The following is a 72089-nucleotide window of genomic DNA, read 5'->3' as shown; positions in this document are numbered from 1 at the left end:
AGAGGAGACTAAAAAGCTTCCTCTTTGATAGAGCTTCTCATTAGGAATAAAATAGGAGCACTAAGTTGAGCTGCTCTAGGCCTAGACTGCTGAGGGGATTTCCTCTCTCCCGTTAAAGGGAGGAACTCTACATTTGGAGCTTCTGTTTCTTGTCTTTCTTTCTTTCTCTCTGTGTAACAACATTACTGGAGCCACCAGATCCTGACAGGAGGGGAGCAGGATCCAGGGGATCAGACCCAAGACTCCCAGAGTGGAGTTACCACGGTCCTACTACCTGACCCCCCCACAGCACCGGGACCCCCCCACAGCACCGGGACCCCCCCACAGCACCGGGACCCCCCCACAGCACCGGGACCCCCCCACAGCACCGGGACCCCCCCACAACGGCACGGCCCTTAAACTCCAGACTGAGATTGGTTCATCATCAGACCAACGCTCATCATAGACTTTTCTTAGTATTTGTACTTCTCTGGCCTGTCTGCCTCTCTCTCTCTCTCTCTCTCTCTCTCTCTCTCTCTCTCTCTCTTCTATTCCTCTCTCTCTCTCTCTCTCTTCTATTCCTCTCTCTCTCTCTCTCTCTCTTCTATTCCTCTCTCTCTCTCTCTTCTATTCCTCTCTCTCTCTCTCTTCTATTCCTCTCTCTCTCCCTCTTCTATTCCTCTCTCTCTCTCTTCTATTCCTCTCTCTCTCTCTCTTCTATTCCTCTCTCTCTCCCTCTTCTATTCCTCTCTCTCTCTCTTCTATTCCTCTCTCTCTCTCTCTTCTATTCCTCTCTCTCTCTCTCTTCTATTCCTCTCTCTCTCCCTCTTCTATTCCTCTCTCTCTCTCTTCTATTCCTCTCTCTCTCTCTCTTCTATTCCTCTCTCTCTCCCTCTTCTATTCCTCTCTCTCTCTCTTCTATTCCTCTCTCTCTCCTCTTCTATTCCTCTCTCTCTCTCTCTTCTATTCCTCTCTCTCTCTCTTCTATTCCTCTCTCTCTCTCTCTTCTATTCCTCTCTCTCTCCCTCTTCTATTCCTCTCTCTCTCCCTCTTCTATTCCTCTCTCTCCCTCTTCTATTCCTCTCTCTCTCTCTTCTATTCCTCTCTCTCTCCCTCTTCTATTCCTCTCTCTCTCTCTCTTCTATTCCTCTCTCTCCCTCTTCTATTCCTCTCTCTCTCTCCCTCTTCTATTCCTCTCTCTCTCTCCCTCTTCTATTCCTCTCTCTCCCTCTTCTATTCCTCTCTCTCTCCCTCTTCTATTCCTCTCTCTCTCCCTCTTCTATTCCTCTCTCTCTCTCCCTCTTCTATTCCCCTCTCTCTCTCTCTCTCTCTCTCTTCTATTCCTCTCTCTCTCCCTCTTCTATTCCTCTCTCTCTCCCTCTTCTATTCCTCTCTCTCTCCCTCTTCTATTCCTCTCTCTCTCTCCCTCTTCTATTCCTCTCTCTCTCCCTCTTCTATTCCTCTCTCTCTCCCTCTTCTATTCCTCTCTCTCTCTCCCTCTTCTATTCCTCTCTCTCTCTCTCTCTCTCTCTCTCTCTCTCTCTCTCTCTCTCTCTCTTCTATCCTCTCTCTCTCCCTCTTCTATTCCTCTCTCTCTCTCTTCTATTCCTCTCTCTCTCCCTCTTCTATTCCCCTCTCTCCCTCTTCTATTCCTCTCTCTCTCCCTCTTCTATTCTTCTCTCTCTCTCTTCTATTCCTCTCTCTCTCTCTTCTATTCCTCTCTCTCTCTCTTCTATTCCTCTCTCTCCCTCTTCTATTCCTCTCTCTCTCTCCCTCTTCTATTCCTCTCTCTCCCTCTTCTATTCCTCTCTCTCTCCCTCTTCTATTCTTCTCTCTCTCCCTCTTCTATTCCTCTCTCTCCCTCTTCTATTCCTCTCTCTCTCTCTCTCTTCTATTCCTCTCTCTCTCTCCCTCTTCTATTCCTCTCTCTCCCTCTTCTATTCCTCTCTCTCTCCCTCTTCTATTCCTCTCTCTCTCCCTCTTCTATTCCTCTCTCTCTCTCCCTCTTCTATTCCTCTCTCTCTCCCTCTTATATTCCTCTCTCTCGCCCTCTTCTATTCTTCTCTCTCTCCCTCTTCTATTCCTCTCTCTCTCTCTTCTATTCCTCTCTCTCTCTCTTCTATTCCTCTCTCTCTCTCCCTCTTCTATTCCTCTCTCTCTCCCTCTTCTATTCCTCTCTCTCTCTCCCTCTTCTATTCCTCTCTCTCTCCCTCTTCTATTCCTCTCTCTCTCCCTCTTCTATTCTTCTCTCTCTCTCCCTCTTCTATTCCTCTCTCTCTCCCTCTTCTATTCTTCTCTCTCTCTCCCTCTTCTATTTCTCTCTCTCTCCCTCTTCTATTCCTCTCTCTCTCCCTCTTCTATTCCTCTCTCTCTCTCCCTCTTCTATTCCTCTCTCTCTCCCTCTTCTATTCCTCTCTCTCTCCCTCTTCTATTCTTCTCTCTCTCCCTCTTCTATTCCTCTCTCTCTCTCTTCTATTCCTCTCTCTCTCTCTTCTATTCCTCTCTCTCTCTCCCTCTTCTATTCCTCTCTCTCCCTCTTCTATTCTTCTCTCTCTCCCTCTTCTATTCCTCTCTCTCTCTCTTCTATTCCTCTCTCTCTCTCTTCTATTCCTCTCTCTCTCCCTCTTCTATTCCTCTCTCTCCCTCTTCTATTCCTCTCTCTCTCCCTCTTCTATTCTTCTCTCTCTCCCTCTTCTATTCCTCTCTCTCTCTCTTCTATTCCTCTCTCTCTCCCTCTTCTATTCCTCTCTCTCTCTCCCTCTTCTATTCCTCTCTCTCTCTTCTATTCCTCTCTCTCTCTCCCTCTTCTATTCCTCTCTCTCTCTCTCTCTTCTATTCCTCTCTCTCCCTCTTCTATTCCTCTCTCTCTCTCCCTCTTCTATTCCTCTCTCTCCCTCTTCTATTCCTCTCTCTCTCTCCCTCTTCTATTCCTCTCTCTCTCTCTCTTCTATTCCTCTCTCTCTCTCCCTCTTCTATTCCTCTCTCTCTCCCTCTTCTATTCCTCTCTCTCTCTCCCTCTTCTATTCCTCTCTCTCCCTCTTCTATTCCTCTCTCTCTCTCCCTCTTCTATTCCTCTCTCTCTCTCTCTTCTATTCCTCTCTCTCTCTCCCTCTTCTATTCCTCTCTCTCCCTCTTCTATTCCTCTCTCTCTCTCCCTCTTCTATTCCTCTCTCTCCCTCTTCTATTCCTCTCTCTCTCTCTCTTCTATTCCTCTCTCTCTCCCTCTTCTATTCCTCTCTCTCCCTCTTCTATTCCCCTCTCTCCCTGTCCTATCCCATGTACTTCTCCCCCCAACCGGTCAAGGCGGATGCCCCCCCCCCCCCCCCCCCTTCCAGAGTCTAGGCTCCGCCCCCTTTCTTCCTGAAGAGGGACATCTTATGAACTGTTCTTCCTGAGAGGGAGTTCTTCCTGGTTTCCACTGTTGCTTGTTCCATCTGCTGTTCTGGAAGGTTTAGATGGGTTCTGTTGTTCTCTATCATTGTAAGAGGTTCTGGAAGGTTTAGTTGGGTTCTGTTGTTCTCTATCATTGTAAGAGGTTCTGGAAGGTTTAGTTGGGTTCTATTGTTCTCTATCATTGTAAGAGGTTCTGGAAGGTTTAGTTGGGTTCTGTTGTTCTCTATCATTGTAAGAGGTTCTGGAAGGTTTAGTTGGGTTCTGTTGTTCTCTATCATTGTAAGAGGTTCTGGAAGGTTTAGTTGGGTTCTGTTGTTCTCTATCATTGTAAGAGGTTCTGGAAGGTTTAGTTGGGTTCTGTTGTTCTCTGTCATTGTAAGAGGTTCTGGAAGGTTTAGTTGGGTTCTGTTGTTCTCTATCATTGTAAGAGGTTCTGGAAGGTTTAGTTGGGTTCTGTTGTTCTCTATCATTGTAAGAGGTTCTGGAAGGTTTAGTTGGGTTCTGTTGTTCTCTATCATTGTAAGAGGCTCTGGAAGGTTTAGTTGGGTTCTGTTGTTCTCTATCATTGTAAGAGGCTCTGAGAGGTTTAGTTGGGTTCTGTTGTTCTCTATCATTGTAAGAGGTTCTGGAAGGTTTAGTTGGGTTCTGTTGTTCTCTATCATTGTAAGAGGTTCTGAGATGTTTGTTGATGTGATTTAGAGCTTTACAAATAAAGTTGAATTGAATTGAACCAGAGGACGTCTCTCCAGGCTCTCAGAAAGACGGAGCACCAGCAGGTTTGTCCTGGTTCTGTTGGGTTTCATCCTGCCTGTCAGTTAAAATTCACATGAAAACATTTGATATATTTTGATGTAATCATGAATCAGAAGTTATTATTTCCTTCGTGTTCATGATTGTGATTATTGAGATAAAGCAGGTTGTCAGTACAGTGATATAATAACAACTGTGTACTGCAGGCATGGGTACAGTACTTCCTCCATTACCCAGCAGAAAGTACCTGGTAGATATAGTACTTCCTCCATCACCCAGCAGATAGTACCTGGTAGATACAGTACTTCCTCCGTCACCCAGCAGAAAGTACCCAGCTGGTACCAGTACTTGCTGGTACATTGAGGTTCTGTGCAGGACAAGAGCATCCTGCACAGATCCCCAGTTGCCAATGTACACATCAATAAACCTCATATATTATAGAGTATTTTTTAATGACAGGTATACGCAGGTAATATTCTACCTTGCTGACATGTTTCAGCTTCATCTGTAGTCTTCCTCAGAGCTTCATCTGGTGTGTGATGACATGCTTGTCTTTATCAGGTGACCGGCCAGATGAGGCTCTGAGGAAGACTACAGATGAAGCTGAAACATGTCAGCAAGGTAGAATCTTCCCTGCATATACCTGTGGTTAAAAACTAGTCTGTAATATATGAGGTTTATTGATGTGTACTTCTCGTTAAAAAACAGTCTGTAATATACATGTTTAGAAGGACAAAATGAAAACAATTCAACTTTCAATAAACCTCCTTTGGTATGACAAATAACTCCTCTATGATAGAGGGGAAAAGTTGGTTGTTTAGGTAACAGATGTGTTGTGGCTCTGCAGGAGGAGGAATTAGAACGTGACACCATAAACGGCCCCAGCAGGAGGAAGAATTAGAACGTGACACCATCAATGGTCCCAGAAGGAGGAAGAATTAGAACGTGACACCATCAATGGTCCCAGAAGGAGGAAGAATTAGAACGTGACACCATCAATGGTCCCAGAAGGAGGAAGAATTAGAACGTGACACCATCAACGGCCCCAGCAGGAGGAAGAATTAGAACGTGACACCATCAACGGTCCCAGAAGGAGGAAGAATTAGAACGTGACACCATCAACGGCCCCAGCAGGAGGAAGAATTAGAACGTGACACCATCAACGGTCCCAGAAAGAGGAAGAATTAGAACGTGACACCATCAACGGTCCCAGAAAGAGGAAGAATTAGAAGGTGACACCATCAACCAGCAGTACAGCAGAATGCATGATGACCAGCAGGAGGAAGAATTAGAACGTGACACCATCAACGGTCCCAGAAAGAGGAAGAATTAGAACGTGACACCATCAACCAGCAGTACAGCAGAATGCATGATGACCAGCAGGAGGAAGAATTAGAACGTGACACCATCAACCAGCAGTACAGCAGAATAGACCTTTTTCACGACAACCGGAAGTAGCGTCTTGTGGTGCTCGATCACTTCCTGTTTGTTCCGGTCTCATTGAAAATGGACCTTATCTTTTCACCCACGCTCCTGAACTTGCCAGCTTTTTCATTTGCTGATGCGAAGGCCATCGCAGCGGGTAATACACGAACAAATACACTTGAAGAAGGGTATAAGTTCATCCATGAAGAATATATCCACCGCTATCAAGGTAAGGAAAGACGTAGTTCAGTGAGCTAACCGCTAGCTACAACATATGATGAAGATAAACATGGTGAGAAGCCTCTTCTAGTCTGATAAAGTATTAGAGGTATTTATTGGAGGCATGATCTAGACTTTTAAATGATATTTTACATTCTGATATGTGTTTGCTATTATGATAGGGGAAAGTTATGATGATGATGCCAGATGTTCACCTTCACCCTGCTTTGCTTCTGCAGGCTTCTAGTATCAGATAGTATCAGATAGTATCAGATAGTATCAGACAGTATCAGACGGTATCAGACAGTATCAGATAGTATCAGACAGTATCAGACAGTATCAGATAGTATCAGATAGTATCAGACAGTATCAGATAGTATCAGACGGTATCAGACAGTATCAGATAGTATCAGACGGTATCAGACGGTATCAGATAGTATCAGACAGTATCAGATAGTATCAGATAGTATCAGACAGTATCAGACAGTATCAGATAGTATCAGATAGTATCAGACAGTATCAGATAGTATCAGACAGTATCAGATAGTATCAGATGGTATCAGACGGTATCAGACGGTATCAGACGGTATCAGACGGTATCAGACGGTATCAGACGGTATCAGACGGTATCAGACGGTATCAGATAGTATCAGACGGTATCAGATGGTATCAGATAGTATCAGACAGTATCAGACAGTATCAGACAGTATCAGATAGTATTAGATGGTATCAGATGGTATCAGATAGTATCAGATAGTATTAGATAGTATCAGATAGTATCAGATGGTATCAGATAGTATCAGCCGTCATAGATGAGAGCTGAAGAACCTTCATGTACGATGAACAACTCCTGTATGACGGAGCGGTACTATTCCTCTTCTGCTGCTCTGGATTCTGTTACTTGATTAAAGCTAATTATGTTTTAACAAGTATTAATTTCTATATATGTATTAAAAACACTTCTCTGTTTTAGACCTCACTGGGTGTTGACAAGCTGAGTTGTTGGTTTATTCCTGTAGTTGTGCAGCTGGTAAAGCCTTTAACCACCATGTAGTTGAACTCCTGGATCAGACTGCTCACTCCTCCCAGCTCACTCCTCCCAGCTCACTCCTCCCAGCTCCAGCTGCCAACGCTTCCTCCTGCACTGACCTGAACAAGTCATCTACACAGATGGACCAGACCAAGAACACAGGTAAAGAAGAAGAGGAACCATTGTTTTCCTTTGTAATATCATTTAGTATGTGACAATCTCCTTAGTAGTTTTAGCAATTTAAGTAAAAATCTTAGCCCTCACAAATCTATCCCTCCATGTCCGACTAAATTGCTCAGCTGTCCCTTTATTTATTTGTTATATTTGTTTATTTCTTGTGTAGGATCCATCCTGAACCTGCCAGTGAGGTGGTGGTGGGACAGATGTGTGCAGTCCAGCTGTACAGAGCTTAAACAGGTATCATTTATTGGTAATTAATGTTTTTATGCTTGTAATGTTTCCTTTGTTTTAACTTACTGTGATGATGTCACTCATGTGTTTGTAAGACCACTTCCTGATCCCCACATCCTGACATCAGGAGGAAAACTACGTCCACTTCCTGATCCCCACATCCTGACATCAGGAGGAAAACTACGTCCACTTCCTGATCCCCACATCCTGACATCAGGAGGAAAACTACGTCCACTTCCTGATCCCCACATCCTGACATCAGGAGGAAAACTATGCCAACTGGAGTCCCAACCACTCATAGCTTTCATTTTAGATTCCCTCTGAACTCTGGAGTTCGTCCCAAACAAATGATGTGACCCAGGTTGCTGAGCTCAAGGTTCAGGATGGCCACACAGGTCTGAGGCGTTCACACACATACTACTGGCAGGTACAGGGTCAGCTGGTTATCACTGGATTGGAATGGTGGGACTTTGTGTCCGACACATTTAGAACAATAACTGTAGAGTGAGAGGCGTGATGAATCGTTCATTTACCAGATGGAATCTAAACTGGACATGTTTTACTTCAACACCATCAATGTGTTTATTTCAATGCAGTAATGATCATATTAAAATGTATAAATGACCCTTTTTCACTTTGTGTTTTGAACATTAAATCTCAAGTTGTGTGAATCACTGTAAATAGTGTAAATAGTGTAAATAGTGTAAATAGTGTCTAACACGTCAGCAATAAGCTGCTCCTTCCTGTCCACAGCCACCCTGAAGGAGAACATTAAAACTCAAAGCATTCTGGGGCAGCGCTGGGTTCAGGCTTCATCTCCTCTTGTCTGAGCTCTGGTCCAGATATGAGGCGGGATGCAGGTGGAGCAATGGACTCCCAGAAGATCTGGAACACTCTCAGATGGGAATTTCATCTAGTGCACCTGTGAAACCAAAAAATAAAATGATGATCATACAATAAAATACATTACTATATAAATAAGGTCGAACTATAAAATAACTCAATGTTATAAACGTTTTAGTATTCATCTTTTTCTAATAATTTCATTACTTTATTTTTTAAATGTAAAATTAAATTGAAACCGTCTTGTTTTCATTTCCACTGCTGAGCACGATTGGTTTAATTATTGAGCTCCTGTGACATTATTTCCTTGTGGATCAACACATTGTGTGAGTCCAGGTACAAGTATACAGTATATGTATCCGTCATTGATTTGATCTCTAGATGGTCTAGATCTACACACTGGTGCTGCAACGCGTCCTGCAACTGTATTATTAGTTATATTTGATCTTATATGACAAACTTATGCAATTTACCATCTTAGATATTTACCAGTGGGTGGAGGAGCCACATGATGGTGGTCTGCAGTAGCAGCTTCAGCCTGGAGAGCTGGGAGAGGACAAGCTGCTGTTTCTGAGCCAGAGACAGAATCCCTCCGAGGTGGTGCAATATAGTCCTTCCAGGGAAAGAGACATGGAACAATAGAGTCCTTCCAGGGAAAGAGACATGGAACAGTTCCACTCTTAAGGCGACTGGTGGTGGATCCGCTGACAACATCCTCCTGGTGAAGTACTGGCTGCATACAAAAGTACTCCCTGGCTTTATGCAGAATTTCAGACCCTCATCCCTCCTAATAGCTTGGATCCACTGCCTCCTTTAGCCCGGGTCCGTGGGAAAAGCGTGGTAAGAGAGGTATGGTTGTTTTCTTGCCCCACAAGAGCAACCAGGAACACAACAAAAACAACCGCGTGGAGACTGAGCCGTTATCGTCACTGTCCAACGCTAAAGCCAGAGCCACCGGAAGTAAATGAGCTCCACATCCGGTTTAAAACACGGAACTGTGAAAAAGGTCTATACCTGATGACCAGCAGGAGGAAGAATTAGAAGGTGACACCATCAACCAGCAGTACAGCAGAATACCTGATGACCAGCAGGAGGAAGAATTAGAAGGTGACACCATCAACAGCCTCAGCAGGAGGAGGAATTAGAACGTGACACCATCAATGGTCCCAGAAGGAGGAAGAATTAGAACGTGACACCATCAACGGTCCCATAAGGAGGAAGAATTAGAACGTGACACCATCAACGGCCGCAGCAGGAGGAAGAATTAGAACGTGACACCATCAACGGTCCCAGAAGGAGGAAGAATTAGAACGTGACACCATCAACCAGCAGTACAGCAGAATGCCTGATGACCAGGAGGAGGAAGAATTAGAACGTGACACCATCAACGGCCCCAGCAGGAGGAAGAATTAGAACGTGACACCATCAACCAGCAGTACAGCAGAATGCCTGATGACCAGCAGGAGGAAGAATTAGAAGGTGACACCATCAACAGCCTCAGCAGGAGGAGGAATTAGAACGTGACACCATCAACGGTCCCAGAAGGAGGAAGAATTAGAACGTGACACCATCAACCAGCAATACAGCAGAATGCCTGATGACCAGCAGGAGGAAGAATTAGAAGGTGACACCATCAACGAGCAGTCCAGCAGAATGCCTGATGACCAGCAGGAGGAAGAATTAGAAGGTGACACCATCAACCAGCAGTACAGCAGAATACCTGATGACCAGCAGGAGGAAGAATTAGAAGGTGACACCATCAACGAGCAGTCCAGCAGAATGCCTGATGACCAGCAGGAGGAAGAATTAGAAGGTGACACCATCAACCAGCAGTACAGCAGAATACCTGATGACCAGCAGGAGGAAGAATTAGAAGGTGACACCATCAACCAGCAGTACAGCAGAATACCTGATGACCAGCAGGAGGAAGAATTAGAAGGTGACACCATCAACCAGCAGTACAGCAGAATACCTGATGACCAGCAGGAGGAAGAATTAGAAGGTGACACCATCAACCAGCAGTCCAGCAGAATACCTGATGACCAGCAGGAGGAAGAATTAGAAGGTGACACCATCAACGAGCAGTCCAGCAGAATGCCTGATGACCAGCAGGAGGAAGAATTAGAAGGTGACACCATCAACCAGCAGTACAGCAGAATACCTGATGACCAGCAGGAGGAAGAATTAGAAGGTGACACCATCAACCAGCAGTACAGCAGAATACCTGATGACCAGCAGGAGGAAGAATTAGAAGGTGACACCATCAACCAGCAGTACAGCAGAATACCTGATGACCAGCAGGAGCATCAGTATCAACATAACGATGCTCCTGGAAACCCTGAAGCTGGAGTCACGACACCTCCAGGAGAGAAAGGTTCCAGGGTAGGAACATTATATTATTTTACTGTTGTAGGCTCTAGAAGTAATAGTAACACTGTACTATACATGGTACAATACACTGTAATATACACAGCATGTATGTGACAGAAAAGATACTATTTTACAATAATGTTCTAAAATTTAGATCATCATATAAAATATCAGGTACAAATCATCTTCCTACTGAACCAAAGGGGGAACAGGTTCCTCCTCCTCCTCCTCCTCCTCCTCGTCCTCCTCCTCCTCCTCTTCCTCCTCCTCCTCCTCTTCCTCCTCCTCCTCCTCCTCCTCAGCTTCAGGGTCCATCATCCAGCCATGACAGCCACTGCGTCATCAAGTACTCGTGTTCCAATTCTCCATTAACGCTGATGCGTCCTCGTAAATTTGCATTTCCGCCCTTCCGAGGACGCCCTGCAGGTAGTTACTCATGACATAGGCGAGTACTCACTGGTGTTCTAAGAATTGGAAAATGGCCAAACTCTCTGGTTCCCCCAGGCTGACCAGCACATTGTCAGTGAACATCGCCACTCCTGACAGTGAAATACCATTAATATTCTGATTCTGTCATATTGATCGACCCAGTGTTTCTATTAATAAATTAAAGAGGAGGGGTGAGATTGCACAGCCTTCTCTGCACCCACGTTTCAGGGCAAAGACCCCAGATAGATCCCCATTGAACTTGATACGGGCTGAGGGTTTATCGTATATTGCTTGGATTATCCTAATAAACTTATCATTAAATGCAGATTTCCTCAGCTCCTTGTACAGGAATGCCCATCTAACCGAATCGAAAGCCTTCTCAGCATCCAGACTCGCTCTTATGGCTGGTTTTTGTCCTTTTGTATTTGTCTTAGGATGTGTAATATTTTTCTAATCTTATCAGTTGTTTGTCTATAATGAATGAAGCCGGTCTGGTCTAAGTTTTGATGAGGTCGGGCAGAAGCTTCTACAATCTGCGGGCAAAAAAATGTCTAATCTAAGTTGAGAACACTTTTAGCTGACTTCCCTCCTATCTCATGATATTTCTGCCTTAAATATATTAGATTCTTCTGGGCCTCCTGTGTATAAATATCATTAATTTATCCTTGTATTTTCCTGATTTCCTGCATTTACATGGAATTTGGGTTGTTTATGTCTTCCTGTTGTTTCAGTTTAAGCCTCTTAAATAGTATTCTTTTATCAGTTGTAATCTAAGTCTTTATTGTGGAACATTTGATTTATAAACCTCAGTTGGACTAATAGCAGGTGAACAAGCTGTAAAGTCTCGTGCCAGCTGCAGAGTTCACTGGTAGACAGAAATACACAACAATAAGTTTATATTCACGAAATTCAAACAATAGTACTGTTCTATCTTACCTGTGAAGAGTACCCCCCGAGCCCTGCTTCCTACAGGAATACTCCTCACGGTGCTCTGGTGTCTTGGATTCTCTGCTGCTGCAGTTTGTTTACAGGCTTGACGACCGGGCCAAGATGGCGGCCGTATTTCCTGCTCCGCAGCAGCTGATGAGGCGCCTACTCATTATTATGTCTATAGTTATAGGTCTCTGTTTTTGTCTCTATAATTATATGTCTATGTGTGGCGCCATGCAGGAACCGGAAGTATCCATGTATGGCTGGTGTCGGAGAGCGGAGACTTCCGGTTGGGTGTGAGTTTTTCTGAGAGTTTTATAAAGAAGCGGAAGGTTTCTTCTCCCCCCGGTGAGTTTGGTGTCTCGGTGCGGCGGCTGCTGTCCATCGCCGAGTTTTCACACTGAGTTTGTGGTGTTTGTAGAAAATGTCCAAGTCTCTGAAGAAGATCGTCGAGGAGAGTCGAGATAAGAACGTCCCGGAGGTGGAGATGTGTGACCGAGGCATCTCCAACATGCTGGACGTCCCGGGACTGTGTAAGCTGCTGCCCCCGCTCTCTGACGTGCTGACGAGGGGTCTTCACCCGGGCTGAGGGCCACAGGATGTCCCGGGTCCGGGCCTCTGGGAAAGTCTCATGTCTCTTTACCCCCAAATAGTGACTGTCAATAAGTGATGTTTGTTTGTTTGTGTTTGCGCTTGTAAACTAAACTGCAATCGAGATGATTTACCAATGGGTTACACGTAAAATACTGTAATATTAGATGTTATACCACTTATATTACATACGTGATACAGTTTAGTATGTTTACTATTAATATTTATAATATTTATTAAAACCCCCGGCCAGTTCAGCTGGTAGAGCATCAGACTCTCAGTCCCATCACAAGGTAGAGGGTTCATGTCCCATCTCAGGGTAGAGGGTTCATGTCCCATCTTAGGGTAGAGGGTTCATGTCCCATCTCAGGGTAGAGGGTTCATGTCCTATCTCAGGGTAGAGGGTTCATGTCCCATCTCAGGGTAGAGGGTTCATGTCCTATCTCAGGGTAGAGGGTTCATGTCCCATCTCAGGGTAGAGGGTTCATGTCCTATCTCAAGGTAGAGGGTTCATGTCCCATCTTAGGGTAGAGGGTTCATGTCCCATCTCAGGGTAGAGGGTTCATGTCCTATCTCAAGGTAGAGGGTTCATGTCCCATCTCAGGGTAGAGGGTTCATGTCCCATCTCAAGGTAGAGGGTTCATGTCCCATCTCAAGGTAGAGGGTTCATGTCCCATCTCAGGGTAGAGGGTTCATGTCCCATCTCAGAGTAGAGGGTTCATGTCCCATCTCAGGGTAGAGGGTTCATGTCCCATCACAAGGTAGAGGGATCATGTCCCATCTCAGGGTAGAGGGTTCATGTCCCATCTCAAGGTAGAGGGTTCATGTCCCATCTCAGGGTAGAGGGTTCATGTCCCATCTCAGGGTAGAGGGTTCATGTCCCATCTCAAGGTAGAGGGTTCATGTCCCATCTCAGGGTAGAGGGTTCATGTCCCATCTCAAGGTAGAGGGTTCATGTCCCATCTCAGGGTAGAGGGTTCATGTCCCATCTCAAGGTAGAGGGTTCATGTCCCATCTCAGGGTAGAGGGTTCATGTCCCATCACAAGGTAGAGGGTTCATGTCCCATCTCAGGGTAGAGGGTTCATGTCCCATCTCAGGGTAGAGGGTCCATGTCCCATCTCAGGGTAGAGGGTTCATGTCCCATCACAAGGTAGAGGGTTCATGTCCCATCTCAGGGTAGAGGGTTCATGTCCCATCTCAGGGTAGAGGGTTAGGGTTGTCCTTCCAGGTTGAGCAGTTTTCTTCTTGGGGCGAGTTACTCGTTATTCCAGCTGTGCAGAGACGCGTCCTTCCTTCTGCTGAAGATGTTGTCTGTCTTCTCTGTTCCAGTCACTCTGTCCAGCATCACTCAGCTGGTCCTCAGCCACAACAAGCTCACAGGTGAGTCACTTGCAGGCTTGTCCAGGTTCCTTCAGCCTCTGAAGCCTCATTCTTCTGCATCTTCACACTTGGTTTCAGCTCTGACACTCCCTAAGGCCATGTTTCCATGTCCCCAGGTTTTTCCAGGAACAGATATTTCCTCTCTACCTTTTACACAAAAAACCCCTTAATTGACTCAACCTGCATATCCACCTGGTTTAGAGCTACAATGAGCAGCTAAACCTGTAGGGGGCAGTGTAACGAGGAGCATGAATATGGGGGTATTATTGTAGCAAAACTATTTGTTTATGCATAGGAAGAGTTGTCTGTCTGTACTTCAATCTATCTGTCTGTACCTCAATCTGTCTGTCTGTACCTCAATCTATCTGTCTGTACTTCAATCTGTCTGTCTGTACCTCAATCTGTACCTCAGTCTATCTGTCTGTACCTCAATCTGTCTGTCTGTACTTCAATCTGTCTGTCTGTACCTCAGTCTGTCTGTCTGTTCTTCAATCTATCTGTCTGTACCTCAATCTGTCTGTCTGTACTTCAATCTGTCTGTCTGTACCTCAGTCTGTCTGTCTGTTCTTCAATCTGTCTGTCTGTACCTCAGTTTATCTGTCTGTACCTCAATCTGTACCTCAGTCTGTCTGTCTGTACCTCAGTCTGTCTGTCTGTACCTCAATCTGTCTGTCTGTACCTCAATCTGTACCTCAGTCTGTCTGTCTGTACCTCAGTCTATCTGTCTGTACCTCAATCTGTCTGTCTGTACCTCAATCTGTGCCTCAGTCTGTACCTCAGTCTATCTGTCTGTACCTCAGTCTGTCTGTCTGTACCTCAATCTGTCTGTCTGTACCTCAATCTGTACCTCAGTCTGTACCTCAGTCTATCTGTCTGTACCTCAATCTGTCTGTCTGTACCTCAATCTGTACCTCAGTCTGTCTGTCTGTACCTCAGTCTATCTGTCTGTACCTCAATCTGTCTGTCTGTACCTCAATCTGTGCCTCAGTCTGTACCTCAGTCTATCTGTCTGTACCTCAGTCTGTCTGTCTGTACCTCAATCTGTCTGTCTGTACCTCAATCTGTCTGTCTGTACCTCAGTCTGTCTGTCTGTACCTCAATCTGTCTGTCTGTACCTCAGTCTGTCTGTCTGTACCTCAATCTGTCTGTCTGTACCTCAGTCTGTCTGTCTGAAGTCAGAGTCAACGTGAACCTGAATCCTAAAGTCTATGCTCTCTCTTTCTAATATCAGTGGTGAAAATCCAGACAACTCACCAGAGTCGCTCAGTTTCACCATTGGTTGTTTTCCTACACGTGACTTTTGCTTCACTTCTGCCGTCTGAAGGATTGAAGCTGGAACTCCTGGGTTTTGCTGCCCTGAGCTCAGGCTCACAGGCTCCTTCATTCTGCCCGCCACCAGGGGGCGCTACGCCCCAGGCTCATTGAGTATGTGACATTGGGGACGGGGTGCAGACAACGATTGCTCAGCCTTCTATAAATATCATAATCCAGGTGGAGGCCCAGCAATCGCCTCACTAGTTATAAAAAAGTGCAGAGTTATTGAGATGTCCTCGTAGCATGCAGTCAGGAGTCCATCGTTGATGACCTGCTGGTGTCCAGGAGTCCATGAGCCTCGACTCAGAGTTCCACGCTGCACCTGATTGGACAGACGCAGCTCCTGCAGTTAAAACCAGATCAACATGGCGGTTCAGGCACAAACGTACTTTTACCAAATGTATTTCTGAAAACATGGGAAGTACGACACAGGTTGTCCAGTTGAAAAGTTAAAACGCCGCTTCACACTCTCTCAGTATGGAGTGTGCCTGCAGTGGGGGCGTGGTCTGTAACGGGGGGGGGGGGTGGTCTGTAGTGAAGGGCGTGGTCTGCAATGGGGGGGCGGGGTCAGTAGTGAAGGGCGTGGTCTGCAATGGGGGCGGGGTCAGTAGTGAAGGGCGTGGTCTGTAATGGGGGCAGGGTCAGTAGTGAAGGGCGTGGTCTGCAATGGGGGGGCGGGGTCAGTAGTGAAGGGCGTGGTCTGCAATGGGGGGGGTCAGTAGTGAAGGGCGTGGTCTGCAATGGGGGGCGGGGTCAGTAGTGAAGGGCGTGGTCTGCAATGGGGGGGCGGGGTCAGTAGTGAAGGGCGTGGTCTGCAATGGGGGGGTCAGTAGTGAAGGGCGTGGTCTGCAATGGGGGGGTCAGTAGTGAAGGGCGTGGTCTGCAATGGGGGGCAGTAGTGAAGGGCGTGGTCTGCAATGGGGGGGCGCGGTCAGTATTGAAGGGCGTGGTCTGCAATGGGGGGGTCAGTAGTGAAGGGCGTGGTCTGCAATGGGGGGGTCAGTAGTGAAGGGCGTGGTCTGCAATGGGGGGCAGTAGTGAAGGGCGTGGTCTGCAATGGGGGGGCGCGGTCAGTAGTGAAGGGCGTGGTCTGCAATGGGGGGGTCAGTAGTGAAGGGCGTGGTCTGCAATGGGGGGGTCAGTAGTGAAGGGCGTGGTCTGCCAGTTCACCCAGCTTCTGGTCGGAGTATGATATGTCCTGACAACGGAGGCACTTTTTAAAAGAATATTTAAAACATTTAAATATGACGAGTACTTCATTTCTTATTCAGATTGTGTGTAATGAAGCACTTTTAATCCAAGGGAAGCCTGGAAGGTGAGCTCATGAATTTGCACAGTGCAGTGGATTACAGTGTGCCTGGATTTAAACAAGCCTGTTTGGAATTGTTTTAACGTGTGAAATCAACACTGGCAGTGGACAGAATCCCAGAGCAAAGTGTGAGATCACCACTGCCAGTGGACAGAATCCCAGAGCAAAGTGTGAGATCACCACTGGCAGTGGACAGAATCCCAGAGCAAAGTGTTGTACCTTCATTATGTGCCCACTGTGATCTTGTCCCTCTAAACTCAACTGTTTGCTTGAGAGGCTCACTCACTAGATTAAGATGAATTATCATCCCTCAGTCTTCCTGAGCTTTGTCCTGAACAGCCGTCCCTCCAGTCAGCGCTGAGGGGGAAACCTCTGCTTCCTGGTGAGACTCAGTGGGACTCAGCACGGTAGTGATGTAAATGATGGAATGACGTAGTTCCGCCAGCAGAGGGCCCCACACACTCTCTAACCACCACCGGCTCCATTACCTGATGTCTGATGGCAGGAAATGGCAATGAGCAGGACAGGAGGACATTAATCATTCAGTCAAACAGACGTCTCTCAAGGAGAACATGCAAACTCCCACGGAGCATCCTGCTCCCCTCTACATGAGCAGGGTTCAAACCAGTGAACCTCCAGAATCACTACCAAGCCAACTCCCATAATGCACTGCAGGGATCAGCTCCGTGACGCTACAACATGGTAAAGTGTTAATCTGACAGAGTCAAGATGGTAAAACAGCTTTAAGGAAACAACCAATGATTCTAGAGCAGTCTCCAGACTCTCCCAAAACATCAATCTCATGACCTGGCAGAGCGTCTGTTGTTCATATTGGAAACTCAGAAACAGAGAAAATTAGAACGACTGAAGGCAGAGCATCTGTGGTGCTGAAACCACTGCTGCAGAGCGTCTGTGGTGCTGAAACCACTGCTGCAGAGCGTCTCAGAGCATCTGTGGTGCTGAAACCACTGCTGCAGAGCGTCTCAGAGCATCTGTGGTGCTGAAACCACTGCTGCAGAGCGTCTCAGAGCGTCTGTGGTGCTGAAACCACTGCTGCAGAGCGTCTCAGAGCATCTGTGGTGCTGAAACCACTGCTGCAGAGCGTCTGTGGTGCTGAAACCACTCCTGCAGAGCGTCTCAGAGCGTCTGTGGTGCTGAAACCACTGCTGCAGAGCGTCTCAGAGCATCTGTGGTGCTGAAACCACTGCTGCAGAGCGTCTGTGTTGCTGAAACCACTCCTGCAGAGTGTCTCAGAGTGTCTGTGGTGCTGAAACCACTGCTGCAGAGCGTCTGTGGTGATGAAACCACTCCTGCAGAGCGTCTCAGAGGGTCTGTGGTGCTGAAACCATTCCTGCAGAGCGTCTGTGTTGCTGAAACCACTCCTGCAGAGCGTCTCAGAGTGTCTGTGGTGATGAAACCACTCCTGCAGAGCGTCCGTGGTGCTGAAACCACTCCTGCAGAGTGTCTGTGGTGATGAAACCACTCCTGCAGAGCATCTGTGGTGCTGAAACCACTCCTGCAGAGCGTCTGTGGTGATGAAACCACTCCGGCAGAGCGTCTGTGGTGCTGAAACCACTGCTGCAGAGCGTCTGTGGTGATGAAACCACTCCGGCAGAGCGTCTGTGGTGCTGAAACCACTGCTGCAGAGCGTCTGTGGTGATGAAACCACTCCGGCAGAGCGTCTGTGGTGCTGAAACCACTGCTGCAGAGTGTCTGTGGTGATGAAACCACTCCTGCAGGTCTGTAGCTCAGGTGTTGGTCTCTCGTCTGTTAAAGCTGCTCTGTTTGTCCTCTAAAGAAAGTCGTGAAAATGTCTTTATCGTCTCTCACGCTGCCATCCTGCCTGTTATCCCGCCAACTAGCTAGAGAGCGTAGCCACGCTGGATCAATTCACTAATGCACTGTGAACGTACCTTTAGCATTTAGCATAGCACGGTTAGCCCAAAGGCAGCGTAGTGATCTGCCTTTTTGCTTGAATAATTTTCATATTGGAGAACTGACTGCCCATGAGCAAACATCCACACACTGAATATGACCGGCAAACGTAGAGCAGCAGTGTGACTTCAGGAGGGGGTGTGGTCTTCAACAGAGGGTGTGACTTCAGGAGGGGGTGTGACCTTCAAGAGAGGGTGTGACTTCAGGAGGGGGTGTGACCTTCAACAGAGGGTGTGACTTCAGGAGGGGGTGTGACCTTCAACAGAGGGTGTGACTTCAGGAGGGGGTGTGACCTTCAAGAGAGGGTGTGACTTCAGGAGGGGGTGTGACCTTCAACAGAGGGTGTGACTTCAGGAGGGGGTGTGACCTTCAACAGAGGGTGTGACTTCAGGAGGGGGTGTGACCTTCAACAGAGGGTGTGACTTCAGGAGGGGGTGTGACCTTCAAGAGAGGGTGTGGCCTTTGGGAGGAGGTGTGGTGTTCAGGGGAGGGTGTGGCCTTTGGGTGGGGGTGTGGTGTTCAGGGGAGGGTGTGGCCTTTGGGTGGGGGTGTGGTGTTCAGGGGAGGGTGTGGCCTTTGGGAGGGGGTGTGGTCTTCAGGGGAGGGTGTGGCCTTTGGGAGGGGGTGTGGTCTTCAGGGGAGGGTGTGGCCTTTGGGAGGGGGTGTGGTCTTCAGGGGAGGGTGTGGCCTTTGGGAGGGGGTGTGGTCTTCAGGGGAGAGTGTGGCCTTTGGGAGTGAGTGACTTGTGCAGCCTCTCTGCTGTACCAGGAAATAGTTCAGTCATTTGGGCAATGAAAATCACAAAATGCTGACACGTTCAAACCAATAGGTGGTGTAAGCTCCCGGGAATTAAAAACTTAATTATTATATGATGATTAAAACAAATAATCAAACTGAATATTTCATTCATTTAATTCAGGCTTGGACCTACCCTGCTTACCCTGCCTACCCTGACTGCCTGCATACCCTGCCTATCTTACCTACCCTGCCTACCCTACCTGCCTACCCTGCCTACCCTGGCTACCCTGGCTACCCTGCCTACCCTGCCTACCCTGGCTACCCTGGCTACCCTGCCTACCCTGCTTACCCTGCCTACCCTGGCTACCCTGCCTACCCTGACTACCCTGGCTACCCTGACTACCCTGCCTACCCTGGCTACCCTGCCTACCCTGACTACCCTGGCTACCCTGGCTACCCTGCTTACCCTGCCTACCCTGCTTACCCTGGCTACCCTGGCTACCCTGCCTACCCTGCCTACCCTGGCTACCCTGGCTACCCTGCCTACCCTGCCTACCCTGCCTACCCTGCCTACCCTGACTACCCTGGCTACCCTGACTACCCTGTCTACCCTGACTACCCTGGCTACCCTGACTACCCTGGCTACCCTGCTTACCCTGCCTACCCTGGCTACCCTGGCTACCCTGCCTACCCTGACTACCCTGCCTACCCTGGCTACCCTGCCTACCCTGCCTACCCTGCCTACCCTGCCTACCCTGGCTACCCTGGCTACCCTGCCTACCCTGACTACCCTGACTACCCTGGCTACCCTGACTACCCTGCCTACCCTGCTTACCCTGCTTACCCTGCCTACCCTGGCTACCCTGCCTACCCTGACTACCCTGCCTACCCTGGCTACCCTGACTACCCTGCCTACCCTGCCTGCACGTCACTGATGGTACAAAAGTCCAATGTTTTTGAAACAGTACTGTGTGTGTTCCCACAGCCTGGTGTTAGCTGCTTGGTCGTAACTGTAACTGAAGATACGACCAAGCTAAGTAACTTTCAGACACGCAATATTTTCAGCTCAACATCCTGAAACGTCCTGCTGCAGCTGCAGTCTCCACGTCTCCCCGTCTCCACGTCTCCACGTCTCCACGTCTCCAGGAGCTTCTCTTTCTGATCACATTCTACTTCAAACTGCTTTGGGTGAAAAACAGCATTTCTACAAGTCCTACGTTGTCTTCTCCACGGTAACGTTAGTGAATGGTACCTGATAGTCATGTCTTCTCCACGGTAACCTTAGTGAATGGTACCTGATAGTCCTGTCTTCTCCACGGTAACCTTAGTGAATGGTACCGGATAGTCCTGTCTTCTCCACGGTAACGTTAGTGAATGGTACCGGATAGTCATGTCTTCTCCACGGTAACGTTAGTGAATGGTACCGGATAGTCCTGTCTTCTCCACGGTAACCTTAGTGAATGGTACCGGATAGTCCTGTCTTCTCCACGGTAACCTTAGTGAATGGTACCGGATAGTCCTGTCTTCTCCACGGTAACCTTAGTGAATGGTACCGGATAGTCCTGTCTTCTCCACGGTAACCTTAGTGAATGGTACCGGATAGTCCTGTCTTCTCCACGGTAACCTTAGTGAATGGTACCGGATAGTCCTGTCTTCTCCACGGTAACCTTAGTGAATGGTACCGGATAGTCCTGTCTTCTCCACGGTAACCTTAGTGAATGGTACCGGATAGTCCTGTCTTCTCCACGGTAACCTTAGTGAATGGTACCGGATAGTCCTGTCTTCTCCACGGTAACCTTAGTGAATGGTACCGGATAGTCATGTCTTCTCCACGGTAACCTTAGTGAATGGGACCTGATAGACAGACATTATAAAAGCCACCACCTCAATAAACACTGGCAGCAACGGAGCAGATAGCTCACGGTTCATCTGGAACCTCGGCTTTTGGTTCACAGGTTTGGTTTCGGTACGTGTTGTTTTTTGTCTTGTGTTCTATTCTGGAGTCCTCGACTGTCAGAGAGCACTACGTCAGAGAGCGCTACGTCAGAGAGCGCTACGTCAGAGAGCCCTACGTCAGAGAGCGCTACGTCAGAGAGCGCTACGTCAGAGAGCCCTACGTCAGAGAGCGCTACGTCAGAGAGCCCTACGTCAGAGAGCGCTACGTCAGGTGCTTCTGCTGGTGTTTCCTCTGACTTCAGGGGCAGAAATGTCTGTTAATGGTTTCCACTCCCAAACCGAAATGATCCCATGAAGACTTTTAAGATGGTGTCGTGCAGTGGTGCAGTGAGTTCTTGGCTCCGCTGCACCACCAGCCTACGCCCTTTATGTACTTTTATGTACTGTTACCAGCAGTTTCTGCTACAGACCGAGGCTGAAATGTAGACCGCCGTCCTCTGATAATGTAGGGACTTTAACAGCTTTACATTTTACCACTGCCACAGCACCACACACACACACACACACACACACACACACACACACACACACACACACACACACACACACACACACACACACACACACACACACACACACACACACACACACACACACACACACACACACACACACACACACACACACACACACACACACACACACACACACACAGTGCCTTGTAAAGTTGTAATAAGCTGTGTAGGACAAACCGAATGTTTACCTAATAAAAACCCAGATCTCAACCTCTTTATAAACCCGTGTTAAAAACATTAAACTATAGAGAGACAACTGCACTAAATAAAGAAATACATAAAAAAAAAGGAACACCAACAGGCTTCCCCAAATGGGCGCAACCCCCCCCAATCTGGCAACGGTATCATCTCTGTGAGAGTGTGGAGGAGTAGGCGTGGACAGACGTCTCATTGTCTGTCCATGTCCCCAGAGCCTGTTCAGTCCCCAGAGAGACTTTTAGACTGAACTTCAGGGGCTGATTGGGACAAATACACTCTGAATACCCTGTGGTTGGACCTCTGACACCGATGTGACATATTACAACGTGATGTGAACTTGTTGTGACAAACTGTATAATATTGGACCTTTAGCTGGGGGGCAGGGGGTCATGAGATGATCCGGTTCTTGTGCTTCAGGTTTTCATGATAAAAACTCTTTTTGTCAGGACTGGCGGATGAATGACGTCTCTGTGGTTCTTGATCTCCTGCTACAGACGCAGAGATTACCTGAGTTTCTCTGGGGGTTATTTATAGCTGTTATTAGATGATGGGTGGGGGTGTGGGGTGGGGTGGGGGGGTTGTTCTCCTGCTCTAATGCACACTTGTGCCCCATGCAGCTCTACATCTCATATCAGTGATCCTATAAAAGCTGAAGCACCGTATCAGCAGGAAGCTGCTCTTTCCCCCGAGGAAACCAGTGTTGCAGTGTAAACCTGGCTTTGGACTAACAGCCGTCATTTTCACTATAAGTGTCATTGTGATGAAGATGGGGGCCACACAGGCTCTACATCGGGGGCCACACAGGCTCTACATCGGGGGCCACACAGGCTCTACATCAGGGGCCACACAGGCTCTACATCGGGGGCCAAACAGGCTCTACATCGGGGGCCACACAGGCTCTACATCGGGGGCCAAACAGGCTCTACATCGGGGGCCACACAGGCTCTACATCGGGGGCCACACAGGCTCTACATCGGGGGCCAAACAGGCTCTGTATCGGGGGCCAAACAGGCTCTGTATCGGGGGCCAAACAGGCTCTACATCGGGGGCCACACAGGCTCTACATCGGGGGCCACACAGGCTCTGCATCGGGGGCCACACAGGCTCTACATCGGGGGTCAAACAGGCTCTACATCGGGGCCAAACAGGCTCTGTATCGGGGGCCAAACAGGCTCTGTATCGGGGGCCACACTCATCTTCAGGGGCCAAACAAATGGCTCAGACTGGGCCCAGAGTTCGCAGCAGTGAAGAAGCTTCCTGATAACCTGGAAATGACAGCAGGGGCAGATTTTCTCTTATTCTGGTGTGAAGAGGGAAAGAAGTTATAGATTGTTACACAACCATAAAAACATAGACCTTTTTGAAATGATATGTAAAGTTGTTGTTAGCTGCTGTATCTATCATAGAGTTACAGAGCAGTCCTCTGATGGAACCCTGGACATGTCAGCACGGCCCGGTTATACCACCACAGCTCCAAGTCACTGAAAACGCAACATTTTGAAAAATGGCTCGTCGAGTCGAACTTTCTGAAATCACTCTGGCTCTGATTCTGTTTAGACGGCGGAGACGCTGGTCCAGGTCCAGGTCCAGGTCCAGGTCCTGCTCACCACGGCAGTAGATAGTTCCTCTGCACATGCTCAGGAGAGCCGATCAGAACAAAGTTTCCTTCGTGGCGTCATCACTCCCCATCCAGATTCTCCCGGACTTGGTACTTTGATTAAGCCTGGCATGCTTACTACATGGTCGCCATGTAAACACTAAACTTTTGTGAAACAAAAAAGCAAAACTGATGATGATTTGAAATGTGGTGGTGTAAATGGACCCCGGCTCGCTCAGTATGAGCCTCTCAGTCTCAAGGTAGAGGGTTCATGTCCCACGCTGGGCGCCACCTTCCTGTGGGCTCTCCACCTTCCTGTGGGCTCTCCACCTTCCTGTGGGCTCTCCACCTGCAGGAAGGTTCTTAATGGGTCAATGTGATCTGGGTGACGGTGCTCAGACTGACACCCCCACCACCTGGGAACAGGTAAGAGGGAGGAGATGGATGGAGGGATGGAGGGATTGATGGATGGTGTAAATGGGGTCCTCGGTGTGATTCCCTATATTCCACTGGGTGCTTCCCCCTGGTGACCGGACCGTTCTACTGCCTCCAGGAGGATGGCTTCAGAGACCAAGGTTATTCCAGGTCCCAGTCTCGACTGGCTCATGTGTGCTGGAGTTTCCAGGTGCCTCTTGGGCTCACCGGTCATTGCCTTGTGTCGGGCTGCGGGGCAGCAGAGCAGTTTTCGGCGCTGTCCCTCACCTCCTTTCCCAAAGTGACTGTCCTTGGCTGGAGCTTGAAGTGACGGCTGTCCTTCATTCCCTTGCTGGTTGCCTTTGCTGTGGATTTCAGCACCTGGCCGGGCCTCCAGCAGTACCGATGCTCGACTCCTGCCCTGGAGCAGCTGCTCAACATGTACTCCAATGTTTTGGACGGGGGGGGGGGGGGGGGGGGGGTGTACACGTTGGATGGAGTGATGGAGTGATGGAGAACCTAAAGTAAAAGAAGAGCAGTGAGGAAGTTCTGCCTGGAACCGTTCTGCTGGAATAAAGTGGAACTGAGTGATCACAGTGCTGTTCCTTTATATCACTGATCAATTAATCTGCTCTAATCTCACCAAGTCAGGAAGGTTCTGGTTCTGGCTGCAGCAGCAGTGTTGCTTTGAGCTGCTGGATGGGTTTGAATTCTTCATAATCTCAGAGATTAACTGCTCCTTCAGTAATCTGGAAACCGCTCTGGAGGGTTTCTCTGTGTGTGATTGGTCAGATGCTGCAAGCTCCGCCCCTTTCCAGTGAACGTGCACACGTAGGCCGGGGTTGAACCAGAGAGTTGAGAACCTGCTTGGTAAGAACGGTGATCAGGATCAGTCAAGCCAGGAAACGGAGAGAGATCCTGGATATGTGGATCAGGTTGGTAGTGGAGGCCTCAGCTGTGCCTCCTGGTGACCCTCCGCTCCATCACATCCTCCCATTTCCCCTCATGGCTGCTGCTCTCCGCCCCTCGACTGAGACCCTCACCTCCTCTTGCAAATGTTAGGCTGGACAATGTTTAATGTTTAATCTTCCTTTGTCAACTCTAAATTCTGTTGTGTAGAGAATAAGATTAGTCAGAGTGTTGGAGCGACTCAGGTTCAGCCAAGTGTTTTTTAAAGTTAATCCTCCTGACAGTATTCAGCTCAGAGTCCTGCTGGTTCCTGTTTTCCTCCTGAAGCTTCTCCTCAGCTTCAGTCTTCCAGGATATTATTAGAACTGAGGTTCACTGTGATGAGCAAAGGTGAAGAACTTCAGCTCCCAGTTCCACCTGTTAATGAAGTGCTGATCACAATGTAAAGTCTGATCATAATACTGATAAATAAACACGAAGCAATGTTCACTACAACTGCTAACAATTTTACAAAAAAGAGCCATAAGAATAATTCATAAAACTGAATAGAGATCACACAAATTCACTCTTCTTCAAATTTAAAATACTAAAATTCCCTGACCTGCTACAATTTAAACCTGCACAAATGATGTATAAAGCAATAAACAATCAACTTCCTGCAAATATTGAAAACTAGTTTTTTTAGCAGAGACGGGGTTATATTTGGAGACGGGATCTAAAGCTCAAACACGGGAGATTTTAACTCTAAAATCATTTTGTCTTTCAATATGTGGAGTGAGGTTGTAGAACGGATTAGAGGAGCAGCTCAGGCAGCGTCCAATCACAACCGTTGGTTTCCACTCAGTCTAGGGAGGAGGACGGCCGGTGGCACTGCTGGAGATCAGATTTATTTAGTCATATTATTCATACATTATGTATTTACTATTTTTCTTGTTAATTTGTATATATAGGTATGAGTATTTATATGCAGGTATGGCTATGTATATGTAGGTATGTGTGTGTGTTAATGTATGTGTGTGTATATATATCTATATCTATATCTATATATGTATGTATAAAATGATTCATTGTTGAGGTGGATTAGGGGAAAGGAGTAAATAAACTGAGGCTTCGTCCTTTCCGGTTCTGGTTGGGAATTATTTATTAAACTTCTTAATATTGGCTTCTGTTTATGTGTTTTATGTGTTTTTTTATGTAATTTTGCTGTTATGATTTGAATAATTTCTTTTGTGCCCACATGCCTCAAATAAACTCAATTCAATCAATTCAAATTGATGAGAAGCTCCGACCCAATCTCATGTGATGTGTGTGTGTGTGTGTGTGTGTGTGTGTGTGTGTGTGTGTGTGTGTGTGTGTGTGTGTGTGTGTGTGTGTGTGTGTGTGTGTGTGTGTGTGTGTGTGTGTCTTCCAGCTGTTCCTCCTAACGTCTCTGAACTGAAGAACTTGGAGGTTCTGAATCTTTTCAACAACCAGATTGAGGAGCTGCCGACTCAGATCAGCAGCCTGCAGAAGCTAAAGCACCTCAATATCGGGTAACACACACACACACACACACACACACACACACACACACACACACACACACACACACACACACACACACACACACACACACACACACACACACACACACACTGATAACAAAAGTTTTATTGAAATATTTTCTTACAGTAAATGTGGCAGTACCATAAAAGAACTACTTTTGAATGTCAGTACATCACATAGTAGGACTGTTGTTCAAATAACATCTGTGGAAAAAATAAATGTGTGTATTGGCCTAAGTACTTGGTATCGGTATCGGTGAGTACTCAAATCCAAGTACTTATACACTATTCGTTTGGGAAAAAAGTGTTATTGGTGCCTCCCTACTAAACATAAACTGAATAAGAAATATTACCTGCTATGAGCACAGGGTGAGTAAAGCCTTGTTCTGATTGGATCAATATCCTGTCAACCGGTCATACTGGCTCACGTCAGCTTGATAGGATACAGAGGTGGTCGGGGGTATTTAGGCCTGGTGCAACTGTTTTCCCCCCAACATAAGAAAGAAGTTGCTCACTCTCCGACAAGTTGACCACCTACTATGAGCGACCGGCGGCGGTGTGAATGAGCTAAATGACATGGCAGCCAGCTCTGAGTTCCTTTTTTTAATTGAAGATGCATGCTTATGGAACAATAAACTTGTTCATAGAAAATCTCCAATGGTATGACCACTGCTTTTTTCCAGCCAGTTGGAAATGAACCAGCCTTAATGGAAAGATTTCTGAGATGAGTCAGTGGTTTTATTAATACTTTGCTGTGTGTTTTGGGAAAAGAAGTACTCATGTTGTAAATATCATTTGTTTTTGAGTTTGTTAATGTTTTAATAATGCCAGCAATTAGTTCTCCATCTCTCAGGTTAAGGTTAAACGTCCCTGCTGAGGGGGGGGGGGGGGGGGGGGGGGGGGGGGGGGGGGGGGGGGGGGGGTTCTATTCTTTGGTATATTTGGTAACACAAATGTTTTTCTTACTTCTTCCACCGACGTCCCAAAATAACGATTAAATTCATTTGCCAAAGTGTCACTGATGTTCCTGCCTTTAGTTCTAAGTTCCTTTACCCTCTTCTGATTATTTGTTTTGTTAGTTAAGTTATCTAGTTGTCTCCATAGGGAAGTCTTGTTACCCTCTGCATGCTCTATCAGTTTATTATAATATGAAGCTTTGGAGTTACGCAGCTCTTGTAGTGCTTTATTTTTTATCTGTTTGTAAATCAAGTGATCAGTTAGTAGTTTGGAGGTCAGTCATGTCTTCATGCTGAGTCTCGCCTCTTCATAACGTTTCTTATTTCATTGTTTAGTTCAAGCTACACATTCATTTTCTCATGCTGCGAAAGTCCAATGAAGTTCAGAAAAAGTAAACTTTGCAATGATGAAGTGCCTAAAGATTTGGTTTAAACTGAGTAACCTAAGTAAACATGGTTTTAAAGTTGAAGTAATTCTGTTTGAGATGGACTAAATGAAGTACTGGTTCAAAATGGAGTAGTCTTGGGATTTCTGGTTGGTTATTAGCATTAAATTACTGTAAGTAATAGATTACTGAACGTAATAAGTCACTGGAAGTAATTTATGAAAAATTGAAATTGTTAATGGAAGTAAACGGTCATTTACTCATTAACAACTCAAAGTAATTGAGTACTTACTTAAAAGTTAATAAATTATCAAAAATAATTTATTAATGAAAAATTATTAATTTGATTAAATTTGTTATTTATCTATTAATAACGAAAAGGGGGGGGGGCACCACCAGATAAACTGGAAATAGCTAATACCTATATATCAGTCTTGTTTGTAAAAGTTTATTTAAGTTGGTTAATATTTCTGCATAAAATATAACCATCTTAAATAGAATGGAAGGTGTGAGATCCGAGCACAGACTGTTACAAACCAGTGAAGTGTCAACAATAAATACACAATAATCACCAAGAAGCGTACAATTCAGCTAACAGGCGTTTATTAACAAAATGTATTAATTCATAAATAATTCTGGAATCATCTCATAAATCAACACATTCAAGTAGCAAACGACATCGAACACGGAGATCTAATCTATTAAACAGCAACACTATGTACAAAGAGTGTGTGTGTGTGTGTGTGTGTGTGTGTGTGTGTGTGTGTGTGTGTGTGTGTGTGTGTGTGTGTGTGTAGAATGAACCGTCTGAACAGCCTCCCCAGAGGGTTCGGCTCTTTACCTGCTCTGGAGGTTTTGGATCTCACCTACAACAACCTGAACCAGAACTCCCTGCCTGGAAACTTCTTCTACCTCAGTGAGTAAACACATTGAAAGCACAGCGACACATGGAACCGCAATTACGCACGTTGAACCGCACACTCATTCACCCACACACACACACACACACACACACACACACACACACACACACACACACACACACACACACACACACACACACACACACACACACACTAAATTGTCTTTCTGGCGCAGCGACTCTACGGGCTCTCTATCTGAGTGATAACGACTTTGAGTCACTTCCTGCCGACATCGGAAAGCTGATCAAACTCCAAATAGTAAGTTATGTCTTCTAAAGCTGCTTAGCTTCTGGTCTCCAGCTCGCTGTGACATCACATCTGGTATGTTGGTACTCTGCCCCGATGCCCTGATGCCCTGATGCCCCGATGCCCCGATGTGGGCTCATTATGACCCTCATCCTTGGTTTCAGTCTGAGCGGAGGCCGTGGCTGGACTGTCACTTAAGACTGTACTTTAGTCTGCATCAGTCTCATCAAAACAAAATGCATCATTTTTTCTTTTTTTTTCGTCTGTTGAAAATTTCAGGAAGAACGACAGACCTTGAACTCTTAAAATAATCCTAAACATCTGCAAGTGTTTCCCCGCAGTTTTCAATCTTTGTGTTTTTTGTTAGAATTCAGCTCTCTGATGATGTCTGTGTTTTACTAACTCCAACAGGTACTCTGATTTAGAAAACTGCAGCTTCCACCTGGTCTCTTAATAACAGGCCTCAAATATTCAACCTATAAACAAGAACCACCAGAGAAGAGTCAGACACTTTAAACATGAAGCTGTGTTTCAATCCATCATGAAGGAATATGAGCTTTTCAACAGAAATAAGTTGGAGCGATTTGTAAAAAGATTTTCCACCATATGCAGACATTCTGATGTCACAACAAATGAAAACGGTTTAATGTAGGGCTGCAACTAACCATTATTTTATAATCAATGAATCGGATTAAAAACAAAAAAACATCTCAAATTGTAGGACCAGTTGATATTGAAGGAACCAAACACCAAATGTGTTCTGGTTATTTTAAAGCACATAACTGAACCAAAACAAAGATGTATACTATATACACGCACGCACGCACGCACGCACGCACGCACGCACGCACGCGCGCGCACACACACACACACACACACACACACACACGTGCGTATTTATAAGATTTCATTTATTTCGGGACCACATACAGTCCAGTTTCATCCTGAGTAGACCAAACTACTAAGGCTCCCTGTGCACCAGGCTCCCTGTGCTCCAGGCTCCCTGTGCTCCAGGCTCCCTGTGCACCAGGCTCCCTGTGCACCAGGCTCCCTGTGCTCCAGGCTCCCTGTGCACCAGGCTCCCTGTGCTCCAGGCTCCCTGTGCTCCAGGCTCCCTGTGCACCAGGCTCCCTGTGCACCAGGCTCCCTGTGCACCAGGCTCCCTGTGCTCCAGGCTCCCTGTGCTCCAGGCTCCCTGTGCTCCAGGCTCCCTGTGCGGGGATTTTTACATTACGTTATGGAGCCTGAATATGAGCCCAAGTATTTTGGCCGTTTCAGTGTCGCTCAGTTTGAAACTTACCAGGAGAACCTGTCTGTTGTCCTCGTCAGCAGGTTGTCCTCATTAAGGTGAGTTAACAGGTAAATATGTGTCGGTGGACAGTGACGTGTCCTGTACAGGGTGGAGCTCTGACCTGGTCCTCACAGGTTCTACTGTACCACCTCCGCCTCGCTCCGTTCACCTGGCTCTGCAGGTGGAGGTTCTGTTTTTAAACTTTATTTCAGAAGGTGGAGTAAACGGCTCTGCAACATGGCGAGTGGCGCATAAACCGCGTGACACAACGAATCCATGATGAAATTCATTTCCAACACTTAATAATCACATTTTATGGATTTTATCAACTCGTTGTTGCAGCCCTAGTTTAATGCACTGATGCCAGCATTGAGTATTAGGTCCAATACGGCACAAATTACTCGTATTCGCACTTGTAAAAGTTCCCCGATACAACGTGACGTCTTCTGTAAGCAACGTCAGCAGCAGGTAGTCTAGAGAGCACCAGCAATGTGTGCAGGGCCACATGCTACAAGCCAGAGAGCTTTGAGGCTCAACATGACTGGTGGAGGTGACATAGCATCGACACATAGGCTGTGGAGGTGACGTAGCATTCACGCATAGGCTGTGGTGGTGACGCAGCATCAACACAGACTGTGGAGGTGACGTAGCGTCGACAGACGGGAGGTGACGTAGCATCAAAAAAGAGGCTGTGGAGGTGATGTAGCGTTGACACAAAGGCTGTGGAGGTGATGTAGCTTTGACACAGAATGGAGGTAATATAGCAATGTAGTGACGTAGCATTGACAGAGAGGCTGTGGCAACACAAACATTGATCCATTGTTCCTGCTCCTCTTTTCTCGGCAGCTCCGAAGACAAACTAACTTGTTGAGATTGTCCGAGAGCCGCCCGCTCCTTCTTCACAATGTTGCTGAGAACAGCCAGCAGAATCCAGACTAAAGTCTGAAAACTAAAGTCTGTGACGACCTGTTCTCCCAGCAAGCAGCCATTTCCAATCAGTTCTTCTGCAGCAATCAGGAAACTTTTTTGAAAATGTCCTCCCGTTATGGCGTCACATCCTGCATGATTACACAACCGTTCATAACCCCGCCTACATTTCAAACCGTTCCCCGTGTAATGGAAATGCAGCACTGATACGGGTCTGGTTACGGATAGTCAACCCCCACCTGACCGGCACCCGTACCAAGGGGCACTGTGGAAACGGGGCTTTAGTGCATGCACGGCAGCATAGCTGATAGCAAGGCTACTAGGATAAACTGCCTGAGATGCGTTGCCAGAGACCTTTTGAGTCATTCTGTGCTGCAGGGTTAATTGCATTAAAATTTTAGACCTGATTGATTATCATGATGATGGATCAATTAACGCATTAATTTTGACAGCCCTGAATAAAAGCTTTGGCCAGCGTGTGGGCAGCGTGAGTAACCTGTGAATAACTTGTGGGCAGCGTATGGGCAACTTGGGTAACGTGTTGGTAGCGTGTTAGTAACGTGTGAGTAACGTGTGGGTAACGTGTGGGCAGCGTATGGGCAGCTTGGGTAACGTGTGACTAACATGAGTATCGTGTGAGCAGTGTGAGGGCAGCATGTGGGTAACGTGCGGGCAGCGTATGGGCTGGTAACGTTTGGGTAGGGTTTTAGTAACGTGAGTAACGTGTGGGTGATGTGTGGACAGCGTTTGAGTAACGTGTGGGCAGCGTGTGGATAGTGTGTGGGCAGCGTGTGAGTAACGTGTGTAGCATGTTAGTAACATTTGCGTAACGACTGAGTAACATGAGCAGCCCGTGAGTAACGTATGTGCAACGTGTGAGTAACGTGTGTAGCGTGTGAGTAACGTGTGGGCAATGTGAGTAACGTCTGGGCAGCGTGTGAGTAGCCTGTGAGTAATGTGTGGGTTACGTGTGAGTAGCATGTGAGTAACGTGTGGGCAGCGTATGTAACGTGTGGGCAATGCGTGAGTAACGTGTGAGTAACGTGTGGGCAGCGTGTGGGTTACATGTGAGTAGCGTCTGAGTAGCGTGTGAGTTACGTGTGGGCAGTGTATGTAACGTGTGGGCAATGCGTGAGTAACGTGTGAGTAATGTGTGGGCAGCATGAGTAATGTTTTTGTAGCGTGGGCAGCGTGTGAGCAGCGTGGGTTAACGTGTGGACAGCGTGTGATTAATGTGTGGGCAGCGAGTGAGTAACATGTGAACAGCCTGTGAGTAACGTGTGGGCAACGTGTGGACAGCGTTTGAGTAGCGTGTGGGCAGCGTGTGGGAAGTGTGTGAGTAACGTGTGGGCAGCGTTTGAGTAACGTGGACAATGTGTGAGTAACGTGTGTAGCATGTTAGTAACATTTGCGTAACGACTGAGTAACGTGAGCAGCCCGTGAGTAACGTATGTGCAACGTGTGAGTAACGTATGTAGTGTGTTAGTAACGTGTGGGCAGCGTGTGAGTAACGCGTGGGTAATGTGTGAGTAACGCGTGGGTAATGTGTGAGTAACGCGTGGGCAATGTGTGAGTAACACGTGGGTAATGTGTGAGTAACGCGTGGGCAATGTGTGAGTAACGCGTGGGTAATGTGTGAGTAACGCGTGGGTAATGTGTGAGTAACGCGTGGGCAATGTGTGAGTAACGCGTGGGCAATGTGTGAGTAACGCGTGGGCAATGTGTGAGTAACGCGTGGGTAATGTGTGAGTAACGCGTGGGTAATGTGTGAGTAACGCGTGGGTAATGTGTGAGTAACGCGTGGGCAATGTGTGAGTAACGCGTGGGTAATGTGTGAGTAACGCGTGGGTAATGTGTGAGTAACGCGTGGGCAATGTGTGAGTAACGCGTGGGTAATGTGTGAGTAACGCGTGGGTAATGTGTGAGTAACGCGTGGGCAATGTGTGAGTAACGCGTGGGTAATGTGTGAGTAACGCGTGGGCAATGTGTGAGTAACGCGTGGGCAATGTGTGAGTAACATGTGGGTAATGTGTGAGTAACGCGTGGGTAACGTGTGGACAATGTGAGTAACGTGTGGGCAATGTGTGAGTAACGTGTGGGCAGCGTGTGGGTAGCGTGTGAGTAGCGTGTGAGTAATGTGTGGGCAGCGTGTGAATAACGTGTGGGCAGCGTGTGAGTAGCCTGTGAGTAATGTGTAGGCAGCGTGTGGGTTACATGTGAGTAGCGTGTGAGTAATGTGTGGGCAGCGTGTGAATAACGTGTGGGCAACATGTGGGCAGCGTGTGAGTAACGTGTGGGCAACATGTGTAGCGTGTTAGTAATGTGCGTGCAGCGTGTGAGTAACGTGTGGGCAGCGTGTGGGTAGCGTTTGAGTAACGTGTAGGCAGCATGTGAGTAACGTATAGACAGCGTGTGAGTAACGTGTAGGCAGCGTTTGAGTAACGTGTGAGCAGCGTGTGAGTAACGTGTGGGCAACATTTGTAGCGTGTTAGTAATGTGCCTGCAGCGTGTGAGTAACGTGTGGGCAGCGTGTGGGTAGCGTTTGAGTAACGTGTAGGCAGCATGTGAGTAACGTATAGGCAGCGTGTGAGTAACGTGTAGGCAGCGTTTGAGTAACGTGTGGGCAGCGCGTGTGTGTAGTCGGCAGCGTGGGTAATGTGTAGGCAGCGTGTGAGTAACGTGTAGGCAGCGTGTGAGTAACGTGTGGGCAGCGTGTGAGTAACGTGTGAGCAGCGTGTGAGTAACGTGTGAGCAGCGTGTGGGTAACGTGTGAGCAGTGTGTGGGTAACGTGTGATTAACATGAGGGCCCTGCATGGGCAGCGTGTGAGAAACGTGTGGGCAGCGTTTGAGTAACGTGTAGGCAGCTTGTGAGTAACGTGTAGGCAGCGTTTGAGTAACGTGTGAGCAGCGTGTGAGTAACGTGTAGGCAGCGTGTGAGTAACGTGTGGGCAGCGTGTGAGTAACTTGTAGGCAGCGTGTGAGTAACGTGTAGGCAGCGTTTGAGTAACGTGTAGGCAGCTTGTGAGTAACGTGTAGGCAGCGTTTGAGTAACGTGTGAGCAGCGTGTGAGTAACGTGTAGGCAGCGTGTGAGTAACGTGTGGGCAGCGTGTGAGTAACTTGTAGGCAGCGTGTGAGTAACGTGTAGGCAGCGTTTGAGTAACGTGTAGGCAGCGTGTGAGTAACGTGTAGGCAGCGTGTGAGTAACAAGTGGGCAGCGTGTGAGTAACGTGTGAGCAGCATGTGAGTAACGTGTGAGCAGCATGTGAGTAACGTGTGAGCAGCGTGTGATTAACATGTGGGCCCTGCATGGGCAGCGTGTGGGTAATGTGTGGGCAGCGTGTGGGTAACGTGTGAGCAGCGTGTGAGTAACGTGTGGGCAGCGTGTGGGTAACGTGTGAGCAGCGTGTGAGTAACGTGTGGGCAGCGTGTGGGTAACGTGTGGGTAACGTGTGAGCAGCGTGTGGGTAACGTGTGAGCAGCGTGTGGGTAACGTGTGAGCAGCGTGTGAGTAACGTGTGGGCAGCGTGTGGGTAACGTGTGAGCAGCGTGTGAGTAACGTGTGGGCAGCGTGTGGGTAACGTGTGGGTAACGTGTGAGCAGCGTGTGGGTAACGTGTGAGCAGCGTGTGAGTAACGTGTGGGCAGCGTGTGGGTAACGTGTGGGTAACGTGTGAGCAGCGTGTGGGTAACGTGTGAGCAGCGTGTGGGTAACGTGTGAGCAGCGTGTGAGTAACGTGTTGGCAGCGTGTGAGTAACGTGTGAGCAGCGTGTGGGTAACGTGTGAGCAGCGTGTGGGTAACGTGTGAGCAGCGTGTGAGTAACGTGTGAGCAGCGTGTGAGTAACGTGTTGGCAGCGTGTGAGTAACGTGTGAGCAGCGTGTGAGTAACGTGTGAGCAGTGTGTGGGTAACGTGTGATTAACATGTGGGCCCTGCATGGGCAGCGTGTGAGTAACGTGTGAGCAGCGTGTGAGTAACGTGTGAGCAGCGTGTGAGTAACGTTTGAGCAGCGTGTGAGTAACGCGTGGGCAGCGTGTGGGTAACGTGTGAGCAGCGTGTGGGTAACGTGTGAGCAGCGTGTGAGTAACGTGTGAGCAGCGTGTGAGCAGCGTGTGGGTAACGTGTGAGCAGCGTGTGGGTAACGTGTGAGCAGCGTGTGAGTAACGTGTGAGCAGCGTGTGGGTAACGTGTGAGCAGCGTGTGGGTAACGTGTGAGCAGCGTGTGGGTAACGTGTGAGCAGCGTGTGGGTAACGTGTGAGCAGCGTGTGGGTAACGTGTGAGCAGTGTGTGGGTAACGTGTGAGCAGCGTGTGAGTAACGTGTGAGCAGCGTGTGAGTAACGTGTGAGCAGCGTGTGGGTAACGTGTGAGCAGCGTGTGGGTAACGTGTGAGCAGCGTGTGAGTAACGTGTGAGCAGCGTGTGAGCAGCGTGTGTGTAACGTGTGAGCAGCGTGTGAGTAACGTGTGAGCAGCGTGTGAGTAACGTGTGAGCAGCGTGTGGGTAACGTGTGAGCAGTGTGTGGGTAACGTGTGATTAACATGTGGGCCCTGCATGGGCAGCGTGTGAGTAACGTGTGAGCAGCGTGTGAGTAACGTGTGAGTAACGTGTGAGTAACGTGTGGGCAGCGTGTGCGTAACGTGTGAGCAGCGTGAGTAACGTGTGAGCAGCGTGTGAGTAACGTGTGAGCAGCGTGTGAGTAGCGTGTGAGTAACGTGTGAGTAACGTGTGGGCAGCGTGTGCGTAACGTGTGAGCAGCGTGTGAGTAGCGTGTGAGTAACGTGTGAGTAACGTGTGGGCAGCGTGTGAGTAACGTGTGAGTAACGTGTGAGCAGCGTGTGAGGAACATGTGGGCAGCGTGTGGGTAACGTGTGAGCAGTGTGTGGGTAACGTGTGAGCAGTGTGTGGGTAACGTGTGATTAACATGTGGGCCCTGCATGGGCAGCGTGTGAGTAACGTGTGAGCAGCGTGTGAGTAACGTGTGAGTAACGTGTGAGTAACGTGTGGGCAGCGTGTGCGTAACGTGTGAGCAGCGTGTGAGTAACGTGTGAGCAGCGTGTGAGTAACGTGTGAGCAGCGTGTGAGTAGCGTGTGAGTAACGTGTGGGCAGCGTGTGCGTAACGTGTGAGCAGCGTGTGAGTAGCGTGTGAGTAACGTGTGAGTAACGTGTGGGCAGCGTGTGAGTAACGTGCGAGTAACGTGTGAGCAGCGTGTGAGGAACATGTGGGCAGCGTGTGGGTAACGTGTGAGCAGTGTGTGGGTAACGTGTGAGCAGTGTGTGGGTAACGTGTGATTAACATGTGGGCCCTGCATGGGCAGCGTGTGAGTAACGTGTGAGCAGCGTGTGAGTAGCGTGTGAGTAACGTGTGAGCAGCGTGTGAGTAACGTGTGGGCAGCGTGTGGGTAACGTGTGGGTAACGTGTGAGTAGCGTGTGAGTAACGTGTGAGTAACGTGTGGGCAGCGTGTGCGTAACGTGTGAGCAGCGTGTGAGTAACGTGTGAGCAGCGTGTGAGTAACGTGTGATTAACATGTGGGCCCTGCATGGGCAGCGTGTGAGTAACGTGTGAGCAGCGTGTGAGTAACGTGTGAGTAACGTGTGAGCAGCGTGTGAGTAACGTGTTGGCAGCGTGTGAGTAACGTGTGAGCAGCGTGTGAGTAACGTGTGAGCAGTGTGTGGGTAACGTGTGATTAACATGTGGGCCCTGCATGGGCAGCGTGTGAGTAACGTGTGAGCAGCGTGTGAGTAACGTGTGAGTAACGTGTGAGCAGCGTGTGAGTAACGTGTGAGCAGTGTGTGGGTAACGTGTGATTAACACGTGGGCCCTGCATGGGCAGCGTGTGAGTAATGTGTGAGCAGCGTGTGAGTAACGTGTGAGTAACGTGTGAGCAGCGTGTGAGTAACGTGTGAGCAGTGTGTGAGTAACGTGTGACTAACGTGTGGGCAGCGTGTGCGTAACGTGTGAGCAGTGTGTGAGTAACGTGTGAGTAACGTGTGGGCAGCGTGTGAGTAACGTGTGAGTAACGTGTGAGCAGCGTGTGAGTAACGTGTGGGCAGCGTGTGTGTAACGTGTGGGCAGCGTGTGTGTAACGTGTGAGCAGCGTGTGAGTAACGTGTGAGCAGCGTGTGAGTAACGTGTGAGTAACGTGTGAGTAACGTGTGAGTAACGTGTGAGTAACGTGTGAGTAACGTGTGAGTAACGTGTTTTGTTTTCTCCCTCTCTTCAGTTGAGCCTCAGAGATAACGACCTGGTCTCCCTGCCCAAGGAAATCGGAGAGTTGGCTCAACTGAAAGAGCTCCACATCCAGGGCAACAGACTGACCGTCCTGCCCCCGGAGCTCGGTACTGAACACACACACACACACACACACACACACACACACACACACACACACACACACACACACACACACACACACACACACACACACACACACACACACACACACACACACACACACACACACACACACACACACACACACACACACTCAGAGAGCTCATTTCGTTGTTGATTTGATAAAACATATATTGTGTGTGTGTGTGTGTGTGTGTGTGTGTGTGTGTGTGTGTGTGTGTGTGTGTGTGTGTGTGTGTGTGTGTGTGTGTGTGTGTGTGTGTGTGTGTGTGCAGGTAACCTGGACCTGACTGGGCCGAAGCAGGTGTTTAAAGCGGAGAATAATCCCTGGGTCACTCCTATCGCAGACCAGTTCCAGCTGGGAGTTTCTCATGTGTTTGAATACGTTCGCTCCGAGACATATAAGTAGTAAGTACTGACACATTATTTCAGGCTTCTCAAGGCCTTAATGCTTCTTTTCTTTCGTGCAGTTTCTCACTTGTGGAACTAATAAAGGTTTTGTCTTACTGTGGTGGAACAGCTGCACTTTCACCTCATTCTGATGTTTTTGTATTTCATGGTGTGAATCAACAAGAACTGCTGGTGGGACACTCAGAATTAGAATACTGCACTTCATAAAACTCTTCTGTGTCACTAAAAGCAAAATGCTAAATATTTCAGGTGAATTTAATTTGAGTTTTATCACCATTTATTCTTTAATTTCTTACAGAAATTCCAAGGCTTCACCATGCTTTGAAATGCAGTCATTGTTTAACACAATGTTCTGACTTGTGACACAGTTTGCTCCTGAAGCGGAGAAGGAAAGAATTTGGAGAGGTGTTGAAGCCTGCTGCTATTAATTCTTTGCTACAGACAGCTGCAAATGCTGCAAATCCTTTGTGTGAATGCTCTAAAGTGCTGCCCTGAAGCATGCTGTGGAACTGATCCGAGCACTGTCAGTGTGGACGATGCACACGCTCCGTGTGAGGCTCCTGAAGGATAACAGCACAAGTATTTTGCTTTCGTCTTTTCAGGCAAGTAGGTTTTTAAAACATCTTCAAAACATGTGAATGTTGAAATGTTTGGAGAGTGTGCTGGAACCCTCATCTGGTGGTGTCGCATGATGTGTCTTCTATCAGCTGGTGTTCAACACGAAACATGTGACGGGTATCTAAAAACCTACTGACCTGAAAAGACACCAGCAACATACCTATGAGCAAAGCAAAAGCTTAAGGGATTTTATGGAAGGATAACAGAACCAATCAAGGTGGAATCCTGGCTTTGACTGAACTCATCCAAACCAGAACCGTCTTTCTATGAATGCTGAATGTTGTTGGAGCCGGTGTTCATCAGATGGAATGAAAGCATGAGTAGAGGACGAGTGCAGATACTCAGCCTGTTTACTGAGCAACGGTTCTAAGTGAAAATGCAGTACTTTCATTAGGTTTTGGGTGTGAATCCAAAACATAACGACATTGGTGCTCGGATCCACTAAAAATAGAACTTTTTGAAAATGGCTCCCAAAGTGGAAGTTTCTGAAAACGTTCTTACTCCGTCCAAACAGGGAAAATCGTCTTCGGTGTTTCTGCCGTTGCCGTGTGGCCGTTGGACATCACCTGGACACGCCGTCTTTTCTGAAATCAAAACGTTTGCATTTGAAACGTTGTCGTGAAAACAGGACGTCAGTCATCTGAGGCCGAACTCAAACTTCAATCTAACCAATGAGCCGTCCACAAAGCCTGCGCCTCAGCAGGAGGCACACCGTCAGTACACCACATGTAGCTTATGACTATGGTTTTCTGATAAACAGGAGGTTATCACCTGTGAAGTCCTTGATAGACCAGACAGTTAACAGGAAAGGGAGGGTGGGTCCGACGCTTAATGAAACACAGCTGACGGAGTGGTCGATGCCCTGAACAGCTTCAGCCTTAGAACTGGCATCTCCAGAAACCTGGTGCAGATCAAGCTGAGAGTGGTCGGTCAGATTTAACACAACCAAACCTTTCTAGGAAAAATCTCTAGTTCTTTGCTGGCTTTGGTTTTTAGATCACATCGGTGGACCAAGCACATTTGTTCTTAACTAAACTACTGGCCAGTATAACAAATCCTACCTTTCATAATCTCACTGCAGGATTTAACGCCCAGAATGCAGGAGACAAACAGAGAAAACTGTAGTCGGTGGAGATACTGCGTGGTTGGTGACGTAGTGGTTATTAGGGGACGTAGTGGTTATTAGGGGACGTAGTGGTTATTAGGTGACGTAGTGGTTATTAGGGGACGTTGTGGTTATTAGGTGACGTTGTGGTTATTAGGGGACGTTGTGGTTATTAGGGGACGTAGTGGTTATTAGGGGACGTAGTGGTTATTAGGTGACGTTGTGGTTATTAGGGGACGTAGTGGTTATTAGGTGACGTTGTGGTTATTAGGGGACTTAGTGGTTATTAGGGGACGTAGTGGTTATTAGGGGACGTTGTGGTTATTAGGGGACGTAGTGGTTATTAGGGGACGTTGTGGTTATTAGGTGACGTTGTGGTTATTAGGGGACGTAGTGGTTATTAGGTGACGTTGTGGTTATTAGGGGACGTAGTGGTTATTAGGGGACGTAGTGGTTATTAGGGGACGTTGTTGTTATTAGGGGACGTAGTGGTTATTAGGGGACGTTGTGGTTATTAGGGGACGTAGTGGTTATTAGGGGACGTAGTGGTTATTAGGTGACGTTGTGGTTATTAGGGGACGTAGTGGTTATTAGGGGACGTAGTGGTTATTAGGTGACGTTGTGGTTATTAGGGGACGTAGTGGTTATTAGGTGACGTTGTGGTTATTAGGGGACGTAGTGGTTATTAGGGGACGTAGTGGTTATTAGGGGACGTTGTGGTTATTAGGGGACGTAGTGGTTATTAGGTGACGTTGTGGTTATTAGGGGACGTAGTGGTTATTAGGGGACGTAGTGGTTATTAGGTGACATTGTAGTTATTAGGGGATGTAGTGGTTATTAGGGGACGTAGTGGTTATTAGGGGACGTTGTGGTTATTAGGTGACATTGTGGTTATTAGGGGACGTAGTGGTTATTAGGGGACGTTGTGGTTATTAGGGGACGTAGTGGTTATTAGGTGACGTTGTGGTTATTAGGTGACGTAGTGGTTATTAGGGGACGTAGTGGTTATTAGGGGACGTTGTGGTTATTAGGGGACGTAGTGGTTATTAGGGGACGTAGTGGTTATTAGGTGACGTTGTGGTTATTAGGTGACATTGTGGTTATTAGGGGACGTAGTGGTTATTAGGGGACGTTGTGGTTATTAGGTGACGTTGTGGTTATTAGGGGACGTAGTGGTTATTAGGTGACGTTGTGGTTATTAGGGGACGTAGTGGTTATTAGGGGACGTAGTGGTTATTAGGGGACGTTGTGGTTATTAGGTGACGTTGTGGTTATTAGGGGACGTAGTGGTTATTAGGGGACGTAGTGGTTATTAGGGGACGTAGTGGTTATTAGGGGACGTAGTGGTTATTAGGTGACGTTGTGGTTATTAAGGGACGTAGTGGTTATTAGGTGACGTTGTGGTTATTAGGGGACGTAGTGGTTATTAGGGGACGTAGTGGTTATTAGGGGACGTTGTGGTTATTAGGGGACGTAGTGGTTATTAGGGGACGTTGTGGTTATTAGGGGACGTAGTGGTTATTAGGTGACGTTGTGGTTATTAGGGGACGTAGTGGTTATTAGGGGACGTAGTGGTTATTAGGGGACGTTGTGGTTATTAGGGGACGTAGTGGTTATTAGGGGACGTTGTGGTTATTAGGGGACGTAGTGGTTATTAGGGGACGTAGTGGTTATTAGGTGACGTTGTGGTTATTAGGGGACGTAGTGGTTATTAGGGGACGTAGTGGTTATTAGGTGACGTTGTGGTTATTAGGGGACGTAGTGGTTATTAGGTGACGTTGTGGTTATTAGGGGACGTAGTGGTTATTAGGGGACGTAGTGGTTATTAGGGGACGTTGTGGTTATTAGGGGACGTAGTGGTTATTAGGTGACGTTGTGGTTATTAGGGGACGTAGTGGTTATTAGGGGACGTAGTGGTTATTAGGTGACATTGTAGTTATTAGGGGACGTAGTGGTTATTAGGGGACGTTGTGGTTATTAGGTGACATTGTAGTTATTAGGGGATGTAGTGGTTATTAGGGGACGTAGTGGTTATTAGGGGACGTTGTGGTTATTAGGTGACATTGTGGTTATTAGGGGACGTAGTGGTTATTAGGTGACGTTGTGGTTATTAGGTGACGTAGTGGTTATTAGGGGACGTAGTGGTTATTAGGTGACGTTGTGGTTATTAGGTGACATTGTGGTTATTAGGGGACGTAGTGGTTATTAGGGGACGTTGTGGTTATTAGGTGACGTTGTGGTTATTAGGGGACGTAGTGGTTATTAGGTGACGTTGTGGTTATTAGGGGACGTAGTGGTTATTAGGGGACGTAGTGGTTATTAGGGGACGTTGTGGTTATTAGGTGACGTTGTGGTTATTAGGGGACGTAGTGGTTATTAGGGGACGTAGTGGTTATTAGGTGACGTTGTGGTTATTAGGGGACGTAGTGGTTATTAGGGGACGTAGTGGTTATTAGGTGACGTTGTGGTTATTAGGGGACGTAGTGGTTATTAGGGGACGTAGTGGTTATTAGGGGACATTGTGGTTATTAGGGGACGTAGTGGTTATTAGGGGACGTAGTGGTTATTAGGTGACGTTGTGGTTATTAGGGGACGTAGTGGTTATTAGGGGACGTAGTGGTTATTAGGGGACGTTGTGGTTATTAGGTGACATTGTGGTTATTAGGGGACGTAGTGGTTATTAGGGGACGTTGTGGTTATTAGGTGACGTTGTGGTTATTAGGGGACGTAGTGGTTATTAGGTGACGTTGTGGTTATTAGGGGACGTAGTGGTTATTAGGGGACGTAGTGGTTATTAGGTGACGTTGTGGTTATTAGGGGACGTAGTGGTTATTAGGTGACGTTGTGGTTATTAGGGGACGTAGTGGTTATTAGGGGACGTAGTGGTTATTAGGGGACGTTGTGGTTATTAGGGGACGTAGTGGTTATTAGGTGACGTTGTGGTTATTAGGGGACGTAGTGGTTATTAGGGGACGTAGTGGTTATTAGGTGACATTGTAGTTATTAGGGGACGTAGTGGTTATTAGGGGACGTTGTGGTTATTAGGTGACATTGTAGTTATTAGGGGATGTAGTGGTTATTAGGGGACGTAGTGGTTATTAGGGGACGTTGTGGTTATTAGGTGACATTGTGGTTATTAGGGGACGTAGTGGTTATTAGGGGACGTTGTGGTTATTAGGGGACGTAGTGGTTATTAGGTGACGTTGTGGTTATTAGGTGACGTAGTGGTTATTAGGGGACGTAGTGGTTATTAGGTGACGTTGTGGTTATTAGGTGACATTGTGGTTATTAGGGGACGTAGTGGTTATTAGGGGACGTTGTGGTTATTAGGTGACGTTGTGGTTATTAGGGGACGTAGTGGTTATTAGGTGACGTTGTGGTTATTAGGGGACGTAGTGGTTATTAGGGGACGTAGTGGTTATTAGGGGACGTTGTGGTTATTAGGTGACGTTGTGGTTATTAGGGGACGTAGTGGTTATTAGGGGACGTAGTGGTTATTAGGTGACGTTGTGGTTATTAGGGGACGTTGTGGTTATTAGGTGACGTTGTGGTTATTAGGGGACGTAGTGGTTATTAGGTGACGTTGTGGTTATTAGGGGACGTAGTGGTTATTAGGGGACGTAGTGGTTATTAGGTGACGTTGTGGTTATTAGGGGACGTAGTGGTTATTAGGTGACGTTGTGGTTATTAGGGGACGTAGTGGTTATTAGGGGACGTTGTGGTTATTAGGGGACGTAGTGGTTATTAGGTGACGTTGTGGTTATTAGGGGACGTAGTGGTTATTAGGGGACGTAGTGGTTATTAGGTGACATTGTAGTTATTAGGGGACGTAGTGGTTATTAGGGGACGTTGTGGTTATTAGGTGACATTGTAGTTATTAGGGGATGTAGTGGTTATTAGGGGACGTAGTGGTTATTAGGGGACGTTGTGGTTATTAGGTGACATTGTGGTTATTAGGGGACGTAGTGGTTATTAGGGGACGTTGTGGTTATTAGGGGACGTAGTGGTTATTAGGTGACGTTGTGGTTATTAGGTGACGTAGTGGTTATTAGGGGACGTAGTGGTTATTAGGTGACGTTGTGGTTATTAGGTGACATTGTGGTTATTAGGGGACGTAGTGGTTATTAGGGGACGTTGTGGTTATTAGGTGACGTTGTGGTTATTAGGGGACGTAGTGGTTATTAGGTGACGTTGTGGTTATTAGGGGACGTAGTGGTTATTAGGGGACGTAGTGGTTATTAGGGGACGTTGTGGTTATTAGGTGACGTTGTGGTTATTAGGGGACGTAGTGGTTATTAGGGGACGTAGTGGTTATTAGGTGACGTTGTGGTTATTAGGGGACGTAGTGGTTATTAGGGGACGTAGTGGTTATTAGGTGACGTTGTGGTTATTAGGGGACGTAGTGGTTATTAGGGGACGTAGTGGTTATTAGGGGACATTGTGGTTATTAGGGGACGTAGTGGTTATTAGGGGACGTAGTGGTTATTAGGTGACGTTGTGGTTATTAGGGGACGTAGTGGTTATTAGGGGACGTAGTGGTTATTAGGGGACGTTGTGGTTATTAGGTGACATTGTGGTTATTAGGGGACGTTGTGGTTATTAGGTGACGTTGTGGTTATTAGGGGACGTAGTGGTTATTAGGGGACGTAGTGGTTATTAGGGGACGTTGTGGTTATTAGGTGACGTTGTGGTTATTAGGGGACGTAGTGGTTATTAGGGGACGTAGTGGTTATTAGGTGACGTTGTGGTTATTAGGTGACGTTGTGGTTATTAAGGGACGTTGTGGTTATTAGGGGACGTAGTGGTTATTAGGGGACGTTGTGGTTATTAGTGGACGTAGTGGTTATTAGGGGACGTTGTGGTTATTAGGGGACGTAGTGGTTATTAGTGGACGTAGTGGTTATTAGGTGACGTTGTGGTTATTAGGTGACATTGTAGTTATTAGGTGACGTTGTGGTTATTAGGTGACATTGTAGTTATTAGGTGACGTTGTGGTTATTAGGTGACATTGTAGTTATTAGGGGACGTAGTGGTTATTAGGGGACGTTGTGGTTATTAGGGGACGTAGTGGTTATTAGGGGACGTTGTGGTTATTAGGTGACATTGTGGTTATTAGGGGTCGTAGTGGTTATTAGGGGACGTTGTGGTTATTAGGGGACGTAGTGGTTATTAGGTGACGTTGTGGTTATTAGGTGACGTAGTGGTTATTAGGGGACGTAGTGGTTATTAGGTGACATTGTGGTTATTAGCTGACGTTGTGGTTATTAGGGGACGTAGTGGTTATTAGGTGACGTTGTGGTTATTAGGGGACGTAGTGGTTATTAGGTGACGTTGTGGTTATTAGGGGACGTTGTGGTTATTAGGTGACGTAGTGGTTATTAGGGGACGTTGTGGTTATTAGGTGACGTAGTGGTTATTAGGGGACGTAGTGGTTATTAGGGGACGTTGTGGTTATTAGGTGACATTGTGGTTATTAGGGGACGTTGTGGTTATTAGGGGACGTAGTGGTTATTAGGGGACGTAGTGGTTATTAGGGGACGTTGTGGTTATTAGGTGACGTTGTGGTTATTAGGGGACGTAGTGGTTATTAGGGGACGTAGTGGTTATTAGGTGACATTGTGGTTATTAGGGGACGTAGTGGTTATTAGGGGACGTAGTGGTTATTAGGGGACGTAGTGGTTATTAGGGGACGTTGTGGTTATTAGGTGACATTGTGGTTATTAGGGGACGTAGTGGTTATTAGGGGACGTTGTGGTTATTAGGTGACATTGTGGTTATTAGGGGACGTAGTGGTTATTAGGGGACGTTGTGGTTATTAGGGGACGTAGTGGTTATTAGGGGACGTAGTGGTTATTAGGGGACGTAGTGGTTATTAGGTGACATTGTGGTTATTAGGGGACGTAGTGGTTATTAGGGGACGTTGTGGTTATTAGGGGACGTAGTGGTTATTAGGGGACGTTGTGGTTATTAGGGGACGTAGTGGTTATTAGGGGACGTAGTGGTTATTAGGTGACGTTGTGGTTATTAGGGGACGTAGTGGTTATTAGGGGACGTAGTGGTTATTAGGGGACGTTGTGGTTATTAGGGGACGTAGTGGTTATTAGGGGACGTAGTGGTTATTAGGGGACGTTGTGGTTATTAGGTGACATTGTGGTTATTAGGGGACGTAGTGGTTATTAGGGGACGTTGTGGTTATTAGGTGACGTTGTGGTTATTAGGTGACGTTGTGGTTATTAGGGGACGTAGTGGTTATTAGGTGACGTTGTGGTTATTAGGGGACGTAGTGGTTATTAGGGGACGTAGTGGTTATTAGGGGACGTTGTGGTTATTAGGTGACGTTGTGGTTATTAGTGGACGTAGTGGTTATTAGGTGACGTTGTGGTTATTAGGGGACGTAGTGGTTATTAGGGGACGTAGTGGTTATTAGGGGACGTTGTGGTTATTAGGGGACGTAGTGGTTATTAGGGGATGTTGTGGTTATTAGTGGACGTAGTGGTTATTAGGTGACGTTGTGGTTATTAGGGGACGTTGTGGTTATTAGGGGACGTAATGGTTATTAGGGGACGTAGTGGTTATTAGGGGACGTAGTGGTTATTAGGTGACATTGTGGTTATTAGGGGACGTTGTGGTTATTAGGGGACGTTGTGGTTATTAGGTGACATTGTGGTTATTAGGGGACGTTGTGGTTATTAGGGGACGTAGTGGTTATTAGGGGACGTTGTGGTTATTAGGGGACGTTGTGGTTATTAGGGGACGTTGTGGTTATTAGGTGACGTTGTGGTTATTAGGGGACGTAGTGGTTATTAGGGGACGTAGTGGTTATTAGGTGACATTGTGGTTATTAGGGGACGTAGTGGTTATTAGGTGACATTGTGGTTATTAGGTGACGTTGTGGTTATTAGGTGACGTTGTGGTTATTAGGTGACGTAGTGGTTATTAGGGGACGTTGTGGTTATTAGGTGACGTTGTGGTTATTAGGGGACGTTGTGGTTTTTAGGTGACGTTGTGGTTATTAGGTGACATTGTGGTTATTAGGGGACGTTGTGGTTATTAGGTGACGTTGTGGTTATTAGGTGACATTGTGGTTATTAGGGGACGTAGTGGTTATTAGGGGACGTTGTGGTTATTAGGTGACGTTGTGGTTATTAGGGGACGTAGTGGTTATTAGGTGACGTTGTGGTTATTAGGGGACGTAGTGGTTATTAGGGGACGTAGTGGTTATTAGGGGACGTTGTGGTTATTAGGTGACGTTGTGGTTATTAGGGGACGTAGTGGTTATTAGGGGACGTAGTGGTTATTAGGGGACGTAGTGGTTATTAGGGGACGTAGTGGTTATTAGGTGACGTTGTGGTTATTAGGGGACGTAGTGGTTATTAGGTGACGTTGTGGTTATTAGGGGACGTAGTGGTTATTAGGGGACGTAGTGGTTATTAGGGGACGTTGTGGTTATTAGGGGACGTAGTGGTTATTAGGGGACGTTGTGGTTATTAGGTGACGTTGTGGTTATTAGGGGACGTAGTGGTTATTAGGTGACGTTGTGGTTATTAGGGGACGTAGTGGTTATTAGGGGACGTTGTGGTTATTAGGGGACGTAGTGGTTATTAGGGGACGTTGTGGTTATTAGGGGACGTAGTGGTTATTAGGGGACGTAGTGGTTATTAGGTGACGTTGTGGTTATTAGGGGACGTAGTGGTTATTAGGGGACGTAGTGGTTATTAGGTGACGTTGTGGTTATTAGGGGACGTAGTGGTTATTAGGTGACGTTGTGGTTATTAGGGGACGTAGTGGTTATTAGGGGACGTAGTGGTTATTAGGGGACGTTGTGGTTATTAGGGGACGTAGTGGTTATTAGGTGACGTTGTGGTTATTAGGGGACGTAGTGGTTATTAGGGGACGTAGTGGTTATTAGGTGACATTGTAGTTATTAGGGGACGTAGTGGTTATTAGGGGACGTTGTGGTTATTAGGTGACATTGTAGTTATTAGGGGATGTAGTGGTTATTAGGGGACGTAGTGGTTATTAGGGGACGTTGTGGTTATTAGGTGACATTGTGGTTATTAGGGGACGTAGTGGTTATTAGGGGACGTTGTGGTTATTAGGGGACGTAGTGGTTATTAGGTGACGTTGTGGTTATTAGGTGACGTAGTGGTTATTAGGGGACGTAGTGGTTATTAGGTGACGTTGTGGTTATTAGGTGACATTGTGGTTATTAGGGGACGTAGTGGTTATTAGGGGACGTTGTGGTTATTAGGTGACGTTGTGGTTATTAGGGGACGTAGTGGTTATTAGGTGACGTTGTGGTTATTAGGGGACGTAGTGGTTATTAGGGGACGTAGTGGTTATTAGGGGACGTTGTGGTTATTAGGTGACGTTGTGGTTATTAGGGGACGTAGTGGTTATTAGGGGACGTAGTGGTTATTAGGTGACGTTGTGGTTATTAGGGGACGTAGTGGTTATTAGGGGACGTAGTGGTTATTAGGTGACGTTGTGGTTATTAGGGGACGTAGTGGTTATTAGGGGACGTAGTGGTTATTAGGGGACGTAGTGGTTATTAGGGGACATTGTGGTTATTAGGGGACGTAGTGGTTATTAGGGGACGTAGTGGTTATTAGGTGACGTTGTGGTTATTAGGGGACGTAGTGGTTATTAGGGGACGTAGTGGTTATTAGGGGACGTTGTGGTTATTAGGTGACATTGTGGTTATTAGGGGACGTAGTGGTTATTAGGGGACGTTGTGGTTATTAGGTGACGTTGTGGTTATTAGGGGACGTAGTGGTTATTAGGTGACGTTGTGGTTATTAGGGGACGTAGTGGTTATTAGGGGACGTAGTGGTTATTAGGTGACGTTGTGGTTATTAGGGGACGTAGTGGTTATTAGGTGACGTTGTGGTTATTAGGGGACGTAGTGGTTATTAGGGGACGTAGTGGTTATTAGGGGACGTTGTGGTTATTAGGGGACGTAGTGGTTATTAGGTGACGTTGTGGTTATTAGGGGACGTAGTGGTTATTAGGGGACGTAGTGGTTATTAGGTGACATTGTAGTTATTAGGGGACGTAGTGGTTATTAGGGGACGTTGTGGTTATTAGGTGACATTGTAGTTATTAGGGGATGTAGTGGTTATTAGGGGACGTAGTGGTTATTAGGGGACGTTGTGGTTATTAGGTGACATTGTGGTTATTAGGGGACGTAGTGGTTATTAGGGGACGTTGTGGTTATTAGGGGACGTAGTGGTTATTAGGTGACGTTGTGGTTATTAGGTGACGTAGTGGTTATTAGGGGACGTAGTGGTTATTAGGTGACGTTGTGGTTATTAGGTGACATTGTGGTTATTAGGGGACGTAGTGGTTATTAGGGGACGTTGTGGTTATTAGGTGACGTTGTGGTTATTAGGGGACGTAGTGGTTATTAGGTGACGTTGTGGTTATTAGGGGACGTAGTGGTTATTAGGGGACGTAGTGGTTATTAGGGGACATTGTGGTTATTAGGGGACGTAGTGGTTATTAGGGGACGTAGTGGTTATTAGGTGACGTTGTGGTTATTAGGGGACGTAGTGGTTATTAGGGGACGTAGTGGTTATTAGGGGACGTTGTGGTTATTAGGTGACATTGTGGTTATTAGGGGACGTAGTGGTTATTAGGGGACGTTGTGGTTATTAGGTGACGTTGTGGTTATTAGGGGACGTAGTGGTTATTAGGTGACGTTGTGGTTATTAGGGGACGTAGTGGTTATTAGGGGACGTAGTGGTTATTAGGGGACGTTGTGGTTATTAGGTGACGTTGTGGTTATTAGGGGACGTAGTGGTTATTAGGGGACGTAGTGGTTATTAGGGGACGTTGTGGTTATTAGGTGACGTTGTGGTTATTAGGGGACGTAGTGGTTATTAGGGGACGTAGTGGTTATTAGGGGACGTTGTGGTTATTAGTGGACGTAGTGGTTATTAGGGGACGTTGTGGTTATTAGGGGACGTAGTGGTTATTAGTGGACGTAGTGGTTATTAGGTGACGTTGTGGTTATTAGGTGACATTGTAGTTATTAGGTGACGTTGTGGTTATTAGGTGACATTGTAGTTATTAGGTGACGTTGTGGTTATTAGGTGACATTGTAGTTATTAGGGGACGTAGTGGTTATTAGGGGACGTTGTGGTTATTAGGGGACGTAGTGGTTATTAGGGGACGTTGTGGTTATTAGGTGACATTGTGGTTATTAGGGGTCGTAGTGGTTATTAGGGGACGTTGTGGTTATTAGGGGACGTAGTGGTTATTAGGTGACGTTGTGGTTATTAGGTGACGTAGTGGTTATTAGGGGACGTAGTGGTTATTAGGTGACATTGTGGTTATTAGCTGACGTTGTGGTTATTAGGGGACGTAGTGGTTATTAGGTGACGTTGTGGTTATTAGGGGACGTAGTGGTTATTAGGTGACGTTGTGGTTATTAGGGGACGTTGTGGTTATTAGGTGACGTAGTGGTTATTAGGGGACGTTGTGGTTATTAGGTGACGTAGTGGTTATTAGGGGACGTAGTGGTTATTAGGGGACGTTGTGGTTATTAGGTGACATTGTGGTTATTAGGGGACGTTGTGGTTATTAGGGGACGTAGTGGTTATTAGGGGACGTAGTGGTTATTAGGGGACGTTGTGGTTATTAGGTGACGTTGTGGTTATTAGGGGACGTAGTGGTTATTAGGGGACGTAGTGGTTATTAGGTGACATTGTGGTTATTAGGGGACGTAGTGGTTATTAGGGGACGTAGTGGTTATTAGGGGACGTAGTGGTTATTAGGGGACGTTGTGGTTATTAGGTGACATTGTGGTTATTAGGGGACGTAGTGGTTATTAGGGGACGTTGTGGTTATTAGGTGACATTGTGGTTATTAGGGGACGTAGTGGTTATTAGGGGACGTTGTGGTTATTAGGGGACGTAGTGGTTATTAGGGGACGTAGTGGTTATTAGGGGACGTAGTGGTTATTAGGTGACATTGTGGTTATTAGGGGACGTAGTGGTTATTAGGGGACGTTGTGGTTATTAGGGGACGTAGTGGTTATTAGGGGACGTTGTGGTTATTAGGGGACGTAGTGGTTATTAGGGGACGTAGTGGTTATTAGGTGACGTTGTGGTTATTAGGGGACGTAGTGGTTATTAGGGGACGTAGTGGTTATTAGGGGACGTTGTGGTTATTAGGGGACGTAGTGGTTATTAGGGGACGTAGTGGTTATTAGGGGACGTTGTGGTTATTAGGTGACATTGTGGTTATTAGGGGACGTAGTGGTTATTAGGGGACGTTGTGGTTATTAGGTGACGTTGTGGTTATTAGGTGACGTTGTGGTTATTAGGGGACGTAGTGGTTATTAGGTGACGTTGTGGTTATTAGTGGACGTAGTGGTTATTAGGTGACGTTGTGGTTATTAGGGGACGTTGTGGTTATTAGGGGACGTAATGGTTATTAGGGGACGTAGTGGTTATTAGGGGACGTAGTGGTTTTTAGGTGACATTGTGGTTATTAGGGGACGTTGTGGTTATTAGGGGACGTAGTGGTTATTAGGGGACGTAGTGGTTATTAGGGGACGTTGTGGTTATTAGGGGACGTTGTGGTTATTAGGGGACGTTGTGGTTATTAGGTGACGTTGTGGTTATTAGGGGACGTAGTGGTTATTAGGGGACGTAGTGGTTATTAGGTGACATTGTGGTTATTAGGGGACGTAGTGGTTATTAGGTGACATTGTGGTTATTAGGTGACGTTGTGGTTATTAGGTGACGTTGTGGTTATTAGGTGACGTAGTGGTTATTAGGGGACGTTGTGGTTATTAGGTGACGTTGTGGTTATTAGGGGACGTTGTGGTTTTTAGGTGACGTTGTGGTTATTAGGTGACATTGTGGTTATTAGGGGACGTTGTGGTTATTAGGGGACGTTGTGGTTATTAGGTGACATTGTGGTTATTAGGGGACGTTGTGGTTATTAGGGGACGTAGTGGTTATTAGGGGACGTAGTGGTTATTAGGGGACGTTGTGGTTATTAGGGGACGTTGTGGTTATTAGGGGACGTTGTGGTTATTAGGTGACGTTGTGGTTATTAGGGGACGTAGTGGTTATTAGGGGACGTAGTGGTTATTAGGTGACATTGTGGTTATTAGGGGACGTAGTGGTTATTAGGTGACATTGTGGTTATTAGGTGACGTTGTGGTTATTAGGTGACGTTGTGGTTATTAGGTGACGTAGTGGTTATTAGGGGACGTTGTGGTTATTAGGTGACGTTGTGGTTATTAGGGGACGTTGTGGTTATTAGGGGACGTTGTGGTTTTTAGGTGACGTTGTGGTTATTAGGTGACGTTGTGGTTATTAGGGGACGTAGTGGTTATTAGGGGACGTAGTGGTTATTAGGTGACATTGTGGTTATTAGGGGACGTTGTGGTTATTAGGGGACGTTGTGGTTATTAAGGGACGTTGTGGTTATTAGGTGACGTTGTGGTTATTAGGTGACGTTGTGGTTATTAGGGGACGTAGTGGTTATTAGGTGACGTAGTGGTTATTAGGGGACGTAGTGGTTATTAGGTGACGTTGTGGTTATTAGGTGACGTTGTGGTTATTAGGTGACGTTGTGGTTATTAGGTGACGTTGTGGTTATTAGGTGACGTTGTGGTTATTAGGTGACGTTGTGGTTATTAGGGGACGTAGTGGTTATTAGGGGACGTTGTGGTTATTAGGGGACGTAGTGGTTATTAGGTGACGTTGTGGTTATTAGGTGACGTGGTGGTTATTAGGGGACGTGGTGGTTATTAGGTGACGTTGTGGTTATTAGGGGACGTAGTGGTTATTAGGGGACGTAGTGGTTATTAGGGGACGTTGTGGTTATTAGGGGACGTAGTGGTTATTAGGGGACGTAGTGGTTATTAGGTGACGTTGTGGTTATTAGGGGACGTAGTGGTTATTAGGGGACGTAGTGGTTATTAGGTGACGTTGTGGTTATTAGGGGACGTTGTGGTTATTAGGGGACGTAGTGGTTATTAGGTGACGTAGGGGTTATTAGGGGACGTAGTGGTTATTAGGGGACGTTGTGGTTATTAGGTGACATTGTGGTTATTAGGGGTCGTAGTGGTTATTAGGGGACGTTGTGGTTATTAGGGGACGTAGTGGTTATTAGGTGACGTTGTGGTTATTAGGTGACGTAGTGGTTATTAGGGGACGTAGTGGTTATTAGGTGACATTGTGGTTATTAGCTGACGTTGTGGTTATTAGGTGACGTAGTGGTTATTAGGGGACGTAGTGGTTATTAGGTGACATTGTGGTTATTAGCTGACGTTGTGGTTATTAGGGGACGTAGTGGTTATTAGGTGACGTTGTGGTTATTAGGGGACGTAGTGGTTATTAGGTGACGTTGTGGTTATTAGGGGACGTTGTGGTTATTAGGTGACGTAGTGGTTATTAGGGGACGTTGTGGTTATTAGGTGACGTAGTGGTTATTAGGGGACGTAGTGGTTATTAGGGGACGTTGTGGTTATTAGGTGACATTGTGGTTATTAGGGGACGTTGTGGTTATTAGGGGACGTAGTGGTTATTAGGGGACGTAGTGGTTATTAGGGGACGTTGTGGTTATTAGGTGACGTTGTGGTTATTAGGGGACGTAGTGGTTATTAGGGGACGTAGTGGTTATTAGGTGACATTGTGGTTATTAGGGGACGTAGTGGTTATTAGGTGACATTGTGGTTATTAGGGGACGTAGTGGTTATTAGGGGACGTAGTGGTTATTAGGGGACGTTGTGGTTATTAGGTGACATTGTGGTTATTAGGGGACGTAGTGGTTATTAGGGGACGTTGTGGTTATTAGGTGACATTGTGGTTATTAGGGGACGTAGTGGTTATTAGGGGACGTTGTGGTTATTAGGGGACGTAGTGGTTATTAGGGGACGTAGTGGTTATTAGGGGACGTAGTGGTTATTAGGTGACATTGTGGTTATTAGGGGACGTAGTGGTTATTAGGGGACGTTGTGGTTATTAGGGGACGTAGTGGTTATTAGGGGACGTTGTGGTTATTAGGGGACGTAGTGGTTATTAGGGGACGTAGTGGTTATTAGGTGACGTTGTGGTTATTAGGGGACGTAGTGGTTATTAGGGGACGTAGTGGTTATTAGGGGACGTAGTGGTTATTAGGTGACGTTGTGGTTATTAGGGGACGTAGTGGTTATTAGGGGACGTAGTGGTTATTAGGGGACGTTGTGGTTATTAGGGGACGTAGTGGTTATTAGGGGACGTAGTGGTTATTAGGGGACGTTGTGGTTATTAGGTGACATTGTGGTTATTAGGGGACGTAGTGGTTATTAGGGGACGTTGTGGTTATTAGGTGACGTTGTGGTTATTAGGGGACGTAGTGGTTATTAGGTGACGTTGTGGTTATTAGGGGACGTAGTGGTTATTAGGGGACGTAGTGGTTATTAGGGGACGTTGTGGTTATTAGGTGACGTTGTGGTTATTAGTGGACGTAGTGGTTATTAGGTGACGTTGTGGTTATTAGGGGACGTAGTGGTTATTAGGGGACGTAGTGGTTATTAGGGGACGTTGTGGTTATTAGGGGACGTAGTGGTTATTAGGGGACGTTGTGGTTATTAGTGGACGTAGTGGTTATTAGGTGACGTTGTGGTTATTAGGGGACGTTGTGGTTATTAGGGGACGTAATGGTTATTAGGTGACATTGTGGTTATTAGGGGACGTTGTGGTTATTAGGGGACGTTGTGGTTATTAGGTGACATTGTGGTTATTAGGGGACGTAGTGGTTATTAGGGGACGTAGTGGTTATTAGGGGACGTTGTGGTTATTAGGGGACGTTGTGGTTATTAGGTGACGTTGTGGTTATTAGGGGACGTAGTGGTTATTAGGGGACGTAGTGGTTATTAGGTGACGTTGTGGTTATTAGGGGACGTAGTGGTTATTAGGTGACATTGTGGTTATTAGGTGACGTTGTGGTTATTAGGTGACGTTGTGGTTATTAGGTGACGTTGTGGTTATTAGGTGACGTAGTGGTTATTAGGGGACGTTGTGGTTATTAGGTGACGTTGTGGTTATTAGGGGACGTTGTGGTTTTTAGGTGACGTTGTGGTTATTAGGTGACGTTGTGGTTATTAGGGGACGTAGTGGTTATTAGGGGACGTAGTGGTTATTAGGTGACATTGTGGTTATTAGGGGACGTTTTGGTTATTAGGGGACGTTGTGGTTATTAAGGGACGTTGTGGTTATTAGGTGACGTTGTGGTTATTAGGGGACGTAGTGGTTATTAGGTGACGTTGTGGTTATTAGGTGACGTTGTGGTTATTAGGTGACGTTGTGGTTATTAGGGGACGTAGTGGTTATTAGGGGACGTTGTGGTTATTAGGGGACGTAGTGGTTATTAGGTGACGTTGTGGTTATTAGGTGACGTGGTGGTTATTAGGGGACGTAGTGGTTATTAGGTGACGTTGTGGTTATTAGGGGACGTAGTGGTTATTAGGGGACGTTGTGGTTATTAGGGGACGTAGTGGTTATTAGGGGATGTTGTGGTTATTAGGGGACGTAGTGGTTATTAGGGGACGTAGTGGTTATTAGGGGACGTAGTGGTTATTAGGTGACGTTGTGGTTATTAGGGGACGTAGTGGTTATTAGGGGACGTAGTGGTTATTAGGGGACGTAGTGGTTATTAGGTGACGTTGTGGTTATTAGGGGACGTTGTGGTTATTAGGGGACGTAGTGGTTATTAGGTGACGTAGGGGTTATTAGGTGACGTTGTGGTTATTAGGGGACGTTGTGGTTATTAGGGGACGTTGTGGTTATTAGGTGACGTTGTCGTTATTAAGGGACGTTGTGGTTATTAGGTGACATTGTGGTTATTAGGGGACGTTGTGGTTATTAGGGGACGTTGTGGTTATTAGGTGACGTAGTGGTTATTTGGTGACATTGTGGTTATTAGGTGACGTTGTCGTTATTAAGGGACGTTGTGGTTATTAGGTGACATTGTGGTTATTAGGGGACGTTGTGGTTATTAGGTGACATTGTGGTTATTAGGGGACGTTGTGGTTATTAGGTGACGTAGTGGTTATTAGGTGACGTTGTCGTTATTAAGGGACGTTGTGGTTATTAGGTGACGTTGTGGTTATTAGGGGACGTTGTGGTTATTAGGGGACGTTGTGGTTATTAGGGGACGTTGTGGTTATTAGGGGACGTTGTGGTTATTAGGTGACGTTGTCGTTATTAAGGGACGTTGTGGTTATTAGGTGACATTGTGGTTATTAGGGGACGTTGTGGTTATTAGGGGACGTTGTGGTTATTAGGTGACGTAGTGGTTATTAGGTGACATTGTGGTTATTAGGTGACGTTGTCGTTATTAAGGGACGTTGTGGTTATTAGGTGACGTTGTGGTTATTAGGGGACGTTGTGGTTATTAGGGGACGTTGTGGTTATTAGGGGACGTTGTGGTTATTAGGTGACGTAGTGGTTATTAGGTGACGTTGTCGTTATTAAGGGACGTTGTGGTTATTAGGGGACGTTGTGGTTATTAGGGGACGTTGTGGTTATTAGGGGACGTTGTGGTTATTAGGTGACGTAGTGGTTATTAGGTGACATTGTGGTTATTAGGTGACATTGTGGTTATTAGGTGACGTTGTCGTTATTAAGGGACGTTGTGGTTATTAGGTGACATTGTGGTTATTAGGGGACGTTGTGGTTATTAGGTGACGTAGTGGTTATTAGGGGACGTTGTGGTTATTAGGGGACGTTGTGGTTATTAGGGGACGTTGTGGTTATTAGGTGACATTGTGGTTATTAGGGGACGTTGTGGTTATTAGGGGACGTTGTGGTTATTAGGGGACGTTGTGGTTATTAGGTGACGTTGTCGTTATTAAGGGACGTTGTGGACCGCGGTTTTTTTCTTATCTCTTTTTTTAAATCGGTGGGGTGATCGGCTGGATTTGCCGATCCCCGATCACTCACAAATCACTAATATCGGCCCCGATCCGATATCTACCGATCTGATCGGGACATCCCTCGTTCATACTAGAACTGATATATGAGTTATATATGCAAATTATAAGGGTTTTAAAGACAATAAACAAAGATTGCACGATGCATTGTGAACCAGATTATGAAGATGCAGTAACAAAGTGTCTTCTTAAATATGGTTTAGAAGTGTTGATGGCCCAATAAAGTGACCACTGGTCCTTTCTTCTCATACTGGTGACGTCTGAAGCTCTAATCCATCTGGCTGCTGGGAAATTTTCACTTTGATATGTTTCTGAATATTCTCACTGTGTGTGAATGACACCGTATGGACAGACTGTGAAAACGTCTCACACACACACACACACACACACACACACACACACACACACACACACACACACACACACACACACACACACACACACACACACACACTGGACAGGTGTTAATATCTTCACAGCTTCATTCACACCTGACTAAATGTCCTTCACCTCCTCACACATCTGTCTTCACGCCTGCTTTCTGTCTAATGAAAGAACAAATGAGATGGTGATGATGATGATGATGATACTGTGGCTTCCTCTCATGCAGTCTTCAAAGAAAGGCTGTTTTAATGACGCTGGAGAACTGGATGAATGTATAAACAAATAATCTACAGCAGCAGAAAGGTTTGCCTGGGTTAATTGGAAGTGTATTTATCACAGAACATTTGGAAATGAGTGGATTAGCTGCCTGTCATACATCTGTCATCTTCATTCGCAGAATTTCAAGGAAAGGTACCAAGTACTATACCAAGTATCATACCAGTAATGTAACTCTCTTCTGCTTCCTCTGCTTTGTCCCTGATGGTGTGATGATGGTTTATTTTGTCCAGGCTATTGAAATGCTGTATTGTTCTCATCTATTTGTACCTGCTGGTTCCTCTTCTGAGGCTGTCGGAGGTCACTGGTTCCTCTTCTGAGGCTGTCGGAGGTCACTGGTTCCTCTTCTGAGGCTGTCGGAGGTCACTGGTTCCTCTTCTGAGGCTGTCGGAGGTCACTGGTTCCTCTTCTGAGGCTGTCGGAGGTCACTGGTTCCTCTTCTGAGGCTGTCGGAGGTCACTGGTTCCTCTTCTGAGGCTGTCGGAGGTCACTGGTTCCTCTTCTGAGGCTGTCGGAGGTCACTGGTTCCTCTTCTGAGGCTGTCGGAGGTCACTGGTTCCTCTTCTGAGGCTGTCGGAGGTCACTGGTTCCTCTTCTGAAGCTGTCGGAGGTCACTGGTTCCTCTTCTGAAGCTGTCGGAGGTCACTGGTTCCTCTTCTGAAGCTGTCGGAGGTCACTGGTTCCTCTTCTGAAGCTGTCGGAGGTCACTGGTTCCTCTATGTCTGCACATTCCCCCGTTTGGTCCGGACCGCACTTCTCTTCAGGGAAAACCCCACAAGCTCTCAACCGGAGCAAAGAAGCTCTCTGGTCCCCTGGAAACCCTCGGTTTCCTTTCCTTTACAAACCATCTTTCTCACAGGAGAGGTGAGAAGACGTGACGTAGTACGCAGTGCATTCTGGGTCGTAAAGAAACCACGATAACCGCGCCAATCAGAAGAATTAGACGCAGAAAGAAAAAGTCGGAAAATCCCTCATGGCCAGACGTGGAGTCGTGAGGAAGAATTAGTAAAAAAGGCACTTATTGATATCTGGTCTGAAGTGCTATATAGCACTATATAGCACTATATAGCACTATATAGCACTATATCAAATACAACCGCGCTATATAGTTCTATATAGCACTATATAGTGCTATATAGTGCTATAAAGCACTATATAGTGCTATATAGTGCTATATAGCACTATATAGCACTATATCAAATACAACCGCGCTATATAGTTCTATATAGCACTATATAGCACTATATAGTGCTATATAGCGCGGTTGTTTGTGGCTACACATTAGCCATGAGCTAACGAGTGTAGCCACCACATGCTAAAGCTGCGGGACCAATCAATGAGCCATGTGTCTCTTCAGCGTTTGTTTCAGGTGACAGCGCCTCCAAACCAGCAGCTGATGTATTTGCGGGACATTTCCCAGGCAGGTGATCCCGTCTCAAAAGTGAATGTGAACGCCGCCTGAACCCAAATGAAGGGGGGGAAATTCTCGGCTCCCCTCCCTCCCAAGTCCCAGACTATTCAAGTGTGAAAGGTTCCCAAATGCGTTTTGGCACCATGAGGCCTCCGATTTATGTCCCTGGACAAAAAAAGACTTCACTATGACTTTTATTGATGTTTGCAGCAAAGATTTGTGACATTGGCTTCATTGATGGATAAAGGTAAATGAACACGTCCTGGTGTAGGAACTTACTGTAGGGCTGCACAGTGTCAGCTGAACAAAGGACCTTCACTCTGTAGTATAGACTCTTCTTTCTAGTTAAAGGAGTGGGTGACCTGATGTGATGTGCGGTCTGGACTGTAGACTGGAGTCCTGAAACGCCACAAGGTAAACGGTCATTTCAGAAAGGTTGGATGTTTACACAGCAACGATTTGAAAACAATGTCTGTTTACAGGGAACAGCAGGAACACTGACAACGTTGGTGCTGTTGTTAGTTTTAAAAACTACCAAGTTGGATTGTTATTATGGTGACTGTCAAAATAAAACTACCAAGTTGGATTGTTATTTTGGTGACTGTCAAAATAAAACTACTACTAGTCCAGGAGAAAATGGAGAGCGAGTCATGACACCATGAAAGAAACGTTGTTCTGATTGTCTCTACTGAGCATGTGCAGAAGGCCTGTCCACCATGGCGGTGGTGTACACACCCAGTCGCAGTATTTCTTTGAGCTCCAGCGTTTCCAGGAAGTATCATTGTTGCATCTTTACACTGAAACTGAGTCAGAAGGTTTTCAAAAAGTTCCATCTTGGGAGGGGAAAGTTCAGAAAGTTGTGTTTTCAGTGGCTCTGAACATTGTTGTTGTGTAAAGGGACACGCAACACAGCAAAATGTTGTGTTTTCACTTGAAATGGTTGCCGTGGAAACACTGCAGGAAGGTTCCAGCAGTTCAGAGCGTCTGGTGTTGCTCTATACGTAGCCTTCACAAAAAGTTATTAAAACACTTTTTTCTTCCTTAAATTGTGTTGTAAATCAAACCATATTTAAAGGGTTTCTTATCTCACACGTTTAACTTGAAGAAAGTTTAATAGTTCACTGAGTAAAAAGTGTCTCCTGCCTGACATGTTGCTAAGGTAACAGACAGGACGGCTCCTGATGGAATGTATTTGGTGTAAAATGACTGTTTGGTTGTAAAATGTGCGAGTTTGTAAAGAAAGGGTCTTCACAGAATCCACTTGTATTCCTGGAGTTACTCTTCATAATTCCACATCAATAATAATTATAATTTCAAACGTTTCTGGATACAGAATTGAGTATATAGTTTTTATTATGTGAAACCTGAGACTGGTTTGAACATAGAAACATAAACATGCCAACCAACGTGGCCGATGTTTTGTTGATTCTTTTTGGGGTCTGATTTTACTGGCTGTATATAAATAGTTATACAGTAATACTGCTGACACAGCACAAAGGTTTCTAAATATTGATCATGAAAGAGCTTTTCTGCCTTTGGCTGTCCTGGATCATAGCAAGGAAGGTTCCTCTTCTTATCTGGTCCCAGGCTCAGTCCGTCCTCAGCCCCCTCCCATCGTCCTCCTGCTCTATTGTCTCTGCTTGGACAGGAAACCACTAAATTGGTTGGCAGAGCTGCTGAAGATGAGGTGGCTGCAGGAGGAAGCCCCGTCAGATCAATGGCCTTTGGCCTCCTGCACATTTATCACACACACTTTCACATATTTTTAAAGAACTTTTTTCACACACATCCACACATATGGGCAAAGGAGAGCAAGCATTAACTTTTCTTGTCTTTGCGCACCAAAGCGTGGGTGAATGCCCAACTTCTCTGTGATTAATTAAGCCGTGTGGAATAGCAGAACTCCATAAAGACGTCATCAGGAATCTGAATCTATTCGCCTCTCCTCTGCATTTAATTGGCTTTAACAGTTCATCAGCAGAGCCACACACACACACACACACACACACACACACACACACACACACACACACACACACACACACACACACACACACACACACACACACACACACACCTTTCTAGTAAATGGGAAATCTTTATTTTGATTCGTAGCAAGAAATGTTAACGGTTGGTTTTACTTGTAGAAATGCTTAATGAAATGGTTTTCTCACTGTATGTGTGTGTGTGTGTGTGTGTGTGTGTGTGTGTGTGTGTGTGTGTGTGTGTGTGTGTGTGTGTGTGTGTGTGTGTGTGTGTGTGTGTTCCGGGGTTCTGGCCTCTCCAGCACTCAGCAGCCTCTGGGACCACATGTCTGCTGTTGGTCTTTACGCTGTCATGGATTTCTGCTGAGAGTCAGGCTGCAGGAAGCTTTCACTAGTTTCACATTTTACACTGATGTGGAGGCTGGAGTGATGAAGAGGAGAAGAGAGCAGGTTGATGCTGCATTGAAGAATAAAATGTACATATGCTTGTATGAATGTCTGCACAATAAATCAGTTAAATTAGAGGATTCCAGGAGTTTGGTTGTACTGGGGCCTGAAGAGAAGAGTTTTCTGAGGACGGTACAGAGAGCAGCGGCAGAGGGGTACTGGGTTCACTAATCTTTGGTTCAGAACATAATAAACTGTTGTCAGTTATCTTTAATAGGAACCTATAATAAACGCAGCATTTTAAAGTAAACTAACACAATTTAGGAAACTAAGACAAATTGTGACCGAGTGAGAAACATTCTGGTGCACTTTGACCTCCCTCCATGAGCAGTGTGAATGTCGCTCTCATCATCTGTTGGGCTGCGTTAGTCCTCTCGTTTCACTTTGATAGAATCTTCTCTTCATGACACGGTGACTGATCAGTCCCTGTGTACTTGTCTTCTTCCCTATAGATCCTTCTTCCTTCCTCTCATCAATCACAGCTGTCCAGCCTCCATTATGCTCCATTATCCAGTTCAGCTTGTTATGACGGCACCAAGTGTGCTGCTCTGGTCACTTATTGACTCAATGAATAATCACTTTTCTTAAGACTTGCACGGTCTTACAGTTCTGGTCTCAGTTTGTTTGCTGCCAATTTACTTACAGCTACAAATATCTTTGAAATAGACTTTTAAATGTTAAATAGTTTTAAAACTTGAAACGGTATTTTCATGGAAGTAACCAAGCAATGAGACAAAGGCAGGATATGTTTGTGTGATACCATATGATGTCGGAATATAAAGTGTGTGTGTGTGTGTGTGTGTGTGTGTGTGTGTGTGTGTGTGTGTGTGTGTGTGTGTGTGTGTGTGTGTGTGTGTGTGTGTGTGTGTGTGTGTGTGTGTGTGTGTGTGTGTGTGTGTGTGTGTGTGTGTGTGTGTGTGTGTGTGTGATGGGGGTGAATGGCTGTAATAACCTCTAACCACTGGTGGATGAGTTGGGATCCTCATCCAAGATGGCAGCTGTGATGCGGTTTCAAACAGCCAAAATGGCGGCCCGGTTACGCTCTGCGGAGCAACGTTGCCGTGGCGATAGGGAGACGCTTTCTGAGGTCACATAACGACCGGACGACGCCGTCAGTCCAGTTCTGAGTCGGAGTTCTAACTGGATGTCGGAACATGCAGTTAGAACTCTGGTGATCTGTCGTTAGCGGCACAAGTTAGCGGTTCGGGTGCTAAATGTGGCTATGTGTGTGAGCTTATCTGGAGAAGATAAGACGAGCGGCAGCGCGTATGAATGGTGTTAATGAAAGAGAGAGAGTAAGAGAAGGAGAGAGGAGTTCTGGCGAGGTTCTGCTAACACCAGAGTCCAGCAGTTATCAACAGGAGCTGGGTCAGCGGCTCAGACCGTCTCAGCTTCTGTTAGCTACAGGATAGCTCCTGGACGCTCGTGCGCGTACGGTGGTTTGCATAGATGGCTAGCTACGCGCGGCACAAACTGCTTGGAGACGGAGGAGGGGGTCAGCATCCCAGAGTCTCACAAGCACCAAATAAACACACAGCGATATCAACGGAACCGCCTCTTACTGGTCAGAAGGTGGGTGGAACCAGAAAATCCTTTGATTTGCGGCCGCGGGCAGGTCTTTAGTGTCCCGGGGACAGGGGGGTCCACATAACGCACTGTGAGTACCCTGGCACTCCTTGTGTCGGTGCAGAAGCGAGCTTCAGGTTAGCAGGCACGGGGAAGCTGGAGGGGAAGGAAGTTGGCTTGCAGCTGTGTGGGTCCCGCTGAAGACAAAGAAAAGACAACAAAAGTACGTCCCACGGCTTCTCCAGCTCGTCCTGCAAGTTGGAAGTGTTCCGGCCCAGTCTGCTTGAGTCCACACCCTTTGTGTCCCCATACGAAGTTCTTCATCTGGATCAACGGGAGTCCGTCCTGGAGACGGTTAGATTTTTGCGGGTTGGACGTTTATAGTGGTGCGTCATGGTCCGACCCCTGGTGTGGTCAGGCTGCGTCTCAGCCAATCTCCTTGTGCTGGTCTCAGGGTTCCAGACCATGGGTGTGGCGGAGTGAGTGGATCCCCCTGGTGGTGAGCTGCAGGGATGCAGCTTCCGAGGGAGTCACGTGACCAATGGCAAATTTTTCCAGTGGACCCCCCCCCCCCCCTCCTTTGTCCAGAGGGGTGAGCATGGAGGCCAGGCCCAACACTCATTTGTTGGTTAGTTTAACTCTGCTCTGTCCAACATGCAGTTTTTTTCTCATACTTGATAGTAAATGAAGCACCGGCTGGTTGTTTACAGTTATCAACTCTTTGTAAATAGTTTTTACTGTCCAACCCTTTTCTGCATATATATTTATTACCCATTTGCCTTGTATATGATATTTCCCTTGTGCATTTTTGTATTTACTTATTTCACTTTTTTTTTTTTATGTGATATTTTACTTCTCTAGTCTATTAATATCCTCTTCTATTTCATGCGGAGCAACTGTAAAGAATTTCACTGTGGGATTAATAAAGTCGTCCTGCACAATGGAGCAGTGGTTCGATCTGTCATCTCTGGGTTAGTGCTGCTCAGTCTAACAGGAGAACATCTGCCAGATTAGACAGAACATCTTTGGGTGGAGGCTCAGGGGTTCCAGTCGTAATGCCTGAGCTCCACCCACTGACTCAGTCTGATCGGGCTCATTTGATGGTGCAATAGGAGGGACATCATTCCAAGATGCATCTGAGAAGAGTTCAGGAGGTCCTGATGGTGAGGGACTGTCTGTCTCAGTCTGTCCTCCACACTAAACCAAGTACCAGCATTAGTACTGTGTTTGCTGAGAACCTCAGAGAAGAACCATTGTCTGGCCCTTTCTAATTCTAGCTTCTACATGCCAAGCCTTTCTTTGGACATGTCCTAATGAAGGTGGAGCTTAGATTGTCTTTTCTGGGCCTTAACCAGTGTCTTCTTCCTCCATGGAGCTGTCCTCCTATCACACACTACTTTAGCTCTGACTGGCGCTATGGGATCAATGATGGTTCTAACTTTAGAGCTGAAGTTCTCTACAAGGTTCTTGATAGAAGCTGCAGCAGAGCTGCATGCTAGAGAACGTCTGGCTGAAGACACGCCGTGTCTTTTCATCAATGGGACCTTTTCTGATAAGCGCTGTTGTCCTTGTCCTGCTGTCAGCTGAGACGGAGACTTTAAATGAGACAAGGTCCTGGTCAGAGACACACACATCTTTCACCAGAACCCCAGCAATGTTTGGACGAGAATGACCAAAGACAGGGAGGCCAGTCACACGTTCAAGGTCCATCTGGGTCTTCCAGACGTATGGAGGCTTACTAATGCCCAAAAGAGAGAATACACTTTTGTTTCCTCGTCGTCATAAAACTGATTCCAGAAAGGATTTTTTCTTGATTGCAAGCTGTAGTTGTTAATGCCACCGCCGGGTTCCCCCACAGAGTCGAGGCTTCCCAAAATCATACTTCTTTTATTTGAATAAACCAAAACCCAGCCTGTCCTCCGCCTGTCCCCCCGAGTGTCTGGAAGGCTCGTCCTCTATGGGCAGAGAGGTGAGGCAGCACACCTGATTCCCATCAGGGGCTTGATCACCTCTCTGCCACACAAACCCATTAATAAATAGCACAATCAGCTGTGACATCACAACTCTGCCATTACTGATCATGTAGCAGTGGGATTCTGTGTGTAGGCACACCTGGAGACCTGGAGACCTGGAGACCTGGAGACCTGGACACCTGGAGAATGAATACTTCACTATTACAGGATAAATCCTTTAAAACATCGCGAGGAGAAGATTTGAAAACCTTTTTTGAATTGAACATTGGCTGTAGAGAAGAAACTGCAACTGTGTGGGAGCAAATGTCCAGCATGTCCCAGAGGGACATTGATAGCACGTACTATCAAAAGACAAAAGACAGCCTCATTAAAATAAAAAAATTGGAGAGTGAAATTATAGCAAGGAAAATAAACTATCTGAGATTTTCTCTGAATTACAGTATCAGGAACTTTGCAAACTAAAATTTCAGTTGCATGACATTTATAATAAAAAGGTAGAAGATCTCATGTGTAGATTAAAAAACTAATTTTACCACATTGGGCAAAAAACTGGGAAATTATTGGCACAAAAAGGAAAAGAAAAGGATTTTGCAAAGACTATTTCAGTTATTAGACAGGATGACAAATTGGTAACCTCAGCTGAAGAGATCAATTATGTGTTCCAACAGTATTATAAGAATCTATACACAACAGCAATATCCTGCAGTAGTATTCAAGAAGAGCAAGAAAGGTATTTCTCTAATATTGACATACCTAAACTTGGATCTAACCGAGCAGAGGAGTTGGACTCACCAGTGTCTGAGGGCCCATTAAGAAAAGCAGTTCTATTAATGAAAGCTGTGAAATCCCTGGGCTGGGACGGATGTCCAGCGGAGTATTCTAAGGAGTACATAGATACCAATCCTACACAAGGTTTCTAAGGAAGATTAGAGAAGGTCTGTGTTCCACCAACATTCAATGAAGCCTTAAAGGGGACATGTCCTAGAAAAGTCCCTTTCTAATGGTTTTACAGTACTACTCGTCCCCATACCTGGAGGGACGGACAGAAGTGAAGACAGTCTGTCCTCTCTCTCTCTAAAGTGTGTTGCTCCAATGAGCGAGTCAGAAATCAAACCCTGTGTAGCGTCACCAGGGTTTTTTAGGTCGACCCTCCCTTTGACCCGCCCACAGCCAGGCTGCTCCGCCTGGGCTGCGTTCTCCTTCACCTCCGTCACCTGCTTCACCTGCTTCACCTGCTTCACCTCCTCTCCTTCACCTGCTTCACCTGCTTCACCTCCTTCACCTGCTTCACCTGCTTCACCTCCTTCACCTCCTTCACCTGCTTCACCTGCTTCACCTGCTTCACCTCCTTCACCTGCTTCACCTGCTTCACCTCCTTCACCTCCTTCACCTGCTTCACCTCCTTCACCTGCTTCACCTGCTTCACCTGCTTCACCTCCTTCACCTGCTTCACCTGCTTCACCTCCTTCACCTCCTTCACCTGCTTCACCTCCTTCACCTGCTTCACCTCCTTCACCTGCTTCACCTCCTTCACCTGCTTCACCTGCTTCACCTGCTTCACCTCCTTCACCTCCTTCACCTGCTTCACCTGCTTCACCTCCTTCACCTGCTTCACCTGCTTCACCTGCTTCCGTCAGCTGCAGGTAATACGATACGAGCAGAACACGCCAGATGCACCATTATTAATTGTATCAAGGAGCAGAGGAGGCGATTCTTACTGCCTTGCTCTGAGCCTGTGAGGACCCACGTCCTGGAGTGACGCAGTGACGTAGCTCCCACTGGCTCTGGTGGAAAAAGAACCGGTTCTTTGGCGGAGCTCATTTAAGAACTGGCTCTAAACTAGAACCTGGTTCTTGTTGGTGGAAAAGCCCTAAAAGAGAATTTATTGAGAATGGTGTTGCCTGGTGTATGAAGACGAGGTTTGTAGCCGAGGACATCAGACATTCAAAGCAGTGATGAGACGGAACAAAGGAAAGGTTCCGTCCATCTGTATCCTGCTGTGATTGGTTCCTGGTTAGGGGGCGGTGCAGCCAGACACAGCGCACGCCTCAGACACATCGCCACGACAAAGGAAAGGTTCATTTCAACTATTGTTGCAGTATTTTGAAAAGGTATTAGACTAGTACAGATGTGTGTAACTGGTAGGGGGTTAATAAACAGATGTTTAGACCAGATTACAGCGCTGGATGAAGACTGAAGGAATCCTTGTGGGATGATAGATTTGACATGATTTGCTCCCTCAAGTACACGTTAAGTACACGTTAAGACATTTCAGCTCCCTCAAGTACACGTTAAGTACACGTTAAGACATTTCAGCTCCCTCAAGTACACGTTAAGTACACGTTAAGACATTTCAGCTCCCTCAAGTACACGTTAAGTACACGTTAAGACATTTCAGCTCCCTCAAGTACACGTTAAGTACACGTTAAGACATTTCAGCTCCCTCAAGTACACGTTAAGTACACGTTAAGACATTTCAGCTCCCTCAAGTACACGTTAAGTACACGTTAAGACATTTCAGCTCCCTCAAGTACACGTTAAGTACACGTTAAGATATTTCAGCTGCCTCAAGTACACGTTAAGACATTTCAGCTCCCTCAAGTACACGTTAAGTACACGTTAAGACATTTCAGCTCCCTCAAGTACACGTTAAGTACACGTTAAGGTATTTCAGCTCCCTCAAGTACACGTTAAGACATTTCAGCTCCCTCAAGTACACGTTAAGTACACGTTAAGATATTTCAGCTCCCTCAAGTACACGTTAAGTACACGTTAAGACATTTCAGCTGCCTCAAGTACACGTTAAGACATTTCAGCTCCCTCAAGTACACGTTAAGTACACGTTAAGATATTTCAGCTCCCTCAAGTACACGTTAAGACATTTCAGCTCCCTCAAGTACACGTTAAGTACACGTTAAGATATTTCAGCTCCCTCAAGTACACGTTAAGTACACGTTTAGACATTTCAGCTCCCTCAAGTACACGTTAAGACATTTCAGCTCCCTCAAGTACACGTTAAGTACACGTTAAGACATTTCAGCTCCTCAAGTACACGTTAAGACATTTCAGCTCCCTCAAGTACACGTTAAGTACACGTTAAGACATTTCAGCTCCCTCAAGTACACGTTAAGACATTTCAGCTGCCTCAAGTACACGTTAAGTACACGTTAAGTACACGTTAAGACATTTCAGCTCCCTCAAGTACACATTAAGTACACGTTAAGACATTTCAGCTCCTCAAGTACACGTTAAGACATTTCAGCTCCCTCAAGTACACGTTAAGACATTTCAGCTCCCTCAAGTACACGTTAAGTACACGTTAAGATATTTCAGCTCCCTCAAGTACACGTTTAGACATTTCAGCTCCCTCAAGTACACGTTAAGTACACGTTAAGACATTTCAGCTCGCTCAAGTACACGTTAAGTACACGTTTAGACATTTCAGCTCCCTCAAGTACACGTTAAGTACACGTTAAGACATTTCAGCTCCTCAAGTACACGTTAAGACATTTCAGCTCCCTCAAGTACACGTTAAGTACACGTTAAGACATTTCAGCTCCCTCAAGTACACGTTAAGACATTTCAGCTGCCTCAAGTACACGTTAAGTACACGTTAAGTACACGTTAAGATATTTCAGCTCCTCAAGTACACGTTAAGTACACGTTAAGTACACATTAAGACATTTCAGCTCCTCAAGTACACATTAAGTACACGTTAAGACATTTCAGCTCCCTCAAGTACACGTTAAGTACACGTTAAGACATTTCAGCACCTCAAGTACACGTTAAGTACACGTTAAGACATTTCAGCTCCCTCAAGTACACGTTAAGACATTTCAGCTCCCTCAAGTACACGTTTAGACATTTCAGCTCCCTCAAGTACACGTTAAGACATTTCAGCTCCCTCAAGTACACGTTTAGACATTTCAGCTCCCTCAAGTACACGTTAAGACATTTCAGCTCCCTCAAGTACACGTTTAGACATTTCAGCTCCCTCAAGTACACATTAAGTACACGTTAAGACATTTCAGCTCCCTCAAGTACACGTTAAGTACACGTTAAGACATTTCAGCTCCCTCAAGTACACGTTAAGTACACGTTAAGACATTTCAGCTCCCTCAAGTACACATTAAGTACACGTTAAGACATTTCAGCTCCCTCAAGTACACGTTAAGTACACGTTAAGACATTTCAGCTCCCTCAAGTACACGTTAAGACATTTCAGCTCCCTCAAGTACACATTAAGTACACGTTAAGACATTTCAGCTCCCTCAAGTACACATTAAGTACACGTTAAGACATTTCAGCTCCCTCAAGTACACGTTAAGTACACGTTAAGACATTTCAGCTCCCTCAAGTACACGTTAAGTACACGTTAAGACATTTCAGCTCCCTCAAGTACACGTTAAGTACACGTTAAGACATTTCAGCTCCCTCAAGTACACGTTAAGTACACGTTAAGACATTTCAGCTCCCTCAAGTACACATTAAGTACACGTTAAGACATTTCAGCTCCCTCAAGTACACGTTAAGTACACGTTAAGACATTTCAGCTCCCTCAAGTACACGTTAAGTACACATTAAGACATTTCAGCTCCCTCAAGTACACGTTAAGTACACGTTAAGATATTTCAGTTGGCAACAACGAAGCCGGCATGGCTACAACCTGTCAAATGTCTGGATCCTGGCTGCTCCCACCAACTCCCAGTGGATTGGCATCATTGAATTCCCAGTCCAGAGTGATGACAGGGGAAGAAGGAAGAACGGAGAAATCAGGACACTTGAAGACATTTTCCCTCTGTGGATTTGAGTTGAACTTGAAGGACAGATGAATACACTGTCCATGGCTTCCTGAGTGTCCACTGTCACGCAGTGAGGGAAATAGCTTGTCATACCTGAGAAGAGGACATTTGACATTATGTCAATGTTTGGGTGGACCTGGGACTGTCCAGCCCAGGGGCCGCAGGTCAGAGGGACTCAGATTTCCACAATAAAACTGTAATGGGACACTTTATAGCCGAGGGCAGACCTGGGACACTGCTCCACACTATTTCCTTTGTATTGCTGTGATTATAGGTCTGCCTGTGGTACTCGTTGTAAGGGTGTGTTTTCATCTTTGTACTCGTAACCCCCCCGGATATTACAGTATATTATTACAGTTTTGGTCATGTCATAAGTTTACAACTTTTTAAGAAATATTCCAATTGTGAAAGCGTTGGACCTGCACTCTGACTGAAGTCTGGGTTTTGTTAGTTGACATGTATTTAGCTGCACGTGTGTGATTTCATCACAAAAACAACCAACAGCACCCGCCAGTGGCCCAACATGAGAATGACACCATTTTCAAAACGTTGCCATGTGAACGCAAAACTTTTCTGAAACGAAGCATAAGAGCGATGAAACGTGGCGTAAACGAGTCCTGTGTCGCGTGACGAAGGTTTGAATCTGCGTTCTGGTACATCTGCAGTCCTGTTGGACAGCTTTTCCACCTGTGTGACGTTAAGGTTTGTCTTCTGTCTTCTGTCTTCAGTTTGTATGGGAGACACATGCAGGCCAACCCAGAACCTCCCAAAAAGAGCAACGACAAGACTAAGAAGATCAGCCGCAAACCTCTGGCTGCCAAGAACAAGTGAGCAGAAACAACCAGCACTGCATTCGCCGCTTTCTTTATCTATCTTTTACACTGAGATGTATTAAGTGTGTTTTTACAAATTCACTGGTTGGAGTCATTCGCTTCTATGAATTGAAGAGGAAGATGTTGGTCATGTGTTGATAAGTTAAACTGATTCCTCTGTGTGCGGTTGGTCTGAAACAGCAAATAAAGGTCCAGTTTATTTATGAACACAAATCAGAAGAAAGACAGAATAATAAAGATTTGCTGTAGAGCCCATCCATTTCTAATATTTACACTTTATTTCACATGCTGCTGCTTTCTTCCTGTCTGCTGAGTCAGCAGTATTCTGAGCATCATCACACATCACTGTCCACTTTATGAGGAACGCCTGACTTTTACCATCAGGTATTTTAAATGTGTCACAAATTGAACGACGTGAGGAAATGTGCATGTATTTCTACTAAAATATAAATATGAGACTGATTATTTCATTTCATGAGGCTGATTAACAAAATCTTCATCTTCTGTATGTTGTTAGGAACGTTTAAGATTCATGATGTTTTAATACAAAGAGTTTGATGTTCTTGCTCTGAATGTTTTGTAAACCACCAGAGTGTGTCGCTTCTTCCTTTAATTCAAACTGCAGGATGTTGTTACAGGAGAGCCGTGGCTCCGCCTGTTCGGATCAGAAGATCTGAAGTTTTTGGCAGATATCATAGTACTTTTTCTGTGTTTTACTAACTAAAGCAGTGCCTTGCTGTTCTATAGGACCACTCAATGAAGCATTAGGAATGTGTACTCCTCTTTTTGAACAAATACACATCAAATACATTATATTCCATCATATTTAAGAAGTGTTTGACCTGAGTAAGTTCACTGCAGGCTTTCCAAGAGATGTTTCCTTGTGCACACACACATTTATCTTTCCATCTCATCCATTTCAATATGTATCACAATATATTGCATTTTATTTTCTTATGCTGCCTGGGTGAAGGTCATCCTGAATACACAATAAAGAAAGTTGAATTTGTTCACCTTCAATGAAAATGCTTTCCTGAAGACGTTCACACCGAGGAGAAGTGAAGAAATATTCTGAACCACCTCAGCTAAACAAACAACAAACAAACACACAAACACACAAACAAACACACAAACAAACAACAAACAAACAACAAACAAACACACAAACAAACACACAAACAAACAGGATTCAAAACAGTGGAAACGATATTCTGATGTATCGATCGTCTGTGTTCACTCGTTTAACCAGCATTAAACATGACCGTGTGTGTGTGTGTGTGTGTGTGTGTGTGTGTGTGTGTGTGTGTGTGTGTGTGTGTGTGTGTGTGTGTGTGTGTGTGTGTGTGTGTGTGTGTGTGTGTGTGTGTGTGTGTGTGTGTGTGTGTGTGTGTGTGTGTGTGTGTGTGTGTGTGTGTGTGTGTGTGTGTGAGTTTGTGTGTTTTAAACCACGGACACTATTCCTGAGTTTTCCTCCAGTTCTTCTAATCTTATGAGCAAACTAAACAATATTGAAAAATGGATTATCTTGTGGTGTTTTGCTGGCACACACACACACACACACACACACACACACACACACACACACACACACACACACACACACACACACACACACACACACACACACACAGCTATCCTAAACTGGGAGTAAACGACCAACAATTTTCCATTTGAAGCACATTAACTAGAGTCGTGTCTGTAGATAAGATGATCTGTAACTTATTGTGAGGCAGGAGGATCAAACTGTCTAAATATAGAACATTCAACAACCTGGAGAGAACTTCAGCCTGCCTGCTGATAGAAAACGACAGATACACCACCACCAACATCACCACCAACATCACCACCACCACCACCACCAACATCATCACCACCAACATCACCACCACCAACAACAACAATAATAAATGAATATTTCCCAAAACAAAGTCTGGTTGGGGGTAGTGTGGGCCTCCACAGGGCTCCAGTGTGGGCTTCCACAGGGCTCCAGTGTGGGCCTCCACGGGGCTCCAGTGTGGGCCTCCACGGGGCTTCCACAGGGCTCCAGTGTGGGCTTCCACGAGGCTCCAGTGTGGGCCT

At 46.3% G+C, this 72089-nt stretch overlaps 1 protein-coding gene across 1 annotated transcript; it reads left to right on the top strand.

The window, feature by feature from the left end:
* The first annotated feature begins 12013 nt into the window (after window positions 1-12013).
* On the top strand, window positions 12014-71019 carry rsu1 (Ras suppressor protein 1). The gene is made up of 9 exons (XM_080489373.1): window positions 12014-12127; window positions 12201-12312; window positions 13701-13751; window positions 26048-26168; window positions 28320-28438; window positions 28621-28703; window positions 37133-37247; window positions 37539-37671; window positions 69906-71019. The coding sequence occupies exons 2-9, from the start codon at window positions 12204-12206 to the stop codon at window positions 70006-70008; spliced, it is 834 nt and encodes a 277-aa protein (XP_080345499.1). The 5' UTR covers window positions 12014-12127; window positions 12201-12203; the 3' UTR covers window positions 70009-71019.
* Window positions 71020-72089: the final 1070 nt, after the last annotated feature.

This window comes from Lipophrys pholis (genome assembly GCF_963383615.2).
Source record: "Lipophrys pholis genome assembly, chromosome: 20".
Taxonomy (NCBI): Eukaryota; Metazoa; Chordata; class Actinopteri; order Blenniiformes; family Blenniidae; genus Lipophrys; species Lipophrys pholis.
This window is presented reverse-complemented; position numbering and strand designations above follow the sequence as displayed.

Bases quoted from the DNA above. Each gene is read 5' to 3' on its own strand.
- rsu1 (XM_080489373.1), top strand. From the start codon at position 12,204: ATGTCCAAGTCTCTGAAGAAGATCGTCGAGGAGAGTCGAGATAAGAAC. The intron at 13,752-26,047 runs GTGAGTCACTTG...TGTGTCTTCCAG, and splicing joins CAGCCACAACAAGCTCACAG to CTGTTCCTCCTAACGTCTCT. The intron at 37,248-37,538 runs GTACTGAACACA...GTGTGTGTGCAG, and splicing joins CGTCCTGCCCCCGGAGCTCG to GTAACCTGGACCTGACTGGG.